The sequence below is a fragment of the Pan paniscus genome, chromosome 14, assembly GCF_029289425.2.
Source record: "Pan paniscus chromosome 14, NHGRI_mPanPan1-v2.0_pri, whole genome shotgun sequence".
Taxonomy (NCBI): Eukaryota; Metazoa; Chordata; class Mammalia; order Primates; family Hominidae; genus Pan; species Pan paniscus.
Window position 1 is genome coordinate 89,143,274 of NC_073263.2, and position 72,089 is coordinate 89,215,362.

The 72,089-nt window shown below is 34.4% G+C and overlaps 1 protein-coding gene across 3 annotated transcripts; it reads left to right on the forward strand.

The window, feature by feature from the left end:
• Nucleotides 1–24,373: 24,373 nt before the first annotated feature.
• SLITRK5 (SLIT and NTRK like family member 5) lies at nucleotides 24,374–31,916 on the forward strand. 3 transcript variants are annotated; one of them, XM_034936846.3, is made up of 2 exons: nucleotides 24,374–24,511; nucleotides 27,675–31,916. In XM_034936846.3, the coding sequence occupies exon 2, from the start codon at nucleotides 27,683–27,685 to the stop codon at nucleotides 30,557–30,559; it is 2,877 nt and encodes a 958-aa protein (XP_034792737.1). In that variant the 5' UTR covers nucleotides 24,374–24,511; nucleotides 27,675–27,682; the 3' UTR covers nucleotides 30,560–31,916. The 3 variants fall into 3 exon arrangements, with proteins under 3 accessions (XP_034792737.1, XP_034792738.1, XP_003832064.1); XM_034936847.4 differs by lacking the exon at nucleotides 24,374–24,511 and adding an exon at nucleotides 24,845–25,127; XM_003832016.6 differs by lacking the exon at nucleotides 24,374–24,511 and adding an exon at nucleotides 25,186–25,877.
• Nucleotides 31,917–72,089: the final 40,173 nt, after the last annotated feature.

Consider the following 72,089-nt stretch of genomic DNA (forward strand, 5'->3'; position numbering starts at 1 on the left):
TTTATTCAGAATAAGTTTTTCTATAACAAAAGGAGGTTTTCATACATCTCCTTTGGTCATATGTCCAAAGGTCATATCACAGTGTAGGAGGGAACCAATAAGATTCTATGAGGTATAGGAAAAAATTAGATCCAACATGTATATTTATTTTATTGTATATCTTTGAATTTATTTTATAAATATATTTTCTAATGTTTATATTAATAGATTGTAGTTTGCATATAACATATAAATAATTAAATACATATTAGCTTGCATGCATTATTTTTTGTTGATGGGATATAATCAACAATCATAATCTTGGTTTCCAGCATGAGTATGGAATTTAAAAATTGTCAGTTTCCAACAACAAGAGTGATATCTCCCATGCCTAAATGATTAGGCGCAACAGCTAAACACTAAAAGTTCTAATGATAGTTAGACATAGTTTACTTGATGCTAAGAATCTTACATTCTTCTGGAGAAAACAGACATATAAATTGGCAGTAAGAATACAAGTTAACAGGCCTGGCGTGGTGGCTCACACCTGTAATCCCAGCACTTTGGGAGGCCGAGGTGGGCAAATCACGAGGTCAGGAGATCGAGACCATCCTGGCTAACACGGTGAAACCCCGTCTCTACTAAAAAATAAAAAAAAAATAGCCGGGCTTGGTACGGTGGCTGCCTGTAGTCCCAGCTACTTGGGAGGCTGAGGCAGGAGAATGGCATGAACCCGGGAGGCGGAGCTTGCAGTGAGCTGAGATTGCGCCACTGCACTCCAGCCTGGACAACAGAGCGAGACTCCGTCTCAAAAAAGAAAAAAAAAAGAATATAAGTTAACAGTGGAAGGACAGGAACAAACAGAGGAAGCTGTGTACTGCAACTGTATAATTTATTATACAAATGGGAATATTTGTGAGTAAAAGTGGTCACTCTTTATAATTCAGCTAAGAAAACAGATGTAAACTGGTGCTACAACTGGAAACAAAATATTTATGTTCACCCTAATGATATGGGAGCACATGCAAGCACCTCAGAATGAAAACAAGAGGAGAGTCAGGAAAAGTTCCAGGGAGGAAGTGACATCTATACTGCATTAAAAAGATACATTCATGTACAATCAATCAGGAAAATGTGAGTAGGAGAAGAGGAGGAGTGTGGCAGGATCCTGCCTCCAAACTTTCCATTGATAAACAGGTGCTATGACCTAAGAGAGCATCACTGGATCAGACAGCTACAATTCATGCAATGGAACTGCTATACCGTGGTCTTGAGTTTGACAGATGGCAGGTGGCATGGGGAAAGATGAATCTGGAAAGGCAAACCCAGAGTAAACTGCTTTCCCAAATAGGGGATACAAAAAACTTCTGGCAGTGATCAAGCTATCTCGCCAAGGTCACACAGACCACAGGCAGTCAACTTGAAAATACAAGTTTATGTTTCTGGATGTCCGGGCTAAGAATCTATTTACTATACTGTGAGAATCTTATTTCCCAATTCAATGACCCAAATAGCTGTGAAGAATAAAATATTGCATTTTATGTTAAAATTCTAAGGATTATTGTATAAAGTAGTCACTTGAGATTTATCTCATAAAAAGCATATGTTAATAGTTGTTCAAAGTACCTAGCCTGTAAAATGTCTTTTAGCTTTGAAGAAATATTCAGCTAATCATACTGTTAAAATACTGTCATATCATTATCCATGTATCTATAGGCTTTATGTAGTTTAAAAAAATGAATACCTTAGATATTGATAAACTGTCTCCAGAGTTCTGCCAAGATTCCTAGTATTCCAAGGCTTGAAGTGGTCGTTGATTACATCAATACCTTGGGGCATTCAGTTAAAACACTGCGGTAATTAACCAAAGCAAGCTGTCGATGAAATCAGCTCTGATGGATGGTAGAAAGATAAAGCTTGGATTTAGACAAAAAATGTTATATAAAGTAGACGAATTTGATAAAAATCACCTCGTTACCTTTTCTTCATAAAGTTTTGCCAACCTTTTGGCAACACTATCCCATCCACCTTATCCATGCCCGGTGCCATCCAACTGTCTGAACATCTCTCATGTGAACTGGAAGAACTCATACTGTAAGGATAGCTTATGTTTAAGTGATTTTTGTATTTCTGCACCCCTGGAGGTCGCATTTATAATGTTTAACACATCTGATATATCTTATAATATTAGTGTTGTAGAACAGGGGTCAAGGAGCTCTAGGCAAGTTTTTTTTTTATTTTTATCAGAGGTTTTCTGGAAGTAATACTGAAACAAATTATTAAATTTTTGGTCCTACAATGGACTTTTTGACCTTTCAGATTCCAGGGTTCACCTTTACAGTAATGGTCCATGATTGGTTTATTTTGAATTCAATAATTATTGACTGGGTTTCTTCACTTGGTAACAAAGCAGATGTATTTTAACACCTAGATGTCACACAATGTTTTCAGTTTGCATTTCTTCCTCAATGATAAATAAAGAAACTGACTCTCTATGGAGGAGTTTCATGCAACGGATATGTCCCTATGAGGGCTATCTTTCTGGATAACTACCCATCCAAGAAAGTTTACCCAGTAGGGAATCTGGAAGGAAAAATCCTATGAGCTTTAAGTCATAGCTTTTAGCCATGTAATAACATGATATTTAGTACAAATGTTTTCCTATTACAAACACATTTAATAAGAGAGAAATAACAGAAACAAAACCTGCACCAGGAACCTTAGCTAGAAGCTTTCCCCATGGTACATCTCAAACCCCAATAAACAGTTGACTCTCCAGACTCTCAGAAGCCCACCATATGAGATCAACTGGCACGTATTGGTTTTGGGAAATTGTTAATGATATGTACACTTTTGAATGACAGGGATTAAATTCTGCGTGGGCATCTGGCAGTCCAGATAACTTCACTGCATTCTTTAACAGGCAATTAAGTGTTATTTGACTAAATATTTGTATCTCCACATTTCTGGAAAAAAAAGTCATAGCTATTCTGATGTCTTCTATAGATTCGGAGAATTGAGAACTTGCCTAATGTCACATGGTCAGTATATAGTAGGGAAGAAACAAATTGTAAAACCCTAATCGCTTCTCTCTGTTAACATATCCTCCTGCTCTTTATTAGTAAAGAGCATTTTTTTGTGTACTGAAATTTCTATTCCTGTTCATTTAGTTCAGGATGCCTAGATTCTATTGGAAGCTATGCCATCAACAAGTTTTATGACTTTTGATATGTCTGTGGATGTCAGTTGCATCATCTATAAAATATGGTGATTGAACTATGCATCTCATTTACATCTAATAATTATTTGAATCTACAGTACTTCCTATTCCTTTCCTTCATTATGCTGGTTTCAAAATACCCCTATTAGCCTCTCAATTTTACTAGTAATCTACAGAAACACAGAGAAACCAGGAGCATCTTAAATAGCACTACAATGGGCTATCAGTATAATCCATATCAGAAGAATGATACAAATTCTTCCTCAGATATTTTTCAAGGAAAAGAGAGAGAAAGGATATATAACAAATATATACATGCATACATATATACACACACATACATATACATCTATCTATATATAGATATCTATCTACATAGAGAGAGACAGATGTATATATGTATATATATGTATATATATACAGAGAGGGAGGGAGAGAGAGAACATGTTAGAATAGGTAAAATATAGACTAAAATAAAAACAACAATACAAACTTGTGAAACAATCAGAAATATTTGAACTTAAGTTACTTGATAACGTTAAAGAATTAATGCTAATTTACAAGTTTGAAATGATTTTGTGCTTGCTTTTAAAAATAACTTTTTATCTTAGAGATCCTCACTAAAATACTTGTGGGTGAAATAATATGATGTAGGGTTTTGTTATAATTTTAGATTCTGGGGGTGCATGTGCCTGATTATTACATGAGTATTATATGCTTAATGGTGGGGTTAAGCTTCTAGTGCACATGTCACCCACCCAAATATTGGACACTGTAGCCAACAAGTAATGTTTCAACCCTCCCTTCCCTCTCAACCTCCCCTCTTTGGAGTCCCCAGAGTAGATTTTCTCCATCTCCATGTCCATGTGTACCTTTGTTTAACTCCCACTTATAAGTGAGAACATACAGTACTTGATTTCTTCTTCTGTGTTAGTTCAATTAGGATAATGGCCTCCTGCCGTATCCATATGGCTGCAAATGATGTGATTTTGTTCTTTTATTGTGGCTGCATAGTATTCATGGTGTATATATGTACCAGATTTTTTATATCCAATAAGTTGTTGGTGAACCCTGTTGGTTCCATGACTTGCTAGTGTAAACAGTGCTGCCATAAACATATGAGTGTGGTTGTCCTTTTGATATAATGATTCCATTTTCTTTGGGATGTGGTATATTTAGCTTAATATAATTTGGTAGTTGAATTGGCAGGATAATAAATGAGATAATGAGTTACAAAACTTATGAAAGTTATTTCAGGCCATGAGTTAAGGGTACATGTTCAAAATTTTTAGTAAAAATGAAAAAATATATTTACCTCACTAAAAGTAAATATTGCTTGATAATGATGATCTATGGTAATTTCAATCTAGTTTAATTAATGATGTATCTGATTAACATACGCTAAAACTGAAACTGCTTATGACAAGGTTCTTTGGTACAAATAAAGGATTTATATAAGTAGTCACAATTTTCAGTGCTTTAGATTTCATTGTTCACATATCAAATACACCTTTTTACATGCCTTATTTTTTTCCTTTGTTGGTCTGTTTATTCTTAACTCCTCCTCTTAAAATAGCCAAAGAAGCTATTAATGCCTTTAGACTATAACTGAGAACTTTTACTACCACACTTCAAGACATAAGTTGAAACCACAGGTTTGTACTTAAGTAAAACAAGAAAATCAAACATTTTTTAAAACTTAAACTCATTTAATTAAGAATTCATGGGATCCATAGTGTGCCTAGATATTTGCTAATACAGAAATGCAAACTTGGTTTCCTTTATATTACTTAATTTTTGACACAGTTTCCAGAAATGTTTTCAGGTGAAAGTGAAAACTTTCTATGTGCAAATAATCAACATTAAAGTTTCACTTCAATGCAAAAGATTTAAATATTTTTTCCTAGCTTAATTCAATAATAGCTTATCTGCCCACTTCACCTTGATATGATCTCTTTGATGCAATAAATTAAAATTAATGTGAATCAATATATTACAGTAGTAAACAAAATTAGCAACTACTCATTTTGGTGATTACACATATTCTCTGGCAGTAATGTACATTCAAATTTGGAATATTTTTTTAATTTTTAAAAGGTCATATGCTAGATACAAAATCCTTAAATTAATCACATCTTTTGCAGCAACATGGATACAGCTGGAAACCATTATCCTAAGCAAAGTAAAGCAGAAGCAGAAAACCAAATACCACATATTCTCACTTATAACTGGGAGCTAAAATATTCTACACAAAGAGTAGAATAATAGACACTGGGGATTACTAGAGAGGAGAGGGAGGGGACAAGGGTTGAAAAATTACCTATTGGCTACTATGCTCACTATCTGCATGACAAGATCAATTGTACTCCTAATCTCCACTCACACATTACACCCATGAAACAAACTTGCAATGTACCTCTTGAATCTAAAATAAAAGCTGAAATTTTTAAAAAACCTTCAAAATTATAAAAGGGAATTAAATTTGGCATTTCAGAAACATTTTGCCCTGTAATTATCTAATTCTTACAGAAGTATTGTTGCTTGGATGCATGGTAAGACAATGATATCCATGTTAGAAAATATACTCTTAACCCATTGTTATTAATTTTTAAAAGACAAGCAAGACTAATGTTACAACCCCCATCTCAGTGGAGGTTAAGCCTTTAACATGGGAATTGGGGAAGTGGCACGATTCAGTCCAGACCACTTGCTTATCCATTTTAATGTTACGTATTGTTTGAATTCATAACTTACCAAAAAAGCATATATAAATACTATAATCTTTCAACTCATATTAATAGGACTAAATCTGAACTATATTGAAATTAGAATGATCGTTTTTGCCTATTGTTTTCTAACATCTACAGCCATTAAAAATAGTGAAGAAAGTCTTATTTTCACTTCCCTTCTGAAATATCACAACCTCTTTATAGAGCAAAATTCTTTTCTTTTCAAAGTTTTTCTCTCAATATGAAGTATTTCTGGGGACGTAGCTGCTAGATTTTATTACTCTATGACTTGCAAAGTTAAGGAAGTATTCTCTTTGTCTTTTCAGTAAATTGTGCAGCCAAAATATTACCACTCACTAAGTAAATGTTAGTCATTTCATCAGAAAAATAAATTGCTTTTAAAAATCCATGTATTTAAAAACAAATATTTAAGCATTTATATAATTGTTCACATTCAAATCTCCTGCAAATTAATAAAATGCATGTTTCACTATTTCAGCATTTTTGTTTTGTATCATATATTTAAAGATGTGCTCGCTATGCTTATAAATTTTTAAATCTCGCGAGAATTTTCTGATTTAATCTTTTTCTATCATAGCCAGGATAATAAAAGATGTATGTTAACCATCACTTATTCCTCTCCACCTCCACACAGTCATACAGACACACACATAAATATAATTGAACAGGTACATGCACATATTCATGTTCTATTTCCATCACTTCAAAAATCATTGGAAAATATTTTTAATAATTAGAGGTTTAATGGAGATTTACTTTTAATTCACAGTCTTTGTGAAATTAGTGTATTTTTCCATATTAGTTGCACTATGAATACATAATGTACAACATTTTATATATTTATTTTTGTATATAGAACATGAGCTCTCTAAAGGTGTAATCTTATCTTTGTCGATTTGATTTCTTTCTGAAAATTGACAATGAACCTTACACATGTTAAGGGATTAGTAAGTGATTGTTAAATATGTAAAGGATTTATAGAATTTAATTTTCAAAAATATAAACACAGATAAGCAGTGTTACTTGCTAAAGTATATACTGGAAATCAAAAGACATAAATAAAGACTGAGAATATAGTTTTGAAATAAAACTATGGGATTTTGAAAATAAACCTAAGAGCTTTATGTTAAAATCAGATAAAACAAAATTTCCACGATACATACTCTTCCAAGTTAGGTAAAGTACATACAGAACTTTAGGAATATTAGGTTAGAATGAATAATATTTATTATTCTTTAAGCAACTAATTTTTAGCATATCTTGAATGTGACCAGTGGATATACCCGAGTGTATGTAATATAATAATTTACTCAAATATGTTTGTTTAACTGACATATAAAATTGTATGTAGTTATCATGTATAACATTATATTTTGAAGTATATATACATTGTGAAATTCTTAAATCTAGGCTATTAACAAATATATTACCTCACAGTTATATTTTTGTGATGAGAACATTTAACATCCCCTCTCTTCGCAACTTTCAAGAATACAATATATTGTCATTGAATATCGTTACCACGCTGAATAGCAGATCTTTTGAACTTATTTATTCCTCCTCTCTAACTGTAAATATGCATTATTTGACGAACAATGTATTATTTAATGCAACACTCCCCCGAACTGCCCCAGTGTCTGGCAACCACCATTCTACTCTTCTATAAGATCAGCTTCTTCAGATTCCACGTATGAATGATACCAACTATTATTTGTCTCTCTGTGCCTGGCTTATTTCACTTGACATAATGTCTTCCAGATTCACCCATGGTGTTGCAAATGGCAGGATTTCTTTCTTTTACAGTTAAATAATATTTCATTGTATATACCACATTTTATTTATCCATTTACCTGTTGGTGGACACTAAGATTGCTTCCATATTTTAATCACTGTGAATAATGTTGCAATAAACATGAGAGTGCAAATATCTTTTTGAAATACTGATTTCATTTCCTTTGGCTATAAACTCAGCATTGGGAATGCTGGATCATATAGGAGATCTATTTTTAATTTTTTGACAAACCTCCACACTTTTTTCATAATGGTTTTACCAATTTATATTCCCACAAAAGAAGGGTTCCCTTTTTTCCATATTTTTACCAATACTTGTTATCTTTTTTCTTTTTGGTAATAGCCATTTCAACTGGTGTGAGGTAATATCTTATTGTTGTTTTGATGAGCATTTTCCTGATGTTTAGCAATGCTAAGCCTCTTTTTCATATAACTGCTAGTCATCTTCATGTCTTCTTTTGAAAAATGTCTATTCAGATCTTTTTTCCATTTTTTAAAATTGGGGTTTTTTCTTGCTATTGAGTTGTATGGATTCCTTATATATTTTAGATTGATTGACCTCTTATCAGATGGTGTGCAAATATTTTCTCCCATTCTATAGATTGTCTATTCACTCCAGTGATTGTTTCCTTTGCTGTGCAAAGAAAATGTACCCAGTGTATTATCCTTTGCTAATTTGACTGCAGTACTTTAGATTAACAATAATAATTGACTTGCTTACTGATTATGCTTTCCCTGGAAGCGTAAATGTCTTTATATAGTCTGCATGTGTTGGCAGACCTCCAACTTTTATTTTGTATAACACAATCAGAATCGTATTTCTAAAGCAAACAAATACATTTCAAAGTATTATATTTTAGGAAAACATTCAACAGACTGCCCTATAACTTCCTAAAAATTCAGAAACTCTGGAAGGCCAAGAGCTGAGCACTTTAGAGTCACCTATTGCTCACAGCAGACAAAGAATGGCCCCTTCCAGTAATTGCTCTAACAGCTGCCAAGTTAGTCTTTTAGCTGGCACAGTGGCTTAAATTCTCAGCTACAACCTGCCTCATCAACCAATCAGGAAGTATAATGGCTATATATTTTTAAAGCGTTTCTCCTGGCAGGAACCCTCTTGATGATTCAAAGAAGTCTTGGGCTGCAACAGCTACAACTACTGTGGCCCCCAGACTCTTCCTCATCAATGTGACCAAGCTTTGAGGACTGTCCTATTCTGTATTCTGCAAGAATATGGCTGGAAAAATAGAGAATAATATTTGTAAAAGCAAAATAAAAACAAACACACAAATCCTGTCACTTGGGTTTTAGAAAATAGCAAGGAATAGATAAAATAAACTTAGGGATTATGTCTAAACATGCTATCTGAATATTATCCCAACATGTAACCTTCATATACATAATAAAGCAAATAAATATTATATCAATATCTCAATTCCAAAAATGCAGTAAAATCTGAATCATTGGATATTCTTATAGCAAAAAGTATCAATGTTTAGACACACTAATTGTTATTTAAAATGATGAACAGATATATAAAAATCATAATCTTCATGTGAACTTAATTCAAAAAATAATTGAGCTGCTAGAAGTCATAAAATTAGTACAACATAATTGTTACCATCAAGGAAATTACAGATCAGTGAGAGCACATGAAGAGGTTATTTTCATGCATGAGGTAAGTGTCTTTGAATTTGGCAGCAAAAAAAGAAAAAAAAATTCAGTATTCATGGTGACATTCATGGTAAGTGCATTTCATTATGCTCTGATATTTTATAATATTACATTATAAAATATAATAAAATTATATTTTATAATTTTACATTCCACCTATGGTATATAAATATATATACATATATGTATGGCATATACATATATGTATTTTATATTCCACCTATAGTATATACATATATATACATATAGGTATGGCATATACATATATGTATGGTATATAAATATATATACACACCATAGGTGGAATATAAAATACATATATGTATGTTATATACATATGTATACTATATATGAAATATAAATATATATATTTCTTATCTGAATTCACTCTCTGTTTATATTCATATGTGTTTGTGTGTGTATAAAAACTATGCCATCCATCTGCACTACTGGCTATGAGAATGAAGTTATACAGCTTTCTGACATGTGAAAAGTAGTATATGTAAGCCAAATGCACCAAAATTAATCTTTTTGAAATCAAACATAATACCCATTGCCAAAATATTTTCTTCAAAAGAAGTATTATTTTCTTATATTTGACTTTCGAAGCCGTATTCGTTGCTTCAAAATTGCACTTTAACAATAGTATATTTTCAGTACAGGTACTTATAAAATAAATTAAATAACATAATTCAAACTTAGTAAGTTTGTGTGCTTTAAAAACAAATTCAGGAACTACAGAAATCATTCAAATGACACAAGCAAAGATTAGATAGATAGGTAGATGATAGATACATGATAGATTTAAAATAGCAGACAAGACAATAAATTTCTCTTATATACTGACAAGAACAATAAATAATGCAGCTGAGTAATAATTTGAATTAATGAATATGCATATATAATATTCTATACACAAGATAAATTAATTAACTTACATTAGAGCTTACTATCCTTAATAACTTAAATTGACTCTCCTAATTTTTCCATTAAAGTAAACTTCACTCTAACTGACGTGATATGGTATCTCATTGTGCTTTTGATTTGCATTTCCCTAATGACCAGTGATGACGAGCTTTTTTTTGATATGTTTGTTGGCCGCATAAATATCTTCTTTTGAGAACCATTTGACCCAGCAATTCCATTACGTTGTATATATCCAAAGGATTATAAATCATTCTACTATAAAGACACATGCACATGTATACTTATGGCAGCATTATTCACAATAGCAAAGACTTGGAACCAACCCAAATGCCCATCAATGATAGACTGGATAAAGAAAATGTGGCACATATACACCATATAATATTATGCAGCCATGAAAAACGATGAGTTCATGTCCTTTGCAAGGACATGGATGAAGCTGCAAACCATCATTCTCAGCAAACTAACACAGTAACAGAAAACCAAACACCAAATGTTCTCACGCATAAGTGACAGTTGAACAATGAGAACACATAGACACAGGGAGGGGAACATCACACACTGGGGCCTGTGGGGAGTGGGGGCCTAGGGGAGGGACAGCATTAGGAGAAACACCTAATGTAGATGATGGGTTGATGGGTGCAGCCTACCACCATGGCACATGTATACCTATGTAACAAACCTGCACATTCTGCACATGTATCACAGAACTTAAAGTACAATACAAAAAAAAAAAAGTACATTTTCAAATCTAAATATTGATTGTTGTGCTGCCAACATTTTAAACATAGCCAAATTATATCTTCATCATGAAAACAGTTGTAAGAATTGCTTATAATTTCTCTTTAGTGTATCAAAATGTGTCACACTCAAACTTGACTTAATTTCCCACACAATTTCAATAAACTTTGTAAAGGATTCATGACTTTGTAAACCCAAGATACAAAAGTGTAGTTTCTCCTCTATTCTGCCCTCCAGATCTTTTAGAACAATGTGAATGCATGGGTTTCATAAAATTCATCATTAGGAAGTGCTGTCTGGCAAGCACTCTCATTTTTTTTTCCAGTAGCCAAAAGGAGCTCTAGAAATCTGCAAGCCAGCAACAGCTTAATCTTATGGTGGACTCTTGATGCTATAAATCCATAACTAAGCAGGGGCGGCTGAAAATGAATGCAGCTTTTCTTGAATAATGCTTGTTCTGGAAAAAGAAAGTGTCTGATATGTTGTTTTTCCAACTGCTTCTTTAACCAAATAGATTCAAACTATATTGACACCTGTAACAACTAATAATATAAAGGCAAAACAATAATAGTAGCTAAAATTGATTTAGCACCTACAATGTGCTAGAAAGCGTATTATGTATTTTGCATGAATTATCTCTACTAATCCTCTTACAAAAGTAGGTTTTAATATTTTAAACATATTTTAGATGAGGAAACAAAGATATTTATTTCAATAAATAACATTTTAAATCTACTAAGAGGCAGAAATAGGATTGAAATCCTAAGGAACGTTTGCACATACCTATGTTTTTAATCACTGCACTATCTGTGCAAAAGTCCATATAGTAAAAAGCAATCAAACAATCAAAAGGACTCATACTACTATGTTTGAAACTATTGTATTTCCATAATGAATTATTGAATTAAAAAATGCAATAAAATATTTTTTTAGTTTCAGTCACTTTTCCTAAACAATGATTTGAAAGAAAAAACACTACGTAGTTTAGACATTTATTCACTTCCTTATATAAGCACCTTTCTAGAATGCCATTTAGAAGAAAGAGTCTGCATTTTAATTGCCTTCTGTTAAAATATTATCAACTTCACCAAAATAATCCAAAATGAGGGGGCCTTACATGCATTATTTGATATTGGATATGTACAGATGAGTCCACTAATCAAAGTAAGGACATCCTAAGCATAATTAACATGCATGAATTAATGTTTGTGTAAACAAACGTGTAAGGCACTTTAATCTCTGAGAAACTGTATCTCCATAAAGCTGATCAACATATCTGCTTGATTTTTTTCCCTCAGTGAACACACATGGCAAGACTAAAACTTAACAGCTTACCTATTGCTCACTTTGTATAAGAAAATTTTTCAATAATCCAAGCTGAATTTATTATGATAATCCATTCCGTATCAGAAGGTCTTATGCAAATGACATGGAATGCTGCCAAAACATAGCACGGGACCTGAGGTAGTGTTTTATTTTTATTATTGTGCTTTTCAGAATAAGTTATCAGGTTAACTTAGCTACACACTTTCCTTCAGTGTGAGGTACACTGACCAAGGAAGCAGAAAATTGGAAGATCTATCCAATTCGCCAGTAACTACTTACAGGAGTGGCAGTTTAGTTAAAGAATTTACACTGTCTGTTTCCTTTAAACTAGAGTGTGGTATTCCATGATTTCTATCGGCCCTGCCACTTCTAAAATTCGAAGCAACTGGGTTTCCATTTTTCTTCATCATTTCTCATACCAACAAGGCCAAAACATAGTAAAAAATTGACATTTGAAAAAGTTTATAATGATTCTTACTCTGGGAAGTGATTTAAAAATCCTTTAAGTTAATCTTCAATAATTCACTAAGTGTTGGGAATCAGATTTTTATATTCAGGGACTACTGATGTGCTAATCGATACAATTAAAAACCAATACATTTTCAAATGGGCTCCTTTATTCAACCATAAAGTTGAATAGATATCTAACATGAGCTAATTTACTTACCTCCATTTGGACCTCACCTAAACTATTACAGAATCAGAGATATCAAATCTCATTGAGAAATTTTCAGAACTATTTTTAAAAGAACATTAAGGTTTTCTTTTTTTTCAAAAAGGAATGCAAAGTGTGGATTACTTCCTATCTCTATGGACATATAGAGCACATGGTTAAATATTTTCAACATAGTAATCATTGGTCTTGAAAACACCTAATAATAAATTGGAATAGATTATCTCAAATTGAAAACTTTATTTGCAAACGTTGCTTGCTTTTTGTATTAGTCTGCTCAGCTATATTACACCATTGAGAAGAAAATTCAGTCTATTCATTTTATCACTTACAAATGGAGACAGAAAATACCTGTTCACGCGTGCATTCCTCTGGTCATGCATGCCCTTACACACTCACTCCCACCCAGTACTGCCTTCTGGGTTTGGCTTATGCTGTAGTTCCTGAAATCCTAAATGTTATGTACCAGCTGCCAGCAGGTGTCTGCAGGTGTTTGCCTACAAGAAGTTCATTGACAGTTTATTGCAGCAAGAATACTTTCTCTGGCAGTGGAAATTAGCTGCAAAAACACTGCAGACCAAGTAATGTTTTAAGGACAATGATGCTTCATGTGCTGTGAATGCATAATTATTTATTATCAGTCAGGCCTAGATTAATCACTCTTGTGTGATATTTTTCCCGTGGAAAAAAATAGTTATCAAATTCTAGTTTCCACGGTCATTGTCAGTGTACTGGAAGGACTGCAGCTGTACTAGGAGTCTCATGGACATTTAACTTCTGACAGCTGTGAATGCTTCTTTGTGAATGCAGACATTGCTCTTTGACTCAGAGTTTCTGGAAGAGCTCCAAGATGCATTCTCCAGTGCCCCTGCAGCTCTCTGAGTGCATATTAGGAGAAGGTGGTCAGAAACGTCATGAATTGCTAACGTGGAGAGATACTTGTATTTTCTTTTACTACACATGTATTTATTTCAACATGGATATAAATAGATGAGGTGATAGTCAGTGATGAACCTAATATTTACAAACTTTCAGTATTTGGAGATTCATGATTATGTCAAATCTTTTCATATATGATTATACTTTTATTGAGGAAATACTGATATGCACCAACACTCAATTTTTTTGAGTTTTATGGAGATTCATGCCTAATATTCATAACAAAATTGGACTACATGACATCAATGCTCAAGAAGATTGTCAGATGTTTAAAAATAAAGGGTAAAATTTAGCTATTTATAGGGTTTATTAGTCATTTGTGATTAATATTACCATAAGATTTTTTTTGATTATTTAGAAACTTAATTATGGGATTACCTTAACACATGTATGCCTTTGAAAAAAATAGAAAATATGTCACAAAATTTTCAATTTAAAATTATTTACATAACATATTTATGTTAGAAAGGACTATGAGGTTATGTCCCTAAACTTAATCATGAAAGGAATTCCCCTTCAAATAAACCATACATATTTGCATTTTGCTATTGATATTTTAGGAGATGTATAATTCTTGTTTTAGCATTTGGGTTATTAAATATAAAATTCTTAATAGTCAAAAACTGAAAGACAAGAAACATATGTCATAGTAGAGACATTTTCCACTTAAGGAAAAAGCATACTCTATGTATACAAGCAAGTGTTGTTTTATTAACCCTATATATTTGAATTACTCTAACAATAATTTCTGGTAGTTAATAATATCCTTGATATTCCACAGCCTATTTCTAAATATATTTCATGATCAGTTTAAGATCTAATTTATTATTGTAATAAATAAAAGAGCAATAGTATATATTAATATTTTGAAATATATTTTCACTGTTTCATTTCTCAAAATATATCTGACATGATAGAAATGATGAATCACTCAGAAAGTATCCCTGTGGAGACTAACTACTGAAAATCAATGTATCTTTTTTTTGTTTAAAGTGAGAACAAAGTTCAAAGGTATTAATTTGAACTAACATAGGTAAGGCAAATAGACCCTGAGAGTTTGTGTAATTCATAGCATAGTCTGCTATCTACTGTTTGTATGAAATATGGAATATCACCAACTACCTTGAAACTCAGCATTTCATCTGTAAGTAATAATAACACCTCATGAAGTCATTATAATAATTAAATGAAAATATGAGACAATCTACATAAAATGTCTGGTAATAGTAAATGATTCTGTGTGTGTATGTATGTGTACATTTTATTTACCTTTGACTTTGAATTATAAATAAAATGTGCATTGCCTGTGAATGCTTGTGTTAACCATAGCTGAAGAAAGTCACATTATGCTGGGCGCAGTTGCTCATGCCTATAATCCCAGCACTTTGGGAGGCCCAGGCGGGAGGATCACAAGGTCAGGAGTTCGAGACTAGCATGGCCAACATGGTGAAACCCCGTATATACTAAAAATACAAAAATTACCCGGGTGTGGTGTCACATGCCTGTAATCCCAGCTACTCGAGAGGCTGAGACAGGAGAATTGCTTGAACCCAGGAGGAGGAGGTTGCAGTGAGCCGAGATCACACCACTGCACTCCAGCCTGGGGGACAGAGCAAGACTTCATCTCAGAAATGACAAAAAATCATCACATTACATATTCAAAAAATCCAGTCAAATGGATTCCTATTATGAGGGACAAATGAATTTAAGCCTGCCTTTCTCTATGTAATACATTACTACTAAATGCTACCATATCTATGCTATAGTGAAGTATTTTTAAATATGAAAATTCTTAGATATCATGAATAAGTGGTAGTGTAATTGGTTAAAGTTTGTATGGCAGTCACTACTCATATAATACAGCAGTTGAAGACCTAGATTGATTTTAGAATGAATCATGCATCTCATACTGGTGATTTAAATCAAAATTGGTTATTTGTTCATTATGAATTATAATAATTAAAATAGCAGCATACATCATAGCATGCTATATAAGAATAACTATAAATTTAGTGTCACTATAAAAATCTTCATTAGATTGATGGAATATTTTTAATCACAGAATAAAAATGCATCATCTAATATTAAACAAAAACTGAGCTGGCACAGGTGTGTTTTTCAGAGGTAATTTTTCATGAATTTACCATCCAATTACCAATATTTGTTTAAATAAAGATAACTAGTAGAATAAAATGGGCTGGGCACAGTGGCTCATGTCTGTAATCCCAACATTTTGGGAGGCCGAGGCAGGTGGATTACAAGGTCAGGAGATCGAGACCATCCTGGCTAACACAGTGAAACCCCATCTCTACTAAAAATACAAAAAAAAAAAAAAAAAAAAAATTAGCCAGGCATGGTGGCACGTGCTTGCAGTCTCAGCCATTTGGGAGGCTGAGTCAGGAGAATTGCTCGAACCCAGGAGGAGAACGTTACGTTACATTGAGCCAAGATCAGGACACTGCGCTGCAGCCTGGGCAACAGAGCAAGACTCCATCTCAAAAAAAAAAAAAAAAAAAAAAGAATTACTTAAAATCTGTAAGTTAAGATTAATAATAACTATTTTTTAAAAAACTCTTTTTGAAAGACAGGATCTCATTCTCTCATTCTCTCTCCCATGCCAGATCATACTTCACTGCAACCTAAAACTCTTGGACTCAAGGCATCCTCCTACTTCAGCCTCCTGAAAAGCTAAAACTACAGGTGCACACCACCACACTCAACTACTTTTATTTTTATTTTTCTACAGATGGGGTCTTGCTATGTTGCCCAAGCTGGTCTTGAACTCCTGGCCTCAAGAAATCCTCCCACCTTGACCTCCCAAAGTGCTGGGTTTACAGGAGTGAGCCACCATGCCTGGACCAGATTAATAATTATAATATATTTTCCAAGGAGTTTCCATTTTAATATTTATTATTTGATTAACCAGTGTGATAGTTATATAGTCAATTGAAGACATAGCACATTAACTTTGTCATCTACCCAGAGGAAATGTTTTCATTAATGCAGAGGCGCAAATGATATGAAGCCAGAACCAAGAATGAATTCAAGGTCTTCAAGAAACACTTTACTGATGGCTAGATCTGGTGGTTTCCTAATTATTTTGGACTTAAGCCTTTCAGCAATGTGTAATTCCTTTGAAGTTATATTGGTTTTGTCAATGGAAGAAGCATATTGTTGGAAATAAAGGCCACTTATATAACTAATACTTTAGATAGATTGATGAAAAACAAAATCTAACCTTAAAAAATTATAACTTCTGAATGGGACTTATTATCAAGACATTATGTCTTTGTATCAGATTTATAAATGTCATTTTATTAAAACTGAGGTTTATTGAGCTTTTCATGGAAATTAGAGACCATATTAGCATTCTATAAATTAGTTAATTACAATTTGCTGTTCAAACTCTGCCCGCTCCAATTGTACAAAAAGCCACTAAACTTTAAAATCATGTTTTCGTATTAAAATAGATGGAACACAAACATTCAAGTGCAGTTTTTTTAAAGTTTTTTTTGCACACAAAACTTATCCTAGATAATTCCTGAAGCAAAATACTGATTTAGTATTTTCTTTTCCAGTTCTACTAATATCCCACTGTGTGATCTAGAGAAAAGTACTTTAGAGAGCACTTTGCCATGCATAAAAAGGCACTTATCTTCTAATAAAATTCTATTGATTTAAAATAATCTACCTTTCTTTCTTTACAGAGGTATAATAAGGGTGTAATGAAGAATTTTGAAGTGCTTGTAAAGTTCCTTGAAATCTTTAAAAGAATAGTAGAGGCCTTCAATTGAATGCAATTCGAAAGAATTGAATAGAGACCCTAAACAGAATGCAAATCAGGCCTCTTGCCAAATGTGAATTATAATTGTCCTTATTTATTGAGGGTGTCATAATCACCATCATTACTTATGAGTGCAGCTGTTCATATTGATTGAATTTCCAAGGTATTCCAGAAATTGAACAAGAAACACAGTTTCAATCTTCTGGGAATTTATATTCTAGACCTGCACTGTCCAATATGGTAGCCACTAGCCACAGGTGGCTATTTAAATTTAAATCAATCAAATTTAAATAACAAATAAAATTTTAGTTCCTTTGCCATATCATCCACATTTCATTTTTTTAAGCTACCTCCTACAGAAAGGTATCATTCATATTTCAATTTCTCAGTAGCCTTATGTGGCCAATGGCTATCATATTGGATTGCACAGATACAGTTAATTTCCATTATCGCAGAAAATTCTATTGAACAGCCTCTTGTAGATGCTTGGTGCACATATGCCACTATAAATATTATTCAAGAATACAATTTATACAATATAATTTTATTGCATAAATTGTAGTTCATTAATTTTGATAGAGACTTTTGATAGAGAAAATAGATAATCTATAAAAAGTCAAACATCTCTGTAAGCATTCTGATATGAATCAACTATTTTCATCTCAAATACAAGAGACAGGATCTAGCACATTTTAGGTGCTAAATATTTGTTCAATTAATAAATTCATAAATGAACAAGTATTTTGTGTATACAAAGAGATTTCTGGAGCTCATTTTTCTTGCTATTGAAGGGATACCATATACAGTTTTCAAAATAAGGAATGATAATGTAGTCTGGAAGAAAAAAACACATTAAGCAAGAAATAGAGCATTGTGCAGATCAAGTGCTTGATAACGCAAGGGAATGTTTAGATGAGCAGTCTTCATTGTTAGAAAGAATAAGTAAGATTTTTTCAGATGGAGAAAGGACTTACAGAGAATTCTCTAGAACAGTAGGTAAAAGAAAAATGAAAAGTCTGATAGATAAAAGGGCAGTGGAAACCAAAGCGTTGGAGTTGGGGAAAATGCTGATTCATTTTGAGGGGATAAAGAGATTATGAGTCTTCTGATGAATGAAGGATTCCAGTTGGCAAAGTTGAATGTAGTACAATCAATTTAGATATTTTTCATTAGCAATGGTTCTTCTGAAATTGTTGTAATTTAACTGTGTTTTAGGATAATTAATTGTTTTTCTCTAAAAAAAAATAAAACAACAGAAATAACCCAGAAAACACAGGCATAACAAAATGCCTGTTTAGACTTATTTTCTAAAAATGACTAGAGATGTGTGAGAACCAAGGACCAATGGGTCCCAAGAGACAAATCATAGCACTAATAGAGAGTTACATAGAAAAGCTAATCTGATTACATTATGAAACTTCTTCATTTCCAGTGGAATGTGTGCATTTCAATGCTAGTATAAGCCAGATGGCAGTAGCCTTTGTTCTAACAGGGTCTGATGATAGTTTGTATATTTAAAATGTCACAACTACACACTCACTTTTCTTCAGTAAACAGTAAAGAACAGCTGCTGACAACTTCAAGTGCAATTACTTATCTTCTCTACAGAGCCATTTTGATCTTCCTCTTCACTCACCAGAGTATCAAATAAAACTGATGTTCCCAGTACACAGCATGGTTCTGAATAGTGTGAAGATAACAAAGCTAGCTTCTATTAATTACCATTCTATTAGCTGATACTGGTAGCTAGAATTGAATGTCATATATGAGTAATGCTGAGAAATTATTGTAACTAATTAATTGACACTCATATTTAGAAATGTATTCAGTGTCTCCAGTGATAATAATGGGTCATGAAAAATAAAACCATTTGAGAACTATGGGATAGAGATGAATTTAAGGAACTCGTCTTGAACTCTTCCTAAGCTCTTAAATCACCCCTCCAAATATTCTTATTTTTCAAGTGCACATTTTTATAAATTTTTATTGGGGATGTGTATGCAAAATTGAACAAACTGTAGTAGAAACTAAAACAGTAAGAAACAAAAATAGTAAAAAAAAAAAGAGCATACGATGAAAAATAAATTCCCATTCTATTTAAGACGCCAGTCTTCTTCCAAAAGGTAACCACTATTATTAGATTTGTGTGTATTAATTTCTTTCCAGAAAAAAAGTCTGCCTCTCACAAATTATAGGTAATGTTATATATACTCCTAATAATGGCAAAACAGTATTCCTATACAAACTGTTGTTTAAAGTAGAAGAGTATTCTAAGGTATAGAAGGATGTGTATGACTTTTCAGTGAGTCAGACATTTAACTTGTTCTTACTCATTTTCAAATGCAAGCATCTGTTACATATCTTCTGACATAGTGTTTTATATATCTTACTTTGGCACACCTAAAGGCTACTTTCTGAAAAAGTAGTGTTCCAAAGATATATTTTTGTAGATATTTCCAATTGGTTATCCAAAAAGGATATTTTCATATGTAATTATATCAAAAAATATCCGAGTGTATGTGCAAGGAACTGCATGAGGCAAGGAAGAAAATTGGCTATTTTTTGTATATTCTTTTGTAATGCCTCTGAGAGTCTATTTCTAAGGCTGTGAATAATTAAGTCTGTAAGTGAATAAATAATTTCAGCAAAATTAGATTTGCTGGCCATTTTTAATTTGATAAATATAACTGCATGATGTTTGTTTTTAATTTTAAATGTATTAGACAAAATGTCAAAGACAAATGCTGTACAGTTATTTAATTTAGCAATTTCATAGAGACACAATCATAAATGGTGACTCATTATTTTCCTCCAGGAGAAACTTTTATTTTCTCCTTTTAGATATGTGATATACATATAACATATATTATATATAATTATATATAAATGTGATATATATATAATTTCAATTTCAAAAACTTTAAAGACATATGCCCTTTAACTTAGACTTGAAAAATGTGTCATTTATTAAATTGAGTTGAACAGACTTCTTAGCCATTACTATGGAGGAATAGAAACTTAGCATTAGAATTCCATAATCTTAACTCACCAGTTAGGCTAACAACAACAACAACAACAACAAAATTGCAAGCTCTACTGGCTTTAGATGTTGATCAATACTTATGAAGTCATGAAATGATTAATAAAGAATTTCCTTGTTTATAATCCTCATTAGGTTGTTTCTTAAAGCACCATAATTCTTGACTAAGCATTTTAAAATTCTAATGATAACACACAGATACGCAAATGTGATAAGAATTATCTTAAAAAATGTACTTAATATAAGAATCCCTCCTGTGTTCATAAAGCACTAAAATAATAATTCTAGAAACTAATAAATATAAATTATTTGGTCCATATAAAATATATGGTCCATATAAAATATATTTGGACCATATAAAATATATGGTCAATTTTAAGTGGCAAGTATGCTACTTACGTTTTCAATTTAAATTTAAATTTGCAGGTATCAAATTATGGCCATAATTGATAATGACAATTATATTTACAATATAAATGTCAAATATATTCCCCAAATATATTTCTAAATATATTTCCCTACATGATATACACTTATGATGATACCCTCTCAATAGATAATTCTAATAGGAAAAAAAAATTTGCAAACATTTGGACAAATGTGACTTTCACATCCAACTCCATCAAATAATGTTTAATATTAATAGACTTAATTCTGGGGAGATATATTTGATCAATCATTTAATTTTACAATGGCCAAATGTATCTACGTAATTAAGTGCATGCATCTGAGTGCTGTCTGAAAGCATGTATACACATATGACCATGTGTTGCTTAGTATAGACTAAAACATAGATACATTTGTTCATGTGGGTAAAAGTTTTGGCTCATATTTGATCACTCTTATGTAATTCACTTATATATTTTCTAAGCAATAGTCAACATTCAATGCAAATAAAGAAACAGATTAATAACTGAGGCTTTTCCTTATATCTGTGATGTTTTCCCTCTTGTGTTTTTCTGTTCTGAACTGTTCAAGTCACAGTATTTTCTAAAATTTCATTCTCTTGCAGAGCATCTTATAGAGACACCTAGTGGCAAAAGGTAATGGTGGCTTCCGGGACCATCCTTAATGTTGAGTTAATGGCAGAAAGTTTTCATCATTTACTTATTTGAACCACAAGAGGTAAACTAGATTATTAGCATAAGTGTTTCTAACAAAACTGTAACCTAAACTAATTCCAAACATATTTAATACTTCTTAGTTGAATAATACTTACTTTAATTAGAACAATAAATATTTAAAATAAAAATAATACAAAACCATGAATTAAACTTTGCTATTGAATGAAATTATAAAGATTTAGAACAGTGATAAAATATAACAGCTTTATTTCAGCTATTTTGAAAAAATCAATAATCGATTAAGACAATTTAGGACCTTTAAGAACTTCTACAAAGTTAATCGATATTGAAAATTATGTTTCTGATAGGACTCAATATTTATATTCCAAAGGCTTCTGGCTGTAATTCCTATATAATTTTAAATTTAAATATTACATTTCATTTTGAAAATATAGAAGTAATTTTAAACTTAAAATAAATTTTCTAAAATGTTTATATAATGTTAAAAGTTAATGACTGAATAAAAAATACAGAAATAAGCCTTTTGTGGATGAAGTGTAAGTTATATTTGTTGATGCAATGTATCTATAGCTAGTGGCTATCATTCCTAGGTCAAATGCTTCTAAATTTAATGAAACGTTCATTACAAGATTTTGTTTTTATTGTCTGAAATTACATATTACTTCTTTCCTTCCTCTCCCTTGAATATAACCCATACTTAAACAAAATTGTTTCCAAATAAAGTTTTTATGGTATAAAGTAAAAATATATATATTCACACAACATACACAGGGGAAAGTTCAAAAAAGATTGCAGTACCTCAGGAGACTGCAATGTTCATCACCTGAGATATACATACGTCTCAGAACATAGACATATTATCAGACTCTATATCAATATTAAACATATGATTAACCAGATTATAACACAGCATTATCCCAAATATTACTAAGAATAAAACAATATCAATAATAATTAAGACGTAATTAATTGCAAAATAAAGTGGGTAAAATATATTTATATGGAGAAACTAACTACATAGTTATCAAAGGAACAGGCACATGTGCACTCAGCCTGCACTGGGTCACTTACTATGATCACCTTTTCTCTTATACCTGGGATGAACGGCAGGTCTAATATTACAAATATTGAAAACATGTCTTATGAATGTAAAGACCCCTTTTTGGGGATGGAAGTGTCTGGTTTCATGGAAAGACCCAAGAATACTTACTGTAGAGATGACTGTAGTGGAGTTTAGCAGATGACTCTTCAAGAAACTCGCTTTCTATCGATATTGCATTTACTTAGGGGTTTTCCAGCTTTTTAGTACACACCGGATGTATTCACAAACATTCCCTCTGAAAGTCTTTCACATTCCCTTGTGTTGCCTAGACACACCTATAAAACGTAATTCTATTAAAGAGAAAAGAAAAGTAGCGCCCTTGTTTGCAGCTAGGAGGAACCACTCCCTTTTCCAGGATGCTTAACAGTAAGTACACGAGACAGCAGCATTCTGAACGGCAGGAGGAAGGCAGGCGATCAGCACAGGGCTGGAATCATCTGTTCCTGACCACCAGCAAGCCTGGCACTGCCGGGGTTATTTCCACTCCTCCCTTTCCCAATCCGAGAATTGCACAGTCCCACGCTCGAATTACGCACATGGTCCAAGACTTCTCTCTCTTCCTACGAATGTGACATCCAAGGGGGCCCCGGTTGCGCCGCCCTAGCCCAGGGACGCCTTCGCCCTCGGCTGCCATCTATCGGCCACCGAGCGCCCGCTTCGCCCCGGGCCCATCATGTCTGCTGCAGCTTGGCTCGCACCAGAGGCGCGACAATAAACAAGTGCACTGGACTGGGCCCTGCACCCGCTCCGGAGCAGCTGTCTCAGAGACCCGGTGTTGCTTACCGCGTTGCCACCTCCTCGGCGCCCGGGAGGAAGACGCGACTTTCTCGGAGTTTTTTTTAGAGCCACCGGGCTGCCAGGACAAGCCACAGGCATAGAACGACGCGGTTGCTGCCCGCCCCCCCTTCCCCCAGAAACCCCAAAGGATGTCGGTGATAGAGAGTTCCAACTAATGACGATTGTGCGCCGCATCTGGGGAAGGGATACAGAAAAAAACCCTGCAAACACCGTGAGGATGAAACTGCCAAAGGGATGCAAGAGCCTCTCAAATACTAATTAGGGGCCGCGGCGGCGGCGGGCTCGGCGCGGAGACAGCGTCGGCGGGATCCCAGCGCGGTGGTCGCCGCTGCGCTGGGGGCGGAGGACAGCGCAGGAGCTGCAGCCGCCGCCTTCGCTGGAGCAGCCGAGGGGCCGGTGCCACCTTCGCTCGCCCCCTCACTACCATGTACAGTGTGCGCTGCAAGAAGAAGGCGGGAGATGCATGCACACCCCCGCGACCCGCTCCCTCTGGCTCGTCCCCCGGCGTGCGCCACTGACCAGGGGGGAATGTGGTGAAGACGGCGAGGAGGAGAGCCGAGGGGGGAGGGGAGGGCCGGCCGGCGCGAACCCAGGCCGGAGGGTGCGAGGAGCCGGAGGAGGCTGGAGGGGGCGGCGGCCACAGCTGGGTCGGAGAAAGTTGCCCCCTATGCAGATGGGAACTGTGAGTACCCCTGTGGGGGGGAGGGTGCAGCGAAGGCTGCCAGGGACCCCGCGATCGCGCCTTAACACGTATTGGAGCGAGTGTGCGAGTGATCATGAGTGTGAGCGGGTGCGAGCGCTCGGCGGGGCTGACCGTCACGTTGGCGGGGCCGGCGGTGCCAGGCAGTCTTCTCCGCGTCCCCCTCCTCCCGCTCCGTGCCTCCCCTCCCAGCAGCTCCCCCTCCCCGCCCCGCCCGGCTCCGGCTCCCGGCCCCTACCGCGAGGCGCCTCTCCAGCCGGACCTCCGCCGCCCCCTCCCGCCGCCTTCCTATCCCGCCGCTGCAGAACGCCCCCCGCTCTCCACCCCCCAACCCTGCTGCCCGCTCCGACTACCGCGGAGAGCACCGGGGAGAGCCGTTTGGGGAGCCCCGGAACCCGCGGTCGCCACCGCGGCGGCGGCCCCAGGCTGGAGGCGTCCGGGCGCCTCTTTCCTCCAGCCTCTGGGACCGCGCTGCTCGCAGTCTCCTCGCCCTGCCTGGGCTTGAGAAACCCAGTGCATACCCCAAAGAGGGTTTTTCTGTATGTGTGTGTTTTTAAAGGGTGGCTATGATGACTGGGCCTTGGAGATGTGAGACTGGGTAAGTCTATCGTTTACTTTGCAAAAGAGGTGTGTGTGTGTGTGTGTGTGTGTGTGTGTGTGTGTGTGTGTGTGTGTCTATCTATGTGGCGGGGTGGTTTTCCTTCCCTCTCCTCCCTCCCCTTCTTCCTTCGTTTTCCCTTCCTTCTCTTTGGGGCTGGGTGGGGGAGGGGGAGCCTCGCGTCCTGGAACTCCGGGTGCTTCTGCCTGGGCGGCCGCTTGAGCAGCTGTGCCCGGAGCCTCCGGTGCGGCCTGGGTGCTGGGCTCCAGTTCGAGAGGCTCCATGCTGCTTACTGCAGGGACGTACAGGGCGGTGATCCAGTATCTAAATTCTTTGGGAGAAAATGAATAGTTCCCCCGCCCCCGCCCTCCAGGAAAAAAAAAAAAAATCTGAGAATCTGAGAATGTTCAGCGCACCCGCGAATTTGCATCGGAGGTGCGTTTCCCCGTCAGAATGTCAGCCTCCCCAGGCTCATTCAACTTTATTTTCTCAAATTTTTGGTCTCCTTTGCTAGCAAGGAGGAGGGGAAAGGGAGTGGGTTGAGAGGAAGCTCTTCGACCCTTGCTAACTAGAACTGAATTAAAGTTGTAAACGCTGGAGTTTAATACTGGCTGGACTGAATTTGCAATGGGCTTTCAGATGGGGTGGGAGGTGAATGGGGGCGGGGAAGCACAGGGAGGGAGGGGGAGGGGACCCAACCTCGCTGAATGGATGTGCGGATTTGATCCAGCGGAGAACTGAAATTTCAAGGTAAACGTTTTGCTTTCACTGGGGTGGGGATGTTTTTGCCGCTTTTAAGCCGGGAGACGTTTACCGTTGCGTTGGGAGGTCGGGGATACTTGCGAGGTTTATGCACTGTGGTTCCAATTCATCTCGACACGTCTGGGTGGCCACACGTGAATGATTCGCAGGCACACTGATACATGTGCGTGTGAATGCAGGGGCGTTTAATAACGCGGGCTGGAGTCGACTTGGGGATCAGGAGCAAGGTCTCCAGGCTTGAACCCGCTGTCTCGGAAACATCTTGGCTTTAGTTTGGAGTTGCAATTCGATATTAGACTTCGGTAGTGAGGCAAAGGCAAGGTTGACCAGAGAAAAGGCATAGGTTCCTAGAGTCCAGCATTTCTATCAAATGTCCTCCACCCCATTAACCAACGCAGCATGCGCGCGCGCACACACACAAACACACACACACACACACACACACGCTCATTCCATTTATGTCCTTCCTTTAAGAGTGCTGCTGTTGATCAGAAGTAGGAAGTGGAAGGAAGCCTTCAAGGGGACAAAAGAGGGCAAGAAAAAAAAGGGGGAGGGGGTCATATTGATTCCTGTGGGAGATGAAATTCGGATATTAAACAACTGACCTAAGTCGCTTACAGTTCTTCCTCCCACCTTTCTATTTTGCCTCTTAATCGGCCCAGGCGTCCTTTCCCTGAGATTAAAAAAAAAGAGAGAGGGGAGCGTTAACAATTAAATGTAATAAGCAACTCCAAAGATGGGGATGCTGTCGAGGTGGTAGTTCCGTGCAAACCTTGCTATTACCGTTGCAAATAGACGCGGAGCCCAAGGTAAGGGAGGCTTTCGTGCTGATCCTTGGTGTACTGATTCCCGGTAAGCGGTAGGAACGTCCTTTTTAAACTCTAGGCATCGGGAGGTATTCGGAGATTGCGGATACCTTCGCTGAGTTCTTTGTAATCCATCGTGCAGAACTATTTCAGTGGCTTAAAGATGCGGTTTGGTAGCGTCGCTGACATGATCAATGAGAAGTGGTCGCAGGGCGCTCTCCGGGAAGCGCTGCTAAGTGGTACCGTGCATGCAATTAGGACGCTGATGTGCTTTAATAGCGTGGTAGTGAAGTCCACCATCAAAGCAAATGCGCTCTCCTTTTTTCTCCTTACTCAAAGCTCCGGGAGACAATTGATGATTTAAGAGCTTCTTGGGGCTCCTTTGATGCATTATATTACAGCCTTTTTGCCTCTGAAAAGTATCCTTTAGGTTCCCACCGTGGCATTTCTAGCGATGGTTTAAAATACCCCAAGTATGTTGGCTCCTTGCCTCTCTGTGAACATGAGAGACCTTCACGGTGAACTGTTAACTGAAGAGGCTCTGAAAGAAAGAAGGGGGGGTGGGGACTGGGTATAGGTGAGGTGGGGAACCTTGTAAAATGGTGCTTCTTTTTTCTTAAATTAGAACCATGAAACTGAACTGACAGCCATTTTATGTATATTTATGGATTGGTTTTGAAAAGGGGGGGAGCAGAGAAAACTAAAATGGGACTTTATCTAACCTGCTCTTATCTTGTAAGGAGCAGCATATTTGTGGTGCGCTCATTTAAAAAAATGAAATCAACCTTTAAATCAAAATGTATAATAGATTTTAATAAAATCTGGAGAATGTCAATGTTTCACTTGGGGAGGTGTGTCATTTGTATCTCTTCCTTTTGGGTTTTAGAGTAATAATGTTAAGAAAGAGAGAGACTTTCTGACTGATCCCTTAAATTTTTGTCATATTCTGTTGTTTCCTTGTTTTCTCTCTCCCTTACAGGAGGTAAAATGCACACTTGCTGCCCCCCAGTAACTTTGGAACAGGACCTTCACAGAAAAATGCATAGCTGGATGCTGCAGACTCTAGCGTTTGCTGTAACATCTCTCGTCCTTTCGTGTGCAGAAACCATCGATTATTATGGGGAAATCTGTGACAATGCATGTCCTTGTGAGGAAAAGGACGGCATTTTAACTGTGAGCTGTGAAAACCGGGGGATCATCAGTCTCTCTGAAATTAGCCCTCCCCGTTTCCCAATCTACCACCTCTTGTTGTCCGGAAACCTTTTGAACCGTCTCTATCCCAATGAGTTTGTCAATTACACTGGGGCTTCAATTTTGCATCTAGGTAGCAATGTTATCCAGGACATTGAGACCGGGGCTTTCCATGGGCTACGGGGTTTGAGGAGATTGCATCTGAACAATAATAAACTGGAACTTCTGCGAGATGATACCTTCCTTGGCTTGGAGAACCTGGAGTACCTACAGGTCGATTACAACTACATCAGCGTCATTGAACCCAATGCTTTTGGGAAACTGCATTTGTTGCAGGTGCTTATCCTCAATGACAATCTTTTGTCCAGTTTACCCAACAATCTTTTCCGTTTTGTGCCCTTAACGCACTTGGACCTCCGGGGGAACCGGCTGAAACTTCTGCCCTACGTGGGGCTCTTGCAGCACATGGATAAAGTTGTGGAGCTACAGCTGGAGGAAAACCCTTGGAATTGTTCTTGTGAGCTGATCTCTCTAAAAGATTGGTTGGACAGCATCTCCTACTCAGCCCTGGTGGGGGATGTGGTTTGTGAGACCCCCTTCCGGTTACACGGAAGGGACTTGGACGAGGTATCCAAGCAGGAACTTTGCCCAAGGAGACTTATTTCTGACTACGAGATGAGGCCGCAGACGCCTTTGAGCACCACGGGGTATTTACACACCACCCCGGCGTCAGTGAATTCTGTGGCCACTTCTTCCTCTGCTGTTTACAAACCCCCTTTGAAGCCCCCTAAGGGGACTCGCCAACCCAACAAGCCCAGGGTGCGCCCCACCTCTCGGCAGCCCTCTAAGGACTTGGGCTACAGCAACTATGGCCCCAGCATCGCCTATCAGACCAAATCCCCGGTGCCTTTGGAGTGTCCCACCGCGTGCACTTGCAACCTGCAGATCTCTGATCTGGGCCTCAACGTAAACTGCCAGGAGCGAAAGATCGAGAGCATCGCTGAACTGCAGCCCAAGCCCTACAATCCCAAGAAAATGTATCTGACAGAGAACTACATCGCTGTCGTGCGCAGGACAGACTTCCTGGAGGCCACGGGGCTGGACCTCCTGCACCTGGGGAATAACCGCATCTCGATGATCCAGGACCGCGCTTTCGGGGATCTCACCAACCTGAGGCGCCTCTACCTGAATGGCAACAGGATCGAGAGGCTGAGCCCGGAGTTATTCTATGGCCTGCAGAGCCTGCAGTATCTCTTCCTCCAGTACAATCTCATCCGCGAGATTCAGTCTGGAACTTTTGACCCGGTCCCAAACCTCCAGCTGCTATTCTTGAATAACAACCTCCTGCAGGCCATGCCCTCAGGCGTCTTCTCTGGCTTGACCCTCCTCAGGCTAAACCTGAGGAGTAACCACTTCACCTCCTTGCCAGTGAGTGGAGTTTTGGACCAGCTGAAGTCACTCATCCAAATCGACCTGCATGACAATCCTTGGGATTGTACCTGTGACATTGTGGGCATGAAGCTGTGGGTGGAGCAGCTCAAAGTGGGCGTCCTAGTGGACGAGGTGATCTGTAAGGCGCCCAAAAAATTCGCTGAGACCGACATGCGTTCCATTAAGTCGGAGCTGCTGTGCCCTGACTATTCAGATGTAGTAGTTTCCACGCCCACACCCTCCTCTATCCAGGTCCCTGCGAGGACCAGCGCCGTGACTCCTGCGGTCCGGTTGAATAGCACCGGGGCCCCCGCGAGCTTGGGCGCAGGCGGAGGGGCGTCGTCGGTGCCCTTGTCTGTGTTAATTCTCAGCCTCCTGCTGGTTTTCATCATGTCCGTCTTCGTGGCCGCCGGGCTCTTCGTGCTGGTCATGAAGCGCAGGAAGAAGAACCAGAGCGACCACACCAGCACCAACAACTCCGACGTGAGCTCCTTTAACATGCAGTACAGCGTGTACGGCGGCGGCGGCGGCACGGGCGGCCACCCACACGCGCACGTGCATCACCGCGGGCCCGCGCTGCCCAAGGTGAAGACGCCCGCGGGCCACGTGTATGAATACATCCCCCACCCACTGGGCCACATGTGCAAAAACCCCATCTACCGCTCCCGAGAGGGCAACTCTGTAGAGGATTACAAAGACCTGCACGAGCTCAAGGTCACCTACAGCAGCAACCACCACCTGCAGCAGCAGCAGCAGCCGCCGCCGCCACCGCAGCAGCCACAGCAGCAGCCCCCGCCGCAGCTGCAGCTGCAGCCCGGGGAGGAGGAGAGGCGGGAAAGCCACCACTTGCGGAGCCCCGCCTACAGCGTCAGCACCATCGAGCCCCGGGAGGACCTGCTGTCGCCGGTGCAGGACGCCGACCGCTTTTACAGGGGCATTTTAGAACCAGACAAACACTGCTCCACCACCCCCGCCGGCAATAGCCTCCCGGAATATCCCAAATTCCCGTGCAGCCCCGCTGCTTACACTTTCTCCCCCAACTATGACCTGAGACGCCCCCACCAGTATTTGCACCCGGGGGCAGGGGACAGCAGGCTACGGGAACCGGTGCTCTACAGCCCCCCGAGTGCTGTCTTTGTAGAACCCAACCGGAACGAATATCTGGAGTTAAAAGCAAAACTAAACGTTGAGCCGGACTACCTCGAAGTGCTGGAAAAACAGACCACATTTAGCCAGTTCTAAAAGCAAAGAAACTCCCTTGGAGCTTTTGCATTTAAAACAAACAAGCAAGCAGACACACACAGTGAACACATTTGATTAATTGTGTTGTTTCAACGTTTAAGGTGAAGTGCCTTGGCACGGGATTTCTCAGCTTCGGTGGAAGATACGAAAAGGGTGTGCAATTTCCTTTAAAATTTACACGTGGGAAACATTTGTGTAAACTGGGCACATCACTTTCTCTTCTTGCGTGTGGGGCAGGTGTGGAGAAGGGATTTAAGGAGGCCAATTTGCTGCGCGGGTGACTTGTGAAAGGTCACAGTCATTTTTGTAGTGGTTGGAAGTGCTAAGAATGGTGGATGATGGCAGAGCATAGATTCTACTCTTCCTCTTTTGCTTCCTCCCCCTCCCCCGCCCCTGCCCCACCTCTCTTTCTCCCCTTTTAAGCCATGGGTGGGTCTAACTGGCTTTTGTGGAGAAATTAGCACACCCCAACTTTAATAGGAAATTTGTTCTCTTTTTCCGCCCCTCTCCTTCTCTCCTCCCCTCCCCTCCCTTCTCATTCCTTTTCTTTGTTTTTAAAGGATGTGTTTGTATGCATTCTGGACATTTGAATTAAAAAAAAAGTATTGTGATCCTGTAAAGGATCACCATAGATGTGGACAAATCATTAAAATTACAGAGCTATATGATCCATAATTGATTAGTCAAAATAACTTATTGATGAAATATACAAATATTTTATTGTAGCACCTATTTTTATATGCACATTTAGCATTCCTCTTTCCTTCACTATTTAGCCTATGATTTTGCAGAGGTGTCACACTGTATTAGGATCTGCATTTCTAAAACTGACGTGGTATCAGGAAGGCATTTTCAATCATTCAAAATGTGGAGAATTTAATGGCTAAATCTTTAAAAGCCAATGCAACCCACCCAATTGAATCTGCATTTTCTTTTAAGAAAACAGAGCTGATTGTATCCCAATGTATTTTTAAAAATAGGGCAATTGATTGGGCCATTCCAGTGAGAATTGTTTGCAAGTTTTGGGTTTTATTAGAAAATATTTGAAAGTATTTTTATTAATGAACCAAAATGACATGTTCATTTGACTACTATTGTAGCCGATTTTCGATTGTTTAACCAAACCCAGTTGCATTTGTACAGATCCACGTGTACTGGCACCTCAGAAGACCAAATCATGGACTGTACAAGTCTCTATACAATGTCTTTATCCCTGTGGGCAGCAAGCAATGATGATAATGACAAACAGGATATCTGTAAGATGGGGCTACTGTTGTTACAGTCTCATATGTATCCCAGCACATGTAATTTTTTAAATAGTTTCTGAATAAACACTTGATAACTATGTCAAATATGAGGGATGGAAGTAATGATTACTTAAGGTGCAAAAGACTTAACTATGTGTGATTGATAGAATCTCCATCATTAACAATTTAGGAAATAGTTCCTAAACTTTATTCGTAATACAAAATGTGTTTCCCCTAATTAGCAAAATTTTAAAGTGTATATATATAGTATATATATATAGTATATATATACTATATATATACTATATATACTATATATAGTATATATACTATATATAGTATATATAGTATATATACTATATATAGTATATATATAGTATATAGTATATATATACTATATATATACTATATATATAACATACATGACATATATATGTAATTTATTCCTTTGTTGGTTCAGGGAAGTATGATTTTCTAAATGTGTCGCTTAATGTGTTTATTAATGCTGTTTCAATTATATACACTCTTTCCTTACTGAAGTATTCATCTACTACGTGGAGCATGGTAAGTAATATATCGCATATTCACTTTTCTCTTAATACAATGTAATTGTCATATCAGTATTATTTATTCAGTCTACAGTTTTCCATAGTTTTCATATTTTTAATTTGTGTAAAACTACCTTCAACAATTATGATGGATTCCTTATCTAAAGTTGATCAGTATTCTAAATGCTCAAAATGGTGTATATGAGCTCGTCATCTTTGAATAAGGTTTTCTAGTGAGTTTAGACACAATTTAAGGATAAGAAATGTTTCAATTATGTGCTTCATTGCTGTAGGTGGATCTCCCCATAATTTCACCTGGAATTTGTACAATATCAAGGGCTGTTCATGAACTTTGTGTTTAAAGAACAATTTCCATGGCATTCTGCCACAAAGAGGCAGCATTCACCCATGAGAAAATTGACAGTAACTACTTGAATTCAGATTGAACAGGTGGTACCAGTTTCCCGGAGGATTAAAAAAAAAAACAAATTGTAATGCTACATTGACCAAGTACAGTAGGCTGTTCATATTCTTTGCAACATTTTCCTTTCTAATCTTTTTTTCAAAGGGGAAAGGAATAAGCTTAATAATGCCATGGTATTATCATGAAGAAAAGTGCATTGCTTGCTCTTCATCTACCTCCTCTATATTAGATCCAAGATTAGAAAAGAAAAAAAAAATACTAGCATTTGACTTCACAATTGAGATTGGTATTATTCTTCACAGCAGCAGGAAGTTATTTTTTTAATGTCAGTATCACTTCCTCAACCTTATTATATATAGATATGACAGTTTTATAAATTATAAAATATAAATGTAAAGTGGAATCCTCCATGTAACTTAGTTTTATTTCTTAATTGGTGCATAAAATAAAAAGATAAGAATTACATAAAATTAATGACTTAGTTCTGGGCAATATAAGTAACTTTCAAAGAAAGTTTAGTGATGTATTTTTCAAAGATTTACAAAATTTTATTGTAAAACCAGCATTATTTTACATCATTTTGTCACATATACTCCCTTTAGGTGGTTCATTTCTATCTTACTCTTCCTAAGATGTCCAATATTTTATTTCAATCTTCAAAATAACATTTATAGATTGATTTTTAAAAGTTCCCCTTAATTTTTATATTTTCCCACTGTGTTCAGAAAATAAAAGTAAATTCATCCTGACTTTCATAAATGTGAAAAATTTTTTATCATCTCAGAATCATGAAACTGCACAGAATTAAAAAATGAATCATTTTTCTCCTACCAACGTCTTCCTGCTAATACATTAACTCATAAATTAGAATATAGGTTGTATAGTGTTGAATATTTGAGTTTTGTTGATTTAAGTTGCTCACTGAGTAGATAATTGGAATGGACATATCAGTAGTATATGACTGGAGTAAGAAAATTCTCTTCACAGAATTTTGAGGAAGAAAATATGTAATGTTTCAGGCACCAATTAAATTTGGACGCACACTAAGCTTACTCTTTGTGCTTGTTCGATTTAATATGTTGCATAAATCTCATATATTTAGAGGTAGATATTACAAAATATTATTTCTATGTCTATGTGATTATAATGTAAATACTTAAATTATATAAGAAAAAATAAACATATTCCAAGAAAATGTAGATAATTTGAATGCTAATATAAAAAATCATTTACAGCTAAACTATTGATTGAAGTTGTAAGTTAAACCACCTTAGCATAGATAGCCGACTTGGAACATGTCTTCTGTTTAGTGAAGATTATCACCTTTACACATGAAAAGTGGAAATTTTTGACAAATTTCCTGGGAACTCAAGTCTGTTCCTCACCACTGTTTCCTCAATACTAGTAAGAAAATCAAACTAGTTTGTAATGAGAACATCCACACGTACTGTGAAAAAAGTTACCATTTAAGAATTTAATCCAAGATTGCAGTTTCTGGGCTTATGTATTAGTTATATTTGTGTTACTACCTTGTTTTGTTGGCAAAATATTCAAATTAATATTCATTATTTTCTTTTTCGATTCTATTATTTCTTGTTTCCTTACATCTGCTCCTTCCCTCCTTCTTTCTCTTTTTTTTATCTTTTTTCTTCATTATTTTTCAATAAGGCAAGGGAAAGAGTGAACATAGTTTAGTCCTAGTTTGAAATGCCAAAATCTGGCTATTTAATTTGAAGAGTTCCATCGATGGTTCCCAAAGTCACATGACTCCAGATTAATGATAACATAGCAAATCCCAAATATTCTGTCAATTTATTTGGAAATGTGCTCTTCTTGCACTTTTCAGATGGCTCCAAGTTAAGATATTTGCAGGCATGGCAAGATACCTGGAATGACTACTTTTAAGAATAAATTTTACACTAAGAAAAAGGAACTAGGAACATCAAAGCAACAGATTTAAATACTAGAACCAGGCATAGTTAATTAATTAATTTTCAAAGAGAATAAAATGTTGCAAAAGTATAAACTGTACCATATTAACAGTTTTATTTATGCATAAGTTTCTACAAACCCTTTGAGATTCTCCACTATTGCAAATAAATATGTGAGAATAAAATTAAAGTAGTTGGATAGACATTAGTCATGTGCCTAAAAATAATTGTCTAACATCTATATCCTCATAAACTTTATATCCATTGATATTGCGCTGTACATTATAATTATTAATTTCAATTCAATTTAATGCCTTTCTATGACTAACCATATATATTTCCATGAATATATGTAGCATGTATATGACATACAAAAATAGATGGATTATCAAGGAGTTATTACACACACATTTTTCCCAAGTTTTTTACATTTTAATATTGTCAAGGATTTCAAATTATACTCTTATTTTAATGTTTTAGGAATGTTAGATTGGGGACAGAAAATTTGATGCAGTAAAATTTTTGAATGTGACAATAATACAGTACTTTTTTTTTCTTCCTCCGGTTTTAGCAGACCATGGCTTACTAGCACAGGTCAAATACTTCCGGTGTTAATTGTACTAGCATTATAAAAACTGTATTAGTATTAAAAGAACAACATTTAACTCCAAGTTTGAGATATTTAGACTATTTCCTAAAATAATTTCTGAAGATTAAAATAGAAATATTTTATAGAAAGTTGATGTAATGCAAATATAAAATAATTTGATTTTTTAGAGATCTAAACAAAATGTTATGATATATTGCACAATGCTAAGTATGTCAGATCCATTTTTATTAGATGTTATTAGAGTCATTTTATACAAGAAAGTAATAGTCAAGTAATAGTCATAGAGATATGTTGAATGAAAATCTTCCACTGAGGTTCTTTTTTTTTTTTTTGGCATCTTTATTAGTAATCATGAAGAAATATTGTACATTTCTATTATAAAATAAACATGTATATACTTTAAAATTTCATGTTTCTAAAAGTAGAAGTTATGAACCATTGTTTTGAAGGATATTTTTCATTTTTGTTGTTGTTTTTAATTTTAGTTTAACATATGCACAGATGACATTGTGGCTTTATTTTGAAGACTCATTTATACCTGGTCCACATTGACAAACTTATTTGCGATTTGTATATTTAAATAATTTTTTCCAGATATTAACATACAAGTTCAATTCTTTCTTGATTGTAATACTTCAATATTTAATCATATTTATATTCATATATATTTATGCGAGCAGCAAAATTCTGTGGTTTTTGGTGTTCTGGAGTGTACATGTTTTAGATTTTTACTCACAAATTTATTTCTACCACTAGTGATCATTTCTAGCATTCTCAACTAACACACTTTTCAAAAACCTTATTGTATACTTCATTAAAAACAATACATAATAATGGATATTGAAACCAAAATTTCTGCATATTTTCAATTTAGTACCTGCCTATTGAAACAAAATCTGAAGGGTGTCAGTAATCCTAGGTTAACTGATTAGCAAATTTCTTTTAGGATACTGTAATACTCTGACTAGCATGTTTCATGCGTGAAAAGTTCATCGGTGATATGCAGACTACAGTTTTAAATATTAAATTTAAAAATTGATATATAAAAATGAAAACTTGACCAATAAATATATCTCAGCTGTAATAATATATTTACATAAATTATCCACACAAAAAATATGCCTTTTAACTTTATAAACATAGAATATTTTTTGCTATATTAACATCCAAAGTCAAAAGGGTGTATCACTCTGAAAGTTCTAATAATAGTGAAAGACTTATAGCTATCAAATTTATTTAAATCCTCTGTTTTAATATCTACTTTAAATTTTCACTTCAAAATATAAAGTTAATGGTATATATTTTTCTTTATATAGCTGAAATCTGCCCTTGCTAAAGTTTCATAAGATATACAATACACATAATAGGGTTCCTTCACAGTTTTATTTTTGTTTAGCATTTAGTTACCATATATTAAAATATGAAGTTATAAATTACCACTAGTTAAGTTATAATTATGTTTTTTCAAACAATATACCTCAATTATATAATCATCCCAATTTTTTAAAGCTAGTGACCATGAGCATATATATGGGTGCATCCAAATGAGAATATTGAGATCCAGAAATTACTAATTTTAGAGAATATTCAAAATCATTCACCAGACTGTCATTTAAACCCATTCAATCAGTATAATGATATATTTGTTACCCAATTATGATGAAAGATCCCTAATTCTTAGATGAAAATGTAGTATTTCACTGGAAATTCGTTTTTTGAATGTTAAACCATAATTATTGAGTATCCAGATTATAAATTTTAAATATCCTCTCCAAGATTTTATATATATAATTTATATATATATATACAGAAAATTAAAGAGGGTCTTTCTATAAAAGTAAGCATTTTAGGAAATCACTAATTTCATATGGCTTTCACTATGTTTGACTTGTAATTTAACAACAAATTTCATCTTCCTTTAAGAATTTTTACCCCAGAGAAGGTATTTGTTTGTATAGCATGTACTTGAGTCATCCGTTGTCCTATTATTGGTTTTGGCCTAGTCTCTTCATTTAGAAGCTCTGTGCCCAAGGTCAGACACATGGAAAATGGTCTCTATCATTGCCTTTAATTCTCACAACTGAATCATTCTACCACTGTCCCCTACCTCTCTGTTATTTTTGGAAAGAAAAAAAAAAGAAGGTGATATATCTCTTTATTTTGCTAACAAAAGAATTTTAAGAATATCCTAAGGCAAATTCATGACATCCCCCACATTATTAAAATAAAAATATGACTCAATTTCTAACATGGCAATCAAGAACTATGTAAGCAGGACTTAGTGTGAATAAGGGGATGGGGATTTTAAATTGTTACTATGAATTTGTGATTCATTAGTAATTTTAAATACACAACATCTAAAACATAAAGGTGGCAATTTCTTTTTTAGTATATTTTAAATTACACACTTTTGTTGACAGGGTAGGTAATATAGTTTACAAAATGCCACTATTGCGTGCTTACAAACATTAAGAAACTTGGTTGCCAACTGATGACTCATGTGGTAACTCCTGAAAAATCTGTTTTATTTGATCAGATCAGCTTTATTTCCTTTAAAAAAAAATTTGAATTCAAATGATTTTAGGCTAGATGAATAGCTTCCATATTTCCATATTGTCTTAACCTAGAAACTTCAAATAATTTTACATTACCAGCTAGACCATAAGTGTATTTTAACTTTCAATCATGATTAAATAAAATTTGTTCCTCTAATATTAAAATGTATCTATCATAATCATGGATTTTTAGATATTGTTCTTGGGGAGCTCAGAGTTTATCAAAGCTTTATATGTGATATATGAGGTAGCAAATACTATGTAGGTTTATATTAAGGAAATAAAACAAATATAATAAACACGAGAATGAATAATTTTACATGAAAAGGGGGAGCTGGTATGTTGTATATTAATATTGTATTTGAAATATAAATATATGTGTTAAAGTTAACCATTGACAGTGACTTGGAGTCTCCCAGAGATGAAATTACTCCTGTTTAGGTGATTTTGTAAAATGCACTATCTCTCACAGCCCCTGGACATCATAAGGGAAGTGGCAGCAGTAATTTAAGAGGTATGTGAATACAGAAGGGAAATTATAATTGCAGCATACACAGAAGCTTTTCCTAAACTGTTCAACTGCTCATATACTTGACAAGAGTGTAAATGGCCAATTCATTGGAAATATGTGAAACATCAAATATGAGAATCACTTTTAGGATGACAGGTATAATTTGGAAAATCTGATCCGATAGAATTAAGACCAAAACTTTTTTAAATGGGGGAAGACAGAATGGCCATTTTTTTTCAATGTCTTTGAACAAAATAATGAGTAGAAGTAATATATTCTTCACCATTGCTTATTGTGTCCATGACAGGTTGTTTGTAAATAGATATATACCTACAGGAAGTAAAAGATAATGTAATGAAATTCTCAAACTCTCCAAATATGTTTGTTTCCTTTTAAGATTGTTTTTCTTGAGACAAAAAACTGAAATACTATCTAAAATAATTTTGGATTTTATTTCCTCTATCATTTTTATAACAAAATGTTACTTAGCTTTATATATTGCTATTATGTATGTTTCTATATAAATATATAATTAGTTGGATTTTTTTTCACTGTTGATTTGGTTTAGTCATCATCTTAGCTTTTTGCCTCAGTGAAAGTATAGGTTGTGCTTCAAATGAGAAAATAAGAGGTGCGAAGTATTTGCTGTTATTTTTATCAAATGATAGCCAATGGCTAAACATTAAAATGATGATTCTGTTATTCCAAATTAAGTTTCTTTGTCCACCACAGATTGATGGTGTGTCTTTGGCAACTTTCTTTGTGTCTCTGCTTTAATTTCAATTGTAAAAATGAATCCAATGAACTTGGTTTATGAACAGCTGAAAGAAATTTAGATTTTAAGTTTTCTCTACTAGGTGTATGACAACTGTGACTCTAAAATCAGCAACATGATAATTAACTATTACTGTTATTTACATTATGCACCTATGAAAGGGATGATTATATCTTTTAGAGAAAACATCTTTCTCTTACTGTGTATGTGTCTAATATTTGTAAAATAATTAGTTCAAAACATATTATTTAATTTCTCCATTAACTTTTATTTTACAAAATGAAATAATTGTTTGTAGATAATTAATGGCAACTTTAAAAGTATGACACCCTTGAAAAAGAAAGAACTTACTAGTTTAGTTTTCTTGACTTTCTTACATATTTTTACCTTTTGAAATAACATTGAGCTTTCAGTACATTTAATAAGATATATCATCAGTATTTATTTCTCAAAAAATTGAGTAACCTTTCTAAATTAGATAATTTTTATTTGCTTATTTTATTTGCTTTTAACACATTTTGAAGTTATGTGTGAGGTAATTTCCATTGTTCCAGTTTTAATTCAAACAATACTGAACATACTTACAATATCTAAAGATCTTTGGCCTTTCTTTGCAGAATTAATTGGAAAAGGTACAATAAATATGCAATATATCACTCACCATTTTAATATTCTAAATTTAGCAACTGCTCTTATACCTAATGATTAATAATATAAGTTGTTCTAGTTTCCTTTATCCGCTGTGGTATAAATTTGGCTGTTAATCCAATAATAAAACTATTTATATTTTTAACATTTTCAAATATCATTACTACTGCTATTTACTAGTCTCAGTGACAATCTGAGATCCTCCTTAGATGCTTAGAGGAATCTTTATACAGGGTTATAAATAGAGAATTCTAATGATTAAAATTTAAAATGGTAGCAATGACAAGTCCACTATAAACATAATAAATAAATCATTACCTTCTCTATTAATGAACAGAAACTTCAGTACTTTAAAGCTAATATCTTGAAAGATTTTAGAAGTGCAGCCAGATGGTACTCACACCTAATGAAAAGGTCTTAGTGAAAATCATTTTACAATTTACAACATTTGCATTGTTCTTTACAAATGTTGTTTCCATTCCATGCAAGACAATTAATCCAGAATTATTTTGACCACAATTTTTTCTTCCTAATTAATTGGCCAAACACAATGTAAATAAAATAGGAAATGCTTCAGTTAATATTTACTATATAAACAAACAAACAGATAGTGGGATAATGGTTTTATCTATCACCATATTCTAGAATTGTGCCTGGCATTCAGTAAGCACCTAATGGATTAACAAATATGTACTTGTAGATGTCTGCAGACCAAGGTGAATTTAGTGAATATCAAAAACTTCTTGAGTGCTCCATCGTAACGCCATTTATCTTGACATAAACTGCAAAGATGGCTCAAATGTCGATAAGGATATCAGGTGAGTGTTTAGTACTTTGGCATGAAAGTTTTTGGAAAACCATTGGGATGCTACTAGTGATATTTAAATATATTTATGCTAAACACAGAAAATATTTTCCAAATGGCTCCCTTTTAGTCTATGCTTGTTTTAATTAAGTTCAGATAGTTAAGAAAAAAATGGAAATGGGACTAGAGAACTTTGGCATAAAACTCATTTCCCAGTCTTTAATTGTAATTATTTATTTTGCTTTGATAGTATAATTGGTTACATTTTTCAAAAATAATAAGAAAAGTAATTGTTGCTGCTCTGCACTTACATTACTGTTTTAAAGTTCAGGGTATGCCTTAATGGAGATGCTGGTGAAATTTTCAGGCATTTTCAACGAATATGATCCCGGTTTTTTAAAGTCTAGTGAGGTGTTTATCTATTTAGAAAGCTTTTCTGGGCACCATGTATTTTCCCCTGGGAGTAGAAAATCAGTTCATCTTTTTAATGACAATATTACCTCGAGGGAAAAAAGTAATCCAGAAGGAATAATACATTCCTCAGGGCAGTTGCCTACACAGGGACACATTTTTCTCTGGGAATGACTGCACGTATATTTCAGTGGAAGAGTTTTAATATTTTAAGATATCATTGCATTTTGTCATAAGGCACCATGACTAAAGGATACAGTATTTTTTGAATATATAGTAACATATTTTTATAAGCTTTTATATGTCAATTATAATTTAGGAAATTTTATTTGCTATGAAAATTTTAGCTGTATTCATATTTGAGGTAAAATAAAATAATTTTAACTTTCAATTTGCATGTTTTGTTAAACATAACATCAGAAAAAAGGAGGCATAAGTAAAGAGATATTTGAGTTTCACTTATGAACACCAAACAGCACAATTTTAGAAGTCTTTTAGCTATTTTGATAGCAAAATATATATTCTTCATTCTTTCTATCCAAACTTTAACCTTGATGAGTACTTAGATGATGAAGTATTTACTTACTGTCATCACTTTGAATACTTTGGAGAATGTATAATTTGAGATTGTGAAGGAGTTTGACTTTGTAGCCACATCTTTTAATTCCTTAACATTATATTTAAGATTCATGTACTTCAAAGTTCTGTTTTCACTTCTTTTGCCCATTAAAAATATTGGAATACTACTAAAAAACCTTTGTACTTTAAATACCTATTTTTTTATTTTACAAACTCTTGTAATAATTTTCCTTCCAAAATAAGAATAAATTTTATATTGAATATATAATGTTAATACATTAAGATACATTGATATTGTGTTTGCATTATAAAATGTATGCTCGCAGAACTACACCTATAGAAAATAGTTTTGTTTCATGAGATATTAATATTATCAAAGTATTTCAATAGCAATCTGATGATAAATATAAAATATAGATTACATTTAAGAATACTATACTTATGTGGAATAATGAAAAATAAATATTAAGCATCTTTTCAAAGTAACTAATATAATCAAAATGAAAATTAGATTTCTTTGAATTTAGGAAAGATCTTTTTTTCCTGTTATTTTCTCTAATTTCTTCATACCAAATCAGTTTTACACTTATTTATTTAAAATTAACTTGAATTTCTGTTGATTATTTTTAAACAAAATCATTATTTGTTGTATAAAATGAAAATAATAGGTTGACTAATTTATAAATAAACTAAATGTAGCTATTTCATTGAGCATTTAAATAACATTTAAACTAAAATCAATCAAAAACAAGTCATTTAAACAATGAATTTTCTAAATTAGAACTGCAAAACCAATTATAATGTTGGGTACTAAAGATGTTTTATAATATGCTGATTCATAGTAAATACTTTTAAAAAGAAAAATACATAGCTTTTTTCCTAAAGTTTGAATCTCTTTTTAATACATGAAACATGATTTTATGAATAGTGCTAACATGAGAACATCAGTGTGTCTGTCTTTTTAAGTGGGAATGTGGATATTCTTGTGCATGAGTACCCACATTTATAGTTGAAATTACATTTTTGTTTGTTAAATTGAAAAATAGACCACATAACATCTAGACAACTGTGTGAAAAAGTAAGCTCTACATATTGATAATATATTACATCATAATATATTATATCCTATTATAAATAGTTTTGTAAAGTGACTTGGAAAAATACAATTCCATGTGTATTTTCAGAAATTTAAATTATTTTTGTTAAAATTGAATAATGTGTACATCTTTAACACAAATTTTATGTGGCTAAATTTCTATTTGGAATGTCTTAAAGTAAAATCACATCAAAATTTAGTCATTATCTGTATTATGAATAATATTATAGGCAATATTACTTCCAGTACCAGAGAAAGAAGAAAACATTAGTTTAAAGAAGTAGTTTTTATTTATAAATAATTAGAAAAAAAACACTCGTGTGGGTTTTTCACATGGTAACCAAGAGTAGTATGAATTTTCATACTCTTCCATGTGTACTCTGGGCCATAGCTATGAAAAATTTGTAACCATCATAATAGGAACAGTGATGTTTGGTTTAATTTTGCTCTCTATTACATGTACTACAAATAAAGATTCTTTTCCATTTGAAAATCTTTCTATAAAACAAGAAATTTCCCATGCGGATGAAATGAGGTTACAGTGAAGCAAAGGAAACTAAGATTGTAGGTATTACCAAACTAAGACAATTTATAAAATTATCTATATATCTATATATAGGTGTGTATATATATATATATATATATTTTTTTTTTTTTTTTTTCAAGACAGAGTCTTGCTCTGTTATCCAGGCTGGAGTGCAGTGGTGCAATTTCTGCTCACCACAGCCCCCACCTCCTGAGTTCAAGTGATACTCCTGCCTCAGCCTCCCAAGTAGCTGGGATTACAGGTGCCCACCACCATGCCCGGCTAATTTTTGTATTTTTAGTAGAGACGGGGTTTCACCATGTTGGCCAGGCTGGTCTTGAACTCCTGACTTCAGGTGATCCACCTGCCGCGGCCTCCCAAAGTGCTGAAATTACAGGCATGAGCCACTGTGTCCGGCCAAAATAATAAATCTTATGTTAGCTTTAAGGAGTTCTGAACTTAGTATCTGTCATGTAGTAAATAAATAAATCTGATAATCTTCTAGGAATTTTGGGTAAATAATTTTAAACAAATTCTTAATCTCACTACACTATAATCTGCCTCAACGTTGTTGTTAGACGTGTATAATGAATATTAGAAGTACTGGACAAAATTCCATTTGATCTCATTTTCTTGAAATGAGTTAAGTTATTGTTGTTGCCACATTTTTCTTCTAGAAGTCATTCTGTAATAAAACTCTTAGTAGTTGTTATCATCTGGAACTGTTACACTGGACCTATGGTGCTATAAAGAAAATCTCTATTAAAAAAATGAAAGTCATTTCTTTTACCAAATATTTATTCAGTCGTAAAAAATATATATCCTTATATTTTGACTGAGTATCTCTATTGATTTATAGCTGAAATGCTGGAATGAGATTGTGTATTAACTAGGATTAGACGCTTGGAGTCTGACATTTTTCTCATTAAATTTTTATTTATTCTGGATATGGAATTTTGGTACAAACGTTCCTATATAGTGATTATTCACATGATCCATATTAACATTTTTACATTATTGTTGGACTACGTTTCATGACATATTATTACAGCGTCAATTACTATAATTATATGTGATTCAGGAATGTTAAAATATTTATCTCTGTATCTAGATTGTCCTATTCCTTTCATGCACTGTATGTAACATAGCATGTTTATCTGGTAACTCTTGTATTGCAACAAGCCAGAAGGGGTTGGAAACTAAAGTAAATAGAGTAAATACTCACTCAAAGTTATTGAAAGGCTCTTGGAAACTGCCACTCTAAGCAAAAAAAAACATATAAGGAAAGCAATTTTACCATAGGTTAATGATGTAAACAAGAGTTAAGTTCCTAGGGCAAATTTCTGGTCACGAAAACATCACCAAATTTCTAAATAAAGAGCAAAACACTTCTAATACTAAACATTGAAATGTATGTGAAATATATATATATACATATATATATATATGAATGATTAATAAAATCAAGTAAAATTATTTTTTACCCAATTATTTCAGTTCAGGGTCTCCAGTGGCTGCAGCCTATCCCAGAAGCTCAGGGTGCAAGGCAAGAAGTAATCGTGGGACCAGGCGCCGTGGCTCTCGCCTGTAATCCCAGCACTTTGGGAGGCAGAGGCTGGTGAATCACTTGAGGTCAGGGGTTCCAGACTAGCCTGGCCAACATGATGAAACCTCATCTCCACTAAAAATACAAATATTAATTGGATGTAGTGGTACACGCCTGTAATCCCAGCTACTCGGGAGGCTGAAGCTTGAACCCGGAGGCAGCGGTTGCAGTGAGCTGAGATCGTGATACTGCACTCCAGCCTGGGTGAGGGAGTGAGACTCTCTAAAAAAAAAAAAAAAAAAAGACTAACCATGGGCAAGACATCGTCCCATTGCAGGGTGCACTCACACACACCCACACTCACTCACACTGGAACAGTGTAGACACACCGATGAACCCAACATGCACATCTTTGGGATACTAGAGTAAACTGGAGTGCTCAGAGAAAACCCATGAGAACATAGGAAGAACTTGCAAACTCCACACAGACAGTGGTCCCTGCAGGGTTTTTCTGTTGGTTGGTTGTTTTTCCTTCATCAAGTTTGTAATGAAACGATGTTGAATGATAAAATATTATTTGAGGAATTGTTGTACAAGGATTTTGGCATTTGTCTGGATATGGAAATCAAAGACATTTTAAAGTGATTATAAATCTTTGTACATGTTGACAATATTCAATTCAGTTAAAGGCTTTCTCACGGTACATTGTGACCTCTCTTTAAATGGTTACATTACTTTGAGCTCTGAAAATTTGTTATACTTACATTGTTCTAATTGTTCATAACTAGGAATTCACTGACTCTGCTTTAATGTATGCTAGGAAAACTGAAGTAGATAAATCATACTTCCCCTTTCAGTCTCCTTCTCTCTTTTGGATTTAATTTTAACTCGAGGTTTATTACTTTCAGAAGTTACACTCATGTTGCTGCAAATGTATTTTTTCTAGTTGTTAATTTGTTCATGACATTCTGCTTGATGATAGTAACATTATGATGAAGGTGCCTCAGATATCAAAAAAGATTTCAAGTCTATAGAACGTACCTCTAGCTACAGAGTCACAGGATATGTGACAGCAATGATATTAGGGGATGCCGAGCTGGAAACCCAATTCAGCACCAGAGACAGAAATACTGTATTTTGACTCATTCATCTTACATGGAAGATGAAGCCTGCCAATCAAGTAGAAAATGTAGGCCTCCAAGACAATAACTCACCTGCCTTTTTGTGGTTTATATTTTTCATCTTGGTTAAAAAGTATCCATTGATAGGGGATTTAGTCAAAACATTAAAGAAGACATAAGATAGCCACCAAATCTAATTATTTCCAACTACTAAATATCAGAGCTTTAAAAAAATTGTTTTTAACTGCATTTGCTTCATTTTTCTTATGGGATATTAATAGAAAAATGGAGTGCATTTCTAACAGTTGCATTTTTTCATATGTGTGGCTATGTTTATGCTGATATTAGTTAAAAGTTCTAAAAACAAGCAAAGACAATATACACAGTTTTTTGACATTGATTGGTTGATATAATAATTATGTATATTTACTTAATATGCATAATTTAAAAATGTATATTTTTATGTATATATATTTATACGTATATAATTATGTATATTTACTTAATATACATAATTATTACTATGAGCTTGGGCAAAAAATGTATTTTGGCATTCCACTGTTCAGTTTTAAGTCATTTATTGGTACATAAGTCTTTTATTTCTACTTCAATAAATATAATTAAGTTTTGTGAAAGCCGTGTTCTAATGAACAAGTAATTCTTTCTTTTAAAATATTCCTTTTAATTCTAATTTAAAGTTTCTTAAGTAAAAATATAGCTCTTCAATAATAATATTGTAATGTGTTTCTCTTCTAAAATAAACAGATTTTATACTCATTATTTTAAAATGTGATCAAAACCACATAATTGTTTTTAGTCTTCTGATTGGGATTTTTAAAAAGAAAATTCAAAGTTTGGCATTAAATATATTTTCTGTAAGATAATATAACTACATATGATAAAATGATTAAGTACTCTGATAGTGTCACTATTTCAATACCATTATTATCTTTAACATATGTTAAAACACTCCAGTACATAACTAATAAAGAGGAATTCACATGGCCAGCAATTTTAAACTGGTGCAGCAAACTTATCTTTTGTGTTTGCAAACATAAGAGAACTGAAGAAGCAAGATGCAAACAATGTCTCCGTTGTTCAGCATGTGTTTTATGATATAATACATTCGTTCATGTTGTGTTATACAAATTTTGCAGGGAGGGTTGCTCGTTTTATCAATTTGTGTATTTTTTATTTCATATTTTGTATGCAATCATGAGCATTTTTCTTATAAATTGTACACAACAAGAACCTGTTGAAGATTAGAAGGAAGGAGCAGCACATACTTTTAGCAATCCTTTTATCTTACCAATCACTGGAAGAAAATGATGCCAAGAAGACATGTGAGATATCATCTCTGTCTGTCATGTTTTCAGAACAGAGTGTGGCTTACTAATGTTGCCATTGCAGGCTATACTTTGTCAAGTGAATACGGTTTTCATCTTAAGGGGATAGTAAGCAAGATGTTAGCAATACTCACTCATCTTCAGATTTCATTGTCAAATATACTAATATTTCAAAAATATGGTTTTCATCTAGAAAAAAATGGAGATTTTGAGTGTACAAATATAGCCAATGCAGGTTAAATTTAAACAGAGATTTTTTTTTAATCTCTCCCTTTTTTATACTTTTTTTTTTTTTTTGAGACAGAGTCTTGCCCTGTCACCCAGGCTTCAGTGCAATGGCGCAATCTCGACTCACTGCAACCTCCGCCTCCCAGGTTCAAGTGATTCTCCTGCCTCAGCCTCCCAAGTAGCTGGGATTACAGGCACGCGCTACCACACCTGGCTAATTTTTGTATCTTTTGTAGAGACGGGTTTCACCATGTTGGTCAGGCTGGTATCGAACTCCTGACCTCATGATCCACCCGCCTCGGACTCCCGAAGTGCTGGGATTACAGGCATGAGCCACCACACCTGGCCCCCTTTTTAATACTTTTTACAAGTAATCTGACACTAGGTGCCACATAATTAAGATAAAGACAAAAGTGCAAAACCATGTAAAATATTGACTTCTAATTGTGAATTAGTCTCCCTTTTCTACTTGTTTTGCCTTGTTGGATATGAAACATTTCAAGTATGTCATTGTAGGATTATTTTTGACATTTTATTCTTAGAATGGTGATTTAGTTGCATAATTCTCATTTGCTATACCACTTTTCTAAAAAATAAATGTTTGAATTATTGAAATATCCCAAGATACTCCTTGTTATATAATTGTAGATCATCACTTTATTTTCAGACAAATTATGCTATTGTGGATATTCAATGTATAAAATACAGGACTTCTTTTTTCCTGTTTTACAAAACTCCAGTGCCCTTTCTTATCTACTATTTTAATATTCCTTTGCTATAGTATATTGCATAATGTGGAGTCAACTATTTTTTACAATATTTACGTGTTGATCTGAAAGTTCCTATTGAGTTAAATAATGAAAAATAATTTGGGGGACCATGAATTTTAAATTTGTTAAAAATTGTTTTATTTGTGTATGTGTATAAAATTAAATTTTGCAAATTGTTAAATTTATTCTTCATTTAACCTTGTTGCTTTGAGTACTCCTAAAGCTTGTAATAATTCTTTGGGGAGTAATATAAAATATATCATGCATAAGTGAACTTTGCCTTACCATTATTCAAGAATAATTGGTTTCATTTTCTATTTTTTGGTCAACTCTTCTGTTATTTTATTTCCCTAACTTCTTAAAAATAGTTAAGTTTGGGTTATAAATGGCTACGCATTTATATAATTTATTTTGAAAACTACACTAATCTATGAACTTCTTAAGATTATACAAGCTGATATTTAAAATAATCTGAGTCACTCAAAGATCTTACTTTGGAATAGCCACTAAGAATAGTCAGAACAGTTTAGTGTTTCTTGAACTGAAGCATTTTTCTGCTGCTGCATTTGAAATTGCCTGCTCTCCTTACTTAGATTCTCTAGATAGCTGCCTGTGAAACCTCTCTCACCTCCCACACTTTCACAGGCTCCTGGGGCTGGCGCAAGGTACAGCCATTGGTGGCAACATGAAGTTAACAACAACAACAAAAGCAGAGTAAAGAGAAAAATTGGAAGAGAGACTATTTCTGAGGTTGTTTCCAAACAACCCTAGAATTCTGTATATGCCAGGCACTTTCCAGTGCCTATTCCATTTTTTCATTCATAGTTCCCAGGAAAAGTCCTGATTGGAAATGCAAAGCCCTGGGCCTAGTTTCTGTGATGATATTTCCTTGCAATTTCCTTCTGATGTGTAGATGGCTTTTGTCTGTCTGTTTGCTGTCAGTAGGAGCATTAGGAGCTTAGCTTGAATGTGTGTGTGTGTGTGTGTTTATGTGTGTGTGTGTGTCGTTACTAGTCCCTGTCTATATGCCAAGAGAGACTGGTAGGCAAAGAAGAAAATTAAACATTTAACCCTATCTCAGTGTCTTTCTAACACTACCAACAAGAAGGAGGGGCGGGGAGCGGGGAGAGAGAAATGGATCATGGATTTGTTTTAGATGTAAAAACCACTGCGTGTTGGTAGCTACATTATATTATGTGGTGGGTTAGGGAAGAAAGAAATCTTCATTAGAAATAATGGATAGCGGCTGGGAAAACATCAGTAAAAGAAAAGAAATTGAGTGAATATCACTTGGCTTGAGATGTGTTGTATCCTCAGGAGTTTCCTTTTATTTTTAACTACCCAAAGCTGCTGATCTAACCCTAGTACATGAGCTGAATATCCATCTCCAGGATTTTCTCTCTCCACCGTAATATTCACCTACTATTACCTGCCTTGAATTTCTTTGGCAGGTCTTGATATGTGTAATTACTTTCCTAGAATTGGAGTTGTTCCGGTTTCTTTATATTTGAAGAAGACAGAAGGAAATAACCTATAAATTGATTGGAAATATGTTTCTAGTAACTTACATTTGATTTTTAATTTTTTAAAACATTGCAACATATAGTTCTTTGTAATAGTCACCAATGTAATAAATACTTAAGGTGCATCGTAAGTTAGATTATCTTTGTTGACAGCATAAAGTTTGGGTTTTTTTAGACTTTGATTTATATCAGAAAAGAATTTAACATCACAAACAGATTATAGTTGCTAGATCCAACCCAACTGTAAATTCATTTTGGGTGTTTCTTAACCATTTCTTAACTATGCATTTAATCCAGTTTGTTAGTGAAAAAAGTGAAAAAGGGTATATAACTTTAAAATTAAAATTGCTGTTCAAATACTTTGCATTAGGCAATTTAAATGCCAAGTGCTTTTTTTTTTTTTCAGTTACAGACATACACCCTTGAAAATACTGTATTAATGCAAAAGGTGAGGCCATAACATTTCATGCAGCACTATGTAAATTCTAGTGGAGCAATTTGGATACTTGCAGTAGGCATCTTCATCTTTTTAAAATCACATTATGAAAAATTCATGTTCAGTCAAATACATACAATTCTAAATAATACTGTAACTTCCAGGATGCCTTTTTTAAATATTCATTAAATTTTCAAATGAAATATATATGTTACTAAGGTTTCATTAAAGCCAGCCTCTGCCTAGTCAAACTTTAAGAAACCATTGCGGTTTTGTACATTTCTAACTAGAGAATATTCTTTTGGATATCCTTACTATGTAATGATTAGCCAAGTCATAAATAAAGTGGCCCACCTTAATAACTGAGCTGGATTGTGGAAGGATTTCTAACTAATTATCTAGTAATACTATGAAATTACATGGTTTCTATCATGTGAGCCGGATAATTTTTATATAAACCTTTTACAGCCTGATTATGCCTATGAAGTGACAGTAGCAGACACATTTTGCTGACAAGGCAGAATAGCTGCATTTGTGAAAAATCACTGTTTGAAGACCATAAGGCTAACAGAAAAAGTGGTAGATAGGGAAATGCCTTCTGAAAAGGAGAAGACAGCCACCAAGACAGCAAAAATGTATATACACTATATGTATGTATATATCACAATTCTGTCAAGTCAGATGACTGCCACTCTGACCGCTTTCAGAAGGAGCAGCACAATAAGGCCAAACTGTAAGGTATGTTATGTGTAACGCTCACTCTTTACTTTTACTGCTAAAATCATGCAAGTTTTCATAATCTGCTGGGAGTGAGGTCAGTGTGGGATAAAATAAGCAGCAACATTACTTTGGTCACTGTTTGGCAACTGACAATGGTTCTTGTTAGAAATTGGTAGTCCCAGCTACTCGGGAGGCTGAGGCAGGAGAATGGCGTGAACCCGGGAGGCGGAGCTTGCAGTGAGCCGAGATCGCGCCACTGCACTCCAGCCTGGGCCACAGAGCGAGACTCCGTTTCAAAAAAAAAAAAAAGAAAGAAAAAGAAAAGAAATTGGCCAGTTTTGATTTACCTTTTAACATAGTGGCCAGAGTTTATATCCTTTTAGTGTAAGTAAATAAATGAATGAGTATGCCTTGTCTTACTAGGTTGATTCTTATTCATTGAGCATAAAGGAGATATTCCACACACAATGCATACTTTAAAATGACAAAATAGAACCAGTCATTACTCTCCACACAGTAGCTACGTGGACAGAGAAACATATAAAAATATACAATTTTAATAGAAGGGAAATAAATTTGTAATTTCCTTTCCTCACTTTAATTTGGAAACCTAGCTTAAAAAATTGCCTATTAAATGTTAATCAAATATTAATTTTAATACTGATTACTTTGAATTATTTTTATTTTGATGTTTCTATTAATCACACATATATCAGTATATTAGTAAAACATAGGGGAGTATTCCACTGTATTTCTTTTTTTTTTTTTTTTTGGTTTAATTTTATTTATTTTATTTATTTTTTTTATTTTATTATTATTATACTTTAAGTTTTAGGGTACATGTGCACAATGTGCAGGTTAGCTACATATGTATACATGTGACATGCTGGTGCGCTGCACCCACTAACTCGTCATCTAGCATTAGGTATATCTCCCAGTGCTATCCCTCTCCCCTCCCCCCACCCCACAACAGTCCCCAGAGTGTGATGTTCCTCTTCCTGTGTCCATGTGTTCTCATTGTTCAATTCCCATCTATGAGTGAGAATATACGGTGTTTGGTTTTTTGTTCTTGCGATAGTTTACTGAGAATGATGATTTCCAACTTCATCCATGTCCCTACAAAGGACATGAACTCATCATTTTTTATGGCTGCATAGTATTCTATGGTGTGTATGTGCCACATTTTCTTAATCAAGTCTATCATTGTTGGACATTTAGGTTGGTTCCAAGTCTTTGCAATAGTGAATAGTGCCGCAATAAACATACGTGTGCATGTGTCTTTATAGCAGCATGATTTATAGTCCTTTGGGTATATACCCAGTAATGGGATGGCTGGGTCAAATGGTATTTCTAGTTCTAGATCCCTGAGGAATCGCCACACCGACGTCCACAATGGTTGAACTAGTTTACAGTCCCACCAACAGTGTAAAAGTGTTCCTATTTCTCCACATCCTCTCCAGCACCTGTTGTTTCCTGACTTTTTAATGATTGCCATTCTAACTGGTGTGAGTTGGTATCTCATTGTGCTTTTGATTTGCATTTCTCTGATAGCCAGTGATGGTGAGCATTTTTTCATGTGTTTTTTGGCTGCATAAATTACTTCTTTTGAGAAATGTCTGTTCCTGTCCTTTGCCCACTTTTTGATGGGGTTGTTTGGTTTTTTCTTGTAAATTCGTTTGAGTTCATTGTAGAGTCTGCATGTTAGCCCTTTGTCAGATGAGTAGGTTGCGAAAATTTTCTCCCATTTTGTAGGTTGCCTGTTCACTCTGATGGTAGTTTCTTTTGCTGTGTAGAAGCTCTTTAGTTTAATTAGATCCCATTTGTCAATTTTGGCTTTTGTTGCCATTGCTTTTGGTGTTTTAGACGTGAAGTCCTTGCCCATGCCTATGTCCTGAATGGTAATGCCTAGGTTTTCTTCTAGGGTTTTTATGGTTTTAGGTCTAACGTTTAAGTCTTTAATCCATCTTGAATTAATTTTTGTATAAGGTGTAAAGAAGGGATCCAGTTTCAGCTTTCTATATATGGCTAGCCAGTTTTCCCAGCACCATTTATTAAATAGGGAATCCTTTCCCCATTGCTTGTTTTTCTCAGGTTTGTCAAAGATCAGATAGTTGTAGATATGAGGCATTATTTCTGAGGGCTCTTTTCTGTTCCATTGATCTTTAACTCTGTTTTGGTACCAGTACCATGCCCTTTTGGTTACTGTAGCCTTGTAGTATAGTTTGAAGTCAGGTAGCGTCATGCCTCCAGCTTTGCTCTTTTGGCTTAGTGTTGACTTGGCGATGCGGGCTCTTTTTTGGTGCCATATAAACTTTAAAGTATTTTTTTCCAATTCTGTGAAGAAAGTCATTGGTAGCTTGATGGGGATGGCATTGAATCTGTAAATTACTTTTTGGGCAGTATGGCCATTTTCATGATATTGATTCTTCCTACCCATGAGCATGGAATGTTCTTCCATTTGTTTGTATCCTCTTTTATTTCATTGAGCAGTGGTTTGTAGTTCTCCTTGAAGAGGTCCTTCATGTCCCTTGTAACTTGGATTCCTAGGTATTTTATTCTCTTTGAAGCAATTGTGAATGGGAGTTCATTCATGATTTGGCTCTCTGTTTGTCTGTTATTGGTGTATAAGAATGCTTGTGATTTTTGTACATTGATTTTGTATCCTGAGACTTTGCTGAAGTTGCTTATCAGCTTAAGGAGATTTTGGGCTGAGACAATGGGGTTTTCTAGATATACAATCATATCATCTGCAAACAGGGACAATTTGACTTCCTCTTTTCCTAATTGAATACCCTTTATTTCCTTCTCCTGCCTAATTGCTCTGGCCAGAACTTCCAACACTATGTTGAATAGGAGTGGTGAGAGAGGGCATCCCTGTCTTGTGCTAGTTTTCAAAGGGAATGCTTCCAGTTTTTGCCCATTCAGTATGATATTGGCTGTCCACTGTATTTCTGAGTTTTCCACTCATCTCCTATTTGAATTTGTGTGTTTGCCACTATAACCGTTAAATAAAATACCTTTTATTTATTTATTTGAATTCATTATTTGTCTTAGGAGTCACAGTTCTTGAGTACATTGTAATTTTCTTTATTTTTATCCAGAAATAATTTAATTTATTTGGAATGTAGTGTGTATGGATACTCACAAAGTGATTACTAAAAACAGAAATGATAATGGAAATTATGAATGGATCTCATGCTGAGTTAACTGCTATGTGGGAATCAGCTACCTAGGTGGAAAATACTAGTTTCTGCAAGGCACTACAGTGAGAGTTTATTCTCTTTTCTCTTTTTCCTCTTTCTTTTCTGTTACCTTCTTATTCTTCTTCACTTACTCATGACTTGGAATAATTAGTTGATTTCAGTTACAAGACATGCTGGCAACCATATAGGACTTTACTAACTGATGGATCAGGCATAATAAAAACAATTTACTAACATTTTACTGTAGCTAAAGTATTCACACTAAAGACATTCTAGTTTCTTTGATTGTTGTGTTTGTAATTTCAAATATGTTTCTGATTCTAACTAAATGATTATAACAAATATATATCTATAAGTATAGTTTATGTTGGTCAAATATATATGACTATTCTACTTAACTATGATTAACATATTAGAAAATCATCAATTATTTTCAAATCAGAGAAAAAAAATCTAATTTTTGTTCCATAAATCTGTATAAACTTTAATCTATACCTAAATTCATAAATTTTAAGCAATTCTGGTAATTTCCTTTAATAATAGAATGTAAATAGTCCAAAATGTATTAACAAAATGGACAGAATTTCTAACTGTTGGGTATTTTAGAAAAAGGTATGCTATGCCTGAAGAAGTTCATCTCTTTATATCCGAAATATTCTATGCTACAGATGGACTTCATACCCCAAATATTCCATACTACAAGTTTGACTAAACTCAGAAAATTAAAACATATATTAGTTTTCAAATTACAGGAACTTTTCTAAACTGTTGCTCTTTTTGATTTTTTATAGTTTATATCCAAAAATTGTGTATGTTTATAACGATTACTCACTACAATATTGTTGTAGGTGTAATTACAACTCTTGACTTCCTTTTACCAAAAAAATGTTCACTCCCTTGACTCCCCCTGAAAATACTACTTTCACTTGTTGGCAGTGAAAATCAGTAGACTATCATAAAGTATTATTATTGTTAAATTTTTATATTTATTAACACTTATCTGTACCCAAAGTCTTATTTTCTTTGGATTTGAAAACTTTCTTTTTATAAGATAGAAGAAAAAGTTAATTTTCATATCTAACTTTTGGATTTGCTGAAAAATCAGATTCTTTTAATAAGAAATTTACATATAGTAATAAAGCTTTAAAACTTCCATTGCAACTAATTTTTGAAAGGTCATCAATGAGGAATAAGCAATAAAAAATATAATGCATAGGTTTAGTAAATATATAATGAAATATGAAGTAGCTTACTCGTTGATTATGTATTAGTGTAATATATTTCTTCCTGTGTAGTGAAACAAGAGGAAGATAATGGAGAAAAATTAAATGAAAACAAAATTTTCTATTTATAAGTACCTAGAATAGATTCCAAATTTTATGCATATTTGCACTTCAAAGTCTCAGGTTTTATTTAAATACCCAGCATTTTGTAGTCATGACGTTCATTGAAAATAAGCATTGTCCTCCAGTACAATATGTTACAAATATGTATTACATTTCTAATATTGCCCAGGCACTGTGACTGTAACCATAAAGAAACCTAGCATTTGTCTCTATTCTAGAATATACAGGCATACTTCTCAAATGGTAGTTTACATGCAGATACCTTGTGGATTTCTACATACATGATTTCTAATAATTCTGTAAATAATCTGCTTCTACTTTGCTGCGGGAAAAATGGATCAGAAGCGAAGTACGTCAAGGTCACTTAGTAAGTAATGAAGCCAGGACTCAGAAGCAATGCCCTCTGTCTCCAAAAAACTAAGAATGTGTCGAAAAGTTTATATAAGAAAAGGCAACTGTGAGGCCTCTCATGCAAATGAAAAGGGAGGTTGTGAGAATTAAAATGAGGGAAGATGCACTAGCCTGGGGATTATAAAAATATTATAGAAGAGGAGGTATACTCAAGTGTTTGAAAAATAAGTTAAAAATTTTAACAGGGAAATGTGGGGATTGTCTGATGTGTAGCAGCAACCAAGGCATGGAAGCCAGAAATCCAAGTGACATTCCTGAGAGTAGGAAGCAGTCCTTTTTAACATTAGGATTAGTTAAGTGGCATAATTTGCAGAGCATTCTGGAAAATCAAATCATTGTTCATAAATAAACTGCCTTAAAGAAATGTTGACGAATTTCTAGGCAATAAGAAAGCAATTAAACGTTTGAGCAGAGTTCTGTCATAGTGAAAATTTTTTAAAGAAAAATAAATCATAGAGGAGGGTTCACTGGTTAAAAAGGAGAATCACTGGAAAAGGAAGATTTCTTGGGGAGGCATTTCAGTAACCCAGATTAAACAATGAGAGGAAAAGAGTGACAGAAGAATATGAAATGAGGAGGCAGTTACCAACAATAATATATAGAAAGAATTGTCAGGTTTGGACAATAGAGTGAATTCACTTGAACTTAATTCTACAAACACAGGTTTTCTTTGGTTTGGTTTTGTTATCGTTGTTGCTATTTTTTGGTTTCTCTAGTATCCCCAGTGCTCAGACCAGTATCTGGCACAAAGAAAGCAATCAGAAAATATTTTTAAATTAATAAATAAATGCAGTGGATGAAGAAGAAAAACTAGCCAAATATAAATAAACTTGCATGACAATGTTTGACATAGGTTATGAGGTGTTTTGAAAACATATTTTTATCATTTCATGTTTTGGTATCAGTAATATTTCTCTCATCATTCTGGTTCGCTGGTTAGCTTTTCAAATGCTTTGCATCTTTCTGGGTATATATGACTCTGCCAACAATAGAAAATGGAGAATGGCAAATATTCATCTGTTGTTTTTTGTAGTTTTTACATAATTACATAAAATATTTCATTACCGTTAAGAGCAGATTAGCACAGTGGATTTTTTAAATAACGTTTGTATATGCCTGTGGCTTTCACAAGTTGTGAAAAACACATGATTTTTGCATGTCCTTTCCTAAGGATAGAAAATAGCAGACTAAAAAAATAAGTATTTTCCAATAAGTAGGAACTGACCATCTTCCACTTGAGTACCACTTTGATAAACTACACTGTTGCTTTTTTCTGGGTGTGTGTGTGTTCTTATAGAAAATGCATATTTTCCTACATTAAGTAATTAATTATTCGAATCTCCCACTCCTCTAGTTGTTTAAGTCTGAGGAGGATTCCCAATTTTGAAATAGGGGAAATTATTTCTAAATTTCTCTAAGGCTGTCAAACATTTTATCATACTACTTTGAGTTAGCTCTATTCCTTTGGCGTTCTTTTGAGACGCTTAAGGATTTAATATTTTATTCCATAGAAGAATCCTGGTAACATAATCCACGCTTGTCTAGTGACATAATATACTTCTGGCATCAAACTTTCAAAAACTAATTTCATTGAGCATATTTTGTTGCCTAGGCCAGATGGATTCTTAGTTCAACTGCTCCTTTACCTAAAGTGGAGACGGACACACAAATGGTGTAATTTGTTCATAGTGCTGGCGGTGAGATTTTTTGTGCGGGGTGCTCTTTTGCATATCTATAACCCTGAAGTGTTTCTTAATCTCTTCTGCAATTTGTGTGTTACAAATGAAATGAGTAAGATCACGATTCAGCACCTGGAAATGAAGCTATCTCTGCAAGGACTTTTATGATTTCTTGTAGAAGATAGTCTTAAAGAGCTGTGCTCTGTCCTGCTGGCCCCATTTAACTCCTCACTTGCAGCATAGGTACATATGTGACATTTCCTTTTAAAGTGCATGTATAGAGGTGCCCCCTAGGCACTCATCCTGAGAGAGGAAGCAAACTGTAAAATGGGACGTAAGTTTTCCTGCCTTTTATTTGAATCTCAAGCTGAGGAAGAAAAGTCAACAAACTATGAGATGTGTAGAAATGTTTAGATTCTGAATTCCTTGAATATGTACCTAAAATATGCACCACAATGTAAGTACCATCATAGTTTTTTGAGAAAGAAAATAATTATGTGACAAAATTTTTTTTAGTTTCAACCGAAGCAATTTAAGGCTTACTGCATGCACTGAAGAAAATTCAGAAATCCAGGAGAGGCATATGTTTAACTAGCCACCTCCAGTTAAGGTTACCTTGTTCTTTGGTTATAATCCATATGCTTCATGTCTCTTCTCCTTTCTCTTCTGTGGCTCACTCCTTTTGCTGGATGTCTACATTGTCTATGAACATGTTCACATACCTTTCATGTGAATGAAAAAGCTTTATTTTATCTTATTATTCCTCTAGCTATTATGCCTCTTTCCTTCTTTCTCTTCTACTTAATCCATTTTTAAATCATGATCTACCATTAACTTCTTAAATCATGTCAATTGATATTTTATTTTCCACAACCCATGTTAACTGTATTTATGATTCCACAACTGTTTTGACACTATCCAGCTAATGTCACCAGTAATTAGCTATTTTAACCCAATAAATGTATTTTTTCTTTAGTGGACATCTCTGCTGCATTTGACACAGTTAACTGCTCCTGTATTTCATGTACCTCTATCTCTGGTTAGCTTCCACCTACCTATATGATTCATCTTGTACTCCAGATGTCCCAATTCATTCTCCTAATCTTTCTTTCTCTCCAGTGTTTTTATTTGAAAACTTTGATATGCTTTTAAGTCATCTAGGGAGGTTATTAAAAATAGAGATGGTTTGGAGACTCTCCTGAGCCCTCTACCTTCATTCAGGTTCTGCTGGTCTGCAGATTTTGCCATGTGAAAGATTTTGTCTTACTTACCATTTCTGGTATATTTAGACCACTACTTCTGAAAACTTAAAAGAAGACAGGTTAAATATAACCTACTTTGATTACATAGTGTAGTTTACCCTTCCGGTTACATTTCTCTTTCCCCATATATTGCTATTTTATGTTGTAGATATTTCTCAACTCATTCTCTCCTATCCCTGCCTACTAATAGTAATTAAATTTAGGCCATCCATTTGTCTGTTTGTTTAATAGTGGTAAATATATATATAACATAAAATTTGCAATTTTCACCATTTTTAAGTATACAGCTCGGTGGGCATTAAGTATAATCACATTGTTATGCACCCATCACCTCCATCCATCTCCAGGACATTTTTCATCTTCTCAAACAGAAACCCCATACATATTTGACAATAACTCCCTATTCCCACTCCCTCCAGCCTGTGGAAATAACCGTTCTACTTTCTGTTTATGAATTTGACTACCCCAGATACCATACATAGACAGAATCATATAGTCTCTATCCTTCTGTTACTGGCTTATTTCACTTAGGATAATCTCTTCAAGGTTCATCCATGCTGTAATATGCATTAAATTTCTTTTCATTTTTTAAGCTAATTAATATTCAGTTGTCTGTATATAACACATTTTGTTTACCCATCCAGCTGGCAACGAACACTTGGCTTGCTTCCACCTTTTGACTATAATGAATAATGTCGCTGTGAACAAGAGTGTACAAACATATCTTTGAGTCAATACTTCCAATTCTTTTGAGTATGCACCCAGAAGTGGAATTGCTGTATCATATGTTCATCCTATTTTTAATTACTTTGAGTTAATTTTCACATGGTTTTCCTTAATAGCCACACCATTTTACATTTCTGGCAGCAATGCACAAGAGCATCAATTTTTCCACATCTTCACCAACACTAGTTATTTTTAGCTTTTTTAATATAGTAGTCACCTTAATGTGTGTGGGATGATATCTCATTGTGGTTTTGATTTGCTTTCCTTCATGATTACTGGTGAACATCTTTTCAGTGTGCTCCTTGTTCATGTGTGCGTTTTTTGGTGAAATATCTATTCACGACCTTTTCTGATTTTTAAAAATTAGGTTGTTTATATTTTTTATTGTTGAGTTGCAGAAGTTCTTTATATATTCTGAACATTAATCCCTTGTTAGAGATCAACATGATCTGTAAATGTTTTTCTTATTCTATATGTTGCCTTTTCACTCCACTGATAGTGTCCTGTGATGCACAAAAGTTTTAAATTTTTATGTAGTCAGTTTATCTATTTTTCTTCATGCTGTTGCCTGTTCATCTGGTATTATATCCAAGAAAGCACTGCTAAATCCAATGCCATAAAGTTTTCCCCTGCGTTTTCTTCTGAGTTTTATAGGTGTAGCTCTTACATTTATTTCTTTGATTCATTTCGAGTTTCTATAAGGTAAGGGTTCAACTTCATCAACATTTTCTAACTTCATTCATTCTTCCACACTTTTACCAGAGTTGTAAAATCTGATCATGGCATTTTCTTGTTTAAAAACCCTGATATATCCCTTTTTCCTATAGAATTAGGCTAAGGTCTATAAGACAGAAAATATTATTTTCAAGGTTAAGGCATTTGCCTCACTCTTCACACTTTCACATAACACTAACATATAGTATGCTATTTATGGCCTTACTGACTTTGCTGATATTGCCCCTTCCCCTAGAATGCCATCTTTCTCCTTCAAATTATACTTAAGGCAGAAAGTCCTTCTCTATAGCTCTTTAAGCACTATACTCAAATAAGGGTCATTTCATGTGCACCACTAAATCTGATGCTTTTCTCTAAATATGACCTTCCCAGTAGTTTGTTGTTGTTGTTTTTTAAATAATGTATGTCTGTCACTTTTCCATGTCAGACCATGAGCTTCCTAGGGAGGGGATTGTGTTTTATTCACCTTTATATCACCCATAATGTTAGGTTTAATATTCAATTTGTGATTAAGTGGAAACTTGAGAAGCATGTAGGTTTTGAGATACGTTGGGGTGAAGGAGGTAAAAACTGGGGGTAATGGAAGATCTATCAGCAAGGGAAATGTAGAAATCTCTCAGAATGAGAAAAGTTCAAGGGTAAAGCCCACATTTGAGAGTACTTCAATTCCTGTGAGTGAGGAATCTGGATAAAGGCAAGATAATGGGTACATAAGTGGGATGAGAGAAGATTTGAAGAAGTTCAGCTGACTTTGGAGGTCAAGAACATCTAGGAAAATAGTGTTCCTTTCTAGGCTAAATGCCATGTTGAAAAATTGTTCAAAAAGAGGCATAGTTACCTCCCACTTAGGAAACAAAAATCGCTGTCAGCAGCAGTTGATCAGCAGCTGCAGCCATAGACACATTCCCTATAAGAAAATGGAATTATAACCACAGACATAAAGTAAGTTGTGACTCAGCCTTTAAAAGTACCTGGAAGAGAGGACACACTGCCATTTAACCACTCACAATACATTTGGGTTGGAGCCCATTCCTTATTATAAGATAGACATCAGAATGAAAGTACCAGGAGAAACGGCACACAATGAGCGAGATTCTTGTTTTTCTGGGCGACTTAATCTGGTACTAAAATCAGATTACAGTTCTTTTTAAAAAACCTTCATGTTCTGGAAACTCTGAACTATGTATTCTGCTGATAAACTAATTACAGCATAATGCCACAATGCAAATTATATTTGTCAGTATCTCGTCTTTTATTACTTATCAAATCTTATAAAAACTTCAAGAAACGCCACGCTTAATTAAACTACCTATTTTCTATTTGGCTTCTGACTTGTAACATCTTGAGATATTTATGCTAATCTATCATTACTCTTCTAAATACATAAAACCATTACATTGATATTTCTAACATTAGCAGTAATACTCATAATAATAACAGAATAGCTGCATGTTCCTTAATTTACTTTAATGCTTTTAATCTGCAGTATTTACTTAATGAAAAGTATGTATTTAGTTTTTCTAAAAATTTCTAATGGTTTTAAGAATTTTAAGGATTTTTAAAATTGCTCCCACATTCATATCTTTTTTCCCTGTGGAAGCTATTTGGCTCATGCAATGTGTCAAGCAATGTATTTGAGATTGGAAAAAGAAATTAGTAGCCATCTGAAATCCTGGAAACCTTGTCTCACACCACTATGGTAGATATAAGCAGAAAAAAGCTTCCCCCTGCCTTTTTTTTTTTTTAATTGAAAACATGGGACCTTAATCTAGTGGGGGTAAAGGAAGAAAATGAGGGAAGCCAGCAAAGCAAACTTCATGGAATAGCTGCCTTCTGAGCTCTATTTTGAGTAAATAGTACATTCTACTGGTATAGAGTTTTTGGAGGAATTTTATGCTTTCTGTGCCCTTAATTTCTTCCTTCCTTGCTTGCTTCCTTTCTTTTTCTTTAGTTTTTTTCTCTCTCTTTTTTGTCTTCCTCCCTTCCTCTCTTCCTCCTCCCTTCCCCCACTCCTTCCTTTTTATTCTTTGTCTCATTTTCTTTCTTTTCTCCCTTTCTCTTTTCCTATCTCCCTCACTCTTTCTTTCTCTCTCTTTTCTTTCTCTTTCTTTCTTGCCTGCTTACTTTCTCTCTCCCTCCTTTCCCTTCCTTTCTCCTCCCTTCCTTCCTTCCTTCCGTCCTTCCTTTCTTCTGTCATTCTCACATTTGTAAACATCACAGATATTATCTTAGTCTTTTTATTTCCAGGCTGAAAATCTTATAATCATGTTAGTGTCTTCTCACCAAGTACTAAACTATCAGTAACATGGTCTGCAGTTGGATCAACATTATCTGAATTTTCATGTTGAGTTACTTCCAACCTACTGGAGAAATGTTTTTATTAATATATTAATTATGTCATAGCATTGACTCTTTTACTTCAGCTTCCATGAGATACATCACACGATTTCATATGAGCTAAATGATTTTGGCATAAGGGTCAATTGCTCCTGTTCATTATGCTTAGCATAGAAGCTGAAAGAGGAGACTAAATTCTATGACTGAATTAATATATCAATATTTCTCCAGTAGACTGTGAGCAATTCAAAGAACGGGCCTTGTCTTTTTCACCTTTTGTAACCTTTAATGTGTAGCATGACATGGTGAGAACTCAATAACGCTAATAATAGCTAACATTAATCTGCAATGACTGGAATACACATATTTTAGATTCTTAAAAGACATCTTTAACTTTTTACCAAGAATTTCTATTTGACTTTAAGTAAGTAAGCTGTTTTATCTATCCTAAGGTCGCATAGCTAAAGAGTGGTAGAATTGATATTGAACATGCATTTCTCTCATTCAAGTGTCTTTAAATTTTCCAGCAAGCCAAGTTCCTGTCATGCTGGTCTCTTTCTTCTTCTGCATATAGTCTATGCCCACCCTGATTTCTATACTTTCAACTCAGATTGGTCTTTGATTTTGAATTGGCTCTCTCCTCATCCCAAGTCTTCAGAGCCTTGTAATTTTTAAGGGTTCCTACCTCCTTGATATTTGTCCCAGCTACTTCAGCCTTTCTTAAAAGATGAAGAGACTTGAGAATGAAGGTGATAGGGCTAGGAATGCAAATGCTCATGACTGGTCTGGGAGCCTGAGTCCTACATGGCAGCTCCTTTCAGAAACCACAGTGCACAGGCTGTGTGCCAGGCTTGCTGTGTGGAGGGTGTCTCTTCCCTGTGAGGCTTGGTAGGTGAGGGCTTTGTAATTGCCTATGGTCAGAACTAAAAAACAGACTCCTTGTTTCATATACACACCCCACTAATAGTCAAGACACTGTGGAGATTCAGTGTTAGCACTATAGGAGAATGTAGTTGCCACTTTGCTTTAGAAACTTCTCCAAATAGAACTGTAGAAGTGTAGGTTAAGTCTTAATACTTACAGGTTAAAAAAAAAAAAAAAACAAAGTTGGAAAGTTGGGAGGAGCAACTAAATAGAGAGCTAAAAACACCAAGTGGCTCTAAGTTGCATATATTTGTGTTCTTGGATGAAGAGGTCTCTTTTTTAGAGCTCGGAGAAATGTAAGACTCTCAGTATTTACCACACATTGCCCCCAATTATTGAGGAAAAAATAATAAGGAGAAGGAAAAAGGAACACTACAAGAGGATTTGAAAATGAATTAGGAAAGCTACTCAGTGATAATATAAAGGTAATGTAATAAATTTTTTTTTATCATAAGAGAAAACAGAAAGAGTCATGCCATACTATATTAGATAGGTTTATTTCAAAGGCAGGTGATAGAAAGTTTGAAAAGGCTTCTGTACCGACAAAAATACATTTCAGGTGAGTGCCCCTGAATGTCAGAAAGGTAGTGTAGAATTGTTTTCTTTCCTTTGATAATAACTTTATGGGTCCAGGGGAAATTCATTAAACAACAGGTTCAATTGTTTATGTCACGCTCAGGCTCTTGGCCACTTTGTAGTTGAGTGATAGTTGGAGAATCATTCTTCCAGGCATAATAATCTCACAGAATGAGAATAGTTGTAAATGCTTATTTATATATGTGTGTTTGATTATGTATCCCGATTCCAGTACCTCCACAGATGGGATCACTAAAACAGGGAGCAAGAGAGCTTTTGGCTCCTCCTGGGGATGTGGACCCTAAAGGGGGAGGAGTCAACAAAGCTGCCGGGGCATCCTTTGAGGCAAGCCAGTGCACTTTTAAATGATAGCTCTGTTCTGAGGGAATAGGGCCATGGAAAAGTCTGCAACAACCAATGATATTCTATCCCACTTTAAAGGACACTGCCACCAGCATATGTGACATAGGTGAGTGAGGATGGATTTGGGAACATGTGTATCTTCCCTGGGGAATCTTTACTGGTAGATGTTACTAAGTTACAGAGAAAAGGCAATCAGAAATGCAATGAGCTTGAGGGATTTTTCAAAATAATATTTCCACAGAAAATCAGGAATTTTAAAATATGAATTAGTTTTCTTATTATATTTATAATAATCAGAACAATACATTAACATTATACTGACTTGGATATTACTACATAAACTTATTTAAAGCCATATTTTATGAGACTTAAATGGTTTTAAAAGATTAGAACACATATTTAGTTTGACAGTTGTTTCGTGCTGCAAGTGAATCTTTATGCAGTGGTCTGAAAAGCTATGATTCCAACAAATTCAGTGTTAGATCAGCATTACGAATAACTTCAAGAGATTAACACTGATATTTCATAGATTTATATACTTACACACCTTTAGCTATTGAGACTTTTGCCAAGAGTCTCAATCATGTTCTCCAGAAATGGATATCTGCCTGCTTCCAGCCACTCTTTATCTAAAAACATTGCAAGTAATATAATTCATCTTTTTTCTCTTTTGCTTTCTTTTTGTGCTCTATATTATGCAAAGTTAGTGTGCATAAGATATGATGTAAAATTATGAAACAGGATATATTATATATATATATATATATATATATATATATATATATATACAGCTCAGTGGCTTCAAACTTTTTGAATAATTTATTTCTGTAATATACAGAGAAATTTCAAAAGTGTAACATACAGAAAGGAGAGATGGAAAATTGTATGAGATTATGTTACAGAAATTACAGAACTAATCAACACAAAAATTCCAGGAATTACTCTAAACCTGCGTAAAACAGGAGCAACAAATATACAATAATAAACTTCAAATTTGTGAATTACTTAAGTTTTAAATATAAAACACTGAAATAATAAAATAACAATAATTAGTCCTCTATTTTCCTAAGCATTGTTCCAATGACAAATAGCACACAAGAATGATAAATTATATATAAATAAAAACACTGCTATATATCGGAGAATTGGTAAACTAAATTTAAAGACAGATTGAGAAATATTTGCTTGCATCAAAAAATTAAAAAGTATGTTTCCTTGGTAGTAAAAAATTTTGCAAATCAGTGAAACAATGAGCATTCCTATAGCAAAATACAGACATTATATTAATAAGATATCCCTAAAGAAGAATACATGAAAGCAACTTTAAATGTAATTGTTCAAATAAAGTAAAATAAATGATAAGGAGAGACTTTTTTTCTATTATAGCACCAGATATTAAAACAGACAAAACCTTTAATACACAATGTTGGATATTGTTCAGGTAAAGGCTCATGTTCACATGCAGGCATTGAAATATGAATATCAATACAGTACAAATAAACAAAAAATGAAGTTGGCATATTTTTATATGCACAATTTTAATGACATATTGTAAAAGAAAAAAATATGGAAAAAGTCTTAATGCTAAGGACCTTCTCATATTAATGTTACTCATTGTAGCATAGAATTGCCATATTTTAATCAAATATAGGGTAATTCATATTGGCAATGTTAATCAAATATGGAGTAATTTGTTAAATGGCGGTATTTCAGAAGAAAAATTTTTAAATAATGTAGCAGATTGATGCTTTTTACATAAATAATTTTAACTTATTTTACATGTGTTTTGAGTTAAAAATATATTGCAAAAAATTATGATAATGTTTTATCTATAAATACATAATATTGAATGCTACCTGTGTGTTTTATTAGTATTGGACTTACATTGCTTTTGAATTTTTAATTCTATATCCTATGGTTTGTAACAACATAGTTTTCTTTTAAAGTAAAGAAGTATTGGGTTCCAAACATTAAAAAGGCATTTAGTGTAAATTATCCTTATAAATACTTTAAAATGTATTGTATAATTATTAGTTGAATTTCTATTTAAATTCAAATAGTGCCAGAGAAATAACTTTTCAAATAGTATAATGAAAGAAACATTACACTTTATATTTAATTTTTAAAATTATAGGCATTTGGTAATCATTAAATGACATGGGATATGGCTAATACATAAAAATTTACTGCACTAATTACAATCAGTGTACACATACAACAATCACAAAGAAACGTGTGCTAGCATTCTTTAATCATAAATTGAAGGAGATGAGTCTACTGCAAGTGTTGGCCATCTGGCTAGGAAAATTTTCCTGGCATAGATGATTATGGATATTAAATATCCTTGACAGCTAGTTATCAAATGTGACACTGGCTTTGAGTGTGGAAATAGGAGAAAAAAATAAAGAAGTACCTGTTTAAATAAATAATAATCATATACAATAAGATACATTAATGAGCTTGTTGAAATAAACCAAATAGATTGTGTGATACCAATATAATATATTTTGTTTTGAATGTTAATAATATTTTTCCATTAACATATTTTATTTAAATTCAACCTTTCAGCATGAATAAAATATTAAGATTGAAATGTATTCAACTAACAGCATAAACTTTTAACCCATTTTATGTTTCTCAAATTTTATATAGGAAATTATAGATAATAATTTTTTTAAATGAATCAAATAACAGAATAACTTAAGTACTCATTTAAGAAAAAACACTACATTGCTTGCTAAAACCTTGAAAATAATTATTTTAATGTACATTTGGTCTACTTGTCATGATTAAGAATACTTCAAATAGTGTATAAAATTTTATGTTTCAAATAAAATATTTTATAATTTCTTTCATAAAGAAACCTTTATGTTTTAGAAAATATCACAAGTTTTTCCCTTGGCTGTTCATCCAGATATAATGTAAACATGTCATTCTTCATCTGATTATTTGGTGCATATAAATCCCAATTTGGCCAGGAGAATTCCTATCATACATGTATTTGAATAGTTTAAATCATATGATTCAACATTTATTACTTTTTTAATTTTAAATTCAGTCTTAGTATTAATATTTGCATTAAAATAAGCCAATATAGGTTTGGCAGAACTGTCCTTTGTGAAACTAGTTCTTTCTATGGTTTTGTCTAGTAGTCATACTTGAACATTTAGTTATATCTTTAAGATTACCTGTGACCATGATTTTCTGTATAACCAATTCCAGAGCAATGTTACCAACACCTCCCTTTGAAGTGTGGCCTATTTGGTTGCTTGCTGGCAAGGAAAAATATGGACAAAAGGAAAGAAAAAATATTTTGATAATTTTTTTTTTTATTTTCAAACAAACATAAGTGAAGCAATATAAATAATTCACTCAAAGCATAAATATTTATTATTATATTTACTTTCAAAACCTGTGAAATTTGAAAGCTTTGCTGGTTGCTGACAAATTATATAGTCAACACTGCCTATCGCCATCATCATGAAAGCATTAACTTCTTATCGTATTCAACTTTCGTGTTAATAACAAAAATTGCTCCTAAAACTCTCAATACTCTTCAACAATTAAATCTCAAAATTTCATCAACTTTTCCTATTATCAAGCTGTTAAAATCATTGTTATATGTAATTAAAACTAAATATAACTATTTATTCAAATTCTTCTAAATTACCCTTTTACACATTTGATACATAACAGTTTTTCATAATTTTTTATATTATTCAGCAAATACACTAAAGGCTTTGTGTTGCCTACTCTTTTGTATGACGGATGAATATGTACTCAGCTCTCTAGCCACTTTTTTAAAAGCCTAAACAGGGCCACAGTTAGGACATTTGATTCCCTCATTTGAATTATTACGTAATTTTTAAATTAAATTTGCTTTCATTAATTTCTCTTTTTACCATTTGTTGCAAATGAACAATGAGGTGATTAAAAGATAGGTGGCAAGAACTACTGGGGGCAAAACAGACTAAAAAATAAGTGGGTCTTTTAATATTTTTTCAAGGGACTTTGCTCTAAACATTATGTTTATTTTAGAATTAAATAATGGAAAAATTTAGCAAAACAACTCAAAAAAAAAATCCTGTGATTTTTAGCTGACTTTAGAGAGTGAATTCAGACTATGAAGAATTAAACACAAGGAAAATATAACATTCAAATGAGAAATTGATGCCCAGGAAAATCTGGAATTGATGATAACCTAATCTGTGTGGGATGTCTGCCTAATTTATTTGTCATAGAACCATCTTGGATTTTTAAAACAAAGTGACAAATCATCATTATGAGTGGCAAAGGAAGAAGAGATGAAAAATGAATAGCAACATTTTGCAAGAATTTAAGCTTTTGGAGTGACTTCAAGTAAAGCAAAATTAGCAATCTATTATCATAATTAGGCCTAGTTTAGACAAAAGATATACCCATGGCAAGGTCTGCATCCTAGTAAAATGAATGTTAGTAAGATATTACATCCCCTATTATTTTTGTTACTAAGTTGCTATTGTCATCTTTCCTCATTTTGGAAAACAACTGAAAGTGGAACATCTGCTTTTGATTAAATTGGTGTACCAGTATTTCCGTGCAAATCCCAATCATAATTAAAAGTTGCTATTCCTATCTTATAAAAAAGATGTTTTGAAAATTACATCTCATTTAGAAAAATTACTTACTTTTTTATGTAATAGTTATGCTTTTTTGTTTCTCAAAAATAAAATGAAGTAACATGACCCACTGTGTAAAGGTGAAAGCAGTTGTTCTGAATACTCTTTAGCTCATGACACTTTTTTGCTGATTGTTGCCTTGGTGAATTTAGGTAATAATTAAGTATTCTAGACAGCGTTCATATCCTTTCCTTTCTAAAAGTTTATCAAAAGTGCAATATTGTCTAAGACTCAGTTATTTGATTTATGTCTGATAGTGCAAGGGAGGACTCAGCTAATTTTAAAAGAAAATGAGAGGAGGGATAAACCTTTCACTTTGCTTTTTGATACATTTAGTTTACATAAAATATAAGTATGGTCACAACTAAACCCTTTTCTTCTTAATTCTCAAACTTGGGCATTTTCTATTATTCTGTACTTTATCTTCTTCTACACCTTTAGTTTACAATGTTTAGGAATGCCCTAATAGAGTCTGATTGGTTGCCACCCATTTAAAACAAATGCTTTGCAATATTCATCTCAGATTCCACTGGCATTTGAAACCCAAAATATATAATAGGAACCATATATTCAACATTTTTTTCTTACATTTCCCATTTCAGACATCAACTCCACTACCCTCCTAGGCACTCAGCAAGAAACTCATGAGTCATTCTTATTAACCAGCCTTTCATTGTCTCTAGGTTTTCTTTAGTTAAGTTCATCAATTATGGCTAAACTATTGCAATAAACACCTAACTATTCTCAAGATAATATATCTAGGCAAAAAATTAGATAATCTGTTTACCCAGATTAAAATCTTTTAATGACACACTATTAGTATTAATGTAATTCTCTCTCTCTCTCTCTCTCTCTCTCTCTATATATATATATATATATATATATATATGGAGGATCTTAGTTTATCTTTCAATAACATAAAGCTCAAGAATCAACTTTCACAAAAATTATTCCTGAGTCATCTCTAAAACCAATCAACACCCCATCAGAGACTGAGCATACGTTACTATAATTGTTCTAAATATGTAATTCTCCAATGCATTTTTCCTCTGATCTGTAGAGCACTGTTACATATCTCCCCTATCAGAATACGAAGATGAGTCTAATACATGTGACTGTGAAATCAGGTGCCAGTAACCAAGCATCATTTATGTATCGAGCTACAGTATAGGCTCAAATCTATTAATCAACAATTTAAACCAAAGTGTGAGCATCAGAGAGCTTCTTTGGAAATATCAAGGAGAATCAATTTCTATGATTGGAAATCAGCAGTGAAGACAATACACTGGACTTAATTGTAAGAATGGCAGACACCAGAGAAAGGTCACTTTAGGCCCAGATGCCAAAGTCAGGTCCTTTAGGGAGAGTGGAACTTTGAGATTTAGGATGGGGATGTCTGTGCATATGCACTTCAGAACCTTGAATTCTCAGATTATTATCTCCTCTTAACCTCTGTTTTTTTTGGAATTGGCTCATTATGCTTGGTTGAAAAAATAGAGATTTTCTTTGTTTGATGACTGTGGTGATAACACAAATAAAACAGCTGCTTTACAAGACAAGGCTTTCCCTCTTTAGGATCTGTCCCAGACTTCCTCTTCTCTCCAGGAGATCTACTACCAGACTAAGAAAGTGCTAGGCCTGCTAAGGGAAAAGAGCCATTGTACACAAAATGACTTCAACACCTCTAAATAATAATAATAATTAGAAATAATAACTAATAAATGGATGAGGTTGCTCTTGGAAGTTTGAAAAAGCAACACTCCAAATTAAATAAAGTGGAGATGTAAGAACTTCCATCATCAACTCAGAGGAAATAATCCAAAAGATTAAGGAATTAAGTGGGGTAGAATCGGTTTGCTATAGAAGACAATAAAAAAACTACAAGATGGCCACATTCCTCAAAGCAGCTAGGAGGCTACTCTATTTAACAATGCAGTATGGAATGTAGTGTTGAAAAAATCAGTAAGGACTGACCTCTATAAATCTAGAGTGATGGTAGGAAACATTATTAGAGAACTAGGCTTCTGTTATAAAGACATTAACACTTATATTTCATATAAAATATTGCTTTAATTGATTGGTCAGAAAGGTAAAAATGTTATGGGTGGAAGATTGTTACAGGAACATAAAAATGACTCAGGGCAAGACAGGCATCAAATAAACATACTGAATATGTGTGCATATCAATTCATTAATATATGAACAAAAGGCTGAGGGCAGCCACCCGAACATCATGGAAAGTCATAATAGCTTGCTTAATTTCCAGACCTGATCATGTTTTCAGACAGAAACCGTGACCAGAAGACAAAACAGGTGGTTATGTGGAAAGACACTCATATCTCAGAAAATCTACACAGTAGAGATTCCCTCAGTTTTTCTCTTAAGAGATCTACTATTATTTGCCTACATAACCATACATGAGGTAAATTGGGATATCCGAATCTTTCAAGGGCTGGTGGATACAGTGTGCAAATGAACACTGGTACAAAATAACATAAGGCAGGGCGTGGATCTTAACTAAGAAACTCTGTCCTGGACCAGGCCTAGCTTGCAAAGACATGGCCAGTGATAATGTCACCGGTTCTAAAGTATAAACTTGTAATAAACATGCTTCGCAGCTGACAGAAAAGTTCGGCTCAGTTTCCTTGACCTGGACCTGTTATTGGAGGAAAGGTGAATCAGAAGTCCTAAAATTACTCAAATTCCCTCACCCTTAGTCAAGAAAACTCAAAGCAAAATTGTCTCCCACGAAAAGTGGCAGAAATTATTGCCACCCTCTAAGACTTGAAAGATGTAGTTTGTGACCATGATATCTCTATTTAATTCAACAGTCTGGCCTCTGGAAAAAAAAAAAATCACATGGATAATGGCAGAGGCCAGTGGATTGCCACAAATTTAACAAATTAATATCCCTAATTGTAGTTGCCATGCCAGTAGTAGTATTCTTTCTTATG

What these genes read in the sequence shown, in the direction of transcription:
- SLITRK5 (XM_034936846.3), top strand. Translation starts at nt 27,683, where the DNA reads ATGCACACTTGCTGCCCCCCAGTAACTTTGGAACAGGACCTTCACAGA.